Source organism: Equus caballus, chromosome 8 (assembly GCF_041296265.1).
Source record: "Equus caballus isolate H_3958 breed thoroughbred chromosome 8, TB-T2T, whole genome shotgun sequence".
Classification (NCBI taxonomy): domain Eukaryota; kingdom Metazoa; phylum Chordata; class Mammalia; order Perissodactyla; family Equidae; genus Equus; species Equus caballus.
This window is the reverse complement of record NC_091691.1, coordinates 4,831,266-4,892,213: the sequence shown is the minus strand read 5'-3', so window position 1 is coordinate 4,892,213 and position 60,948 is coordinate 4,831,266. Positions and strand designations below refer to the sequence as shown.

At 45.7% G+C, this 60,948-nt stretch overlaps 2 long non-coding RNA genes and 1 other non-coding gene across 3 annotated transcripts; 2 read left to right on the top strand and 1 right to left on the bottom strand.

Moving 5' to 3' along the window:
- The first annotated feature begins 8,676 nt into the window (after positions 1–8,676).
- LOC106783472 (uncharacterized) lies at positions 8,677–16,634 on the top strand. Its single transcript, XR_001381265.3, has 5 exons — positions 8,677–9,377; positions 10,959–11,091; positions 11,714–11,802; positions 15,453–15,574; positions 15,900–16,634. It is a non-coding gene; the product is annotated as an uncharacterized lncRNA (long non-coding RNA).
- Positions 16,635–18,725: 2,091 nt separating this feature from the next.
- On the bottom strand, positions 18,726–33,338 carry LOC102147971 (uncharacterized). Its single transcript, XR_011441295.1, has 6 exons — positions 32,969–33,338; positions 31,857–32,024; positions 25,103–25,250; positions 24,081–24,121; positions 23,360–23,444; positions 18,726–18,942 (listed from the first exon to the last, which is right to left on the bottom strand). It is a non-coding gene; the product is annotated as an uncharacterized protein (transcript).
- Positions 33,339–44,321: 10,983 nt separating this feature from the next.
- Positions 44,322–52,116, top strand: LOC138925321 (uncharacterized). Its single transcript, XR_011441294.1, has 3 exons — positions 44,322–44,446; positions 45,653–45,765; positions 47,890–52,116. It is a non-coding gene; the product is annotated as an uncharacterized lncRNA (long non-coding RNA).
- The last annotated feature ends 8,832 nt before the right edge of the window (positions 52,117–60,948 follow it).

The following is a 60,948-nucleotide window of genomic DNA, read 5'->3' as shown; positions in this document are numbered from 1 at the left end:
TAGAGTCTCTATAAAACACATCAGAGTGTGAGACTCTCTCACTCCTTGGACATTTAGGGAGCTGGGTTTGGAGGGATGACAGTGATGTCACATGGATTAACAGGAGGAAAGTGAAAATAGGACATGATGATGCTCAAACCACGAGGAGGACTGGCGATTTCACAGACTGGCAAAACCATGGAGGGGACATGGTGGACCGGGCAAGGGGAGGGGCGGAGAGAGCATGGCAGCCTTAAGAAAGTGCGTTTTGTTGAAAGAAGACTTTACAGAGAAAAACAAGACAAGAGGATGCATTAGAGCCAAATTCAAAGGTAGAATCTCCAAGACTGTCGACCAGAAGGAACTGTAGAAAAAGAAACAAGGAAGAGACAATTAAGAATTTTAAATTTTATTTGAACAAAAATCAGACAGTGTTGGTATTTAGTGCAGTAGAAAATAGGGTTATTAGATGATTTTCCGACATGTGGTAATCAGAAACACCGAATTCCAAGTTCAGAAATGTTTGACGCTGGCCTTGTGTGACAGTAAGATGTGATGTGGCATTGAGAGTGATGCCCAGGCACCATGAGCGGCCACTGATGAGGGTAGGGAAACTTAGAAGAGACACAGCTTGGAACAGAACCCTGGGCAGCATCCTCATGAACAGAATTGGAAGAAGAGTCCTAAAAACACATTGCATGAGTTAAGGCTCTCTCTCATTTGTATCCCCTTAACCACGTGTGCAGCATGTTTATTAGTGATGGCGGATCTCCTGTTCCAGGTCCCAAGTGTTGAGGAGGGTGCAGGTTAAGGACAATGTGGTGCCTCTTTGTCTTCCCAAAGCAAGAGTTACAGGGAGCACTGAAGACTATGAAGATGCCTTTGTGACATTTGCAGACCACTACACCCCTGGGGCGGCAGCTATGGGAAGGGTCAAGGAGGGTGCATCCAGCACAGTGTCCCAGGTCAGGCTGAAGTGTCACCATCAGTGGGCACCAAATATAAGTGGGGAATGAAGGAAAACCCGAGCCCCATTGTGATGTGAGATGAAATTTTCAGCCTCCCCCACTCCTCTGATGTCCTCAAGTCAATTTTCTCTCATCCTTAGAGTCGCTCTTTGAAGCTCCTCTGTGATTCTCTCTTCAGTGCCTTCACTGCTCTCATTTGGCAAAGCCCTGCTCTGTGTAAACTGAGCTCTCATCTCCTTTTTGCTGGGATCCTCTAAGCTATCGTGCCTGTAGACAATCAAACGGACTTGCTGACCCATAGGAGACTCTGGGTTCAAGAGCTCTTCTCCCACAAGCGCTCCAAAGGCAAAGCTGCGCTCAGCCCTGCCTCTGCCATCAGTGTCCACTCCATGCCCAGTGGTATCACACCCTCCCCTCCTCCTCACTCCTCTAACATCTCTTCCTCCTCAGGCCTCAGTCCACACTGAGAATCAAGATACTTAGGAGAAAATGATTACCAAGTTCATCTTTCTAATTTGACTGCTTATATTTATTTATAATCCCAAAATAGTGTTTTTCCAATTTTTAAATTATCATTCATACCACTCAGGGGGCTTTGGAATTATGTTCTTACAGCATCTTAAGACACTGAGGACACACAGAAAGGGGATCCCAGGTAAGGAGGAGGGGGTGGGCTGGATGTTCAGGTCACAGGGCATCTGGACAGCAGCTGTGACTTAGTTTCCCCCCACTGCCTGATCTGACGCTCTTAGAGAAATCAAGTGTGGGCTTGTGCAGACTTCCCACCGCACAGTCACAACAGCGTGTCAGGATGGGGGTGATAAACATGCAGGATGGGAGAGGGAGTTCACATTGTGGGTCTCGCTCAGACACACCCCCTATGAAGTCATCGATTTTATCAACTTCAAAGGACTTCTCAGAGTTAAATCCTCATCTTCACATTTTGTCTACATGGTAATTGTGTATCCACAAGGGACCTTGAGCTACAGGAGTCCATGACAAGTCTTATTCTGTCACCTCCGCACCACAAGAACTTCCAACCAGGGGCTCCAGAGCTGCCCAGGAGGCAGAGCTGCAGGCTCCCTCCCCTCCTCAGCCCCAGGGGGAGCAGGCCCACTGCACAGCACAGGGGGACTCAGGGAAGGCACAGCAGGAGACCAGGAGGGACATGATGGCCGTGGGACCCAGAATCACATCCTTGGGGGATTCCCAGGAAGAACTACATTAAGCACTCATGAAGGCAGAGTAGAGGCTGTACTGTTGAGGGGAGAGAGGGATGAGGCCCCGGGAGGCACATGGCACGCCCACAGTGTCCCTGGTGTAGATATCTCAGCACAGGGGTCTGTTGTCCACTTTGTACTTTGGTCACACCTCTGCACACAGGCAGGGTAACTGCTCATCCTCTATCATCCACAGGTGTGACCTGCTGTGATCAGGGGACCTCTTTTCTACCCACACCCACTGGGGCCTCGGATGAAACCTACCAGAGCACAAGGCCTCGGTGCTTATGTGTGAGTCTGTGAGCCTGAGGAAGCGTTCTTAAGGCTACAGTGAGTCACCCCCTGGCCCCATCACACCATCGAGAACTGCCTTGGTAACTGAGTGTGACAAGTGTGAGAAGAGCAGTTACAGGGGTCTGCATCCACCCAAAGGCAGTCACATGCTCTAGACGTAATGCAAGGCTTCTTGGCTCCCATGGGGCTGGAACCCTGGGTGCTCTGCTTGCCTCGAGTGGAAACTGTGCATTTCTACTCTGCTTGGGGGTGGGTGATGAGGCATGGGGGTTGGGTCCTGGGGAGGGGCGGAGGCCAGCAGGAGGGGCAGACATGTCACCTGGGGCAGGAGTCAGGCCACCTCAGCACAGGCCAGCGCTTGGGGAATGACCATGAGTCTGACTGAGAGCCCAGGGATGAAGCCCATCTTCAGCCACTGCACAGAGTAGTCAGGCAGCCAGGCCAGGACAGGCAGCCTCCTCTCCACAGTTGCAGGGGGCAGCAGCGGCCTATGGGGCCATGCAGGTACCTGAGGGCCTGGCCTGACCCAGCACCTTCACAGAAGGAGGCACCCTGAGGTGGGCGTGTGGGGACACAGACCAGAAGTCAAGGTCAGGACTCCAGAGACCCCAGCAATAGGACGGGGGTCCAGGGCATCAGGAGAGGCACAATCTGTCTCCCCTCCAGGGGTCTGAGCCTCCCCCACTTGCTGGTCTGAGAGGAAGCCAACAAGCTGTGCAGAGGGGCCCCAACAAAGGTGGAGCACCCCCATGCTCTGCTCACCGTGCTCCCTGAATGCCCCTGCCCAAAGGCGAGGTGCCTGCTCTCCCTCCATCAACGTCCACCAGGAAAAATATGACCAAAGTTCTCAGTGAGAAGCCTAAGCACAAATCTGACTCAAGATTTCTCCCTGGAGAATTAGTTTTTTGTTTTTTGTTTTTCTTTCCTCCCTGGGGAATTTAACCAGCAGCAGTGTAGAGAGAAGCAAGGGCAGGAGGCACCCTCTTCTGGCTGGCAGGGTGGGGATGGGGGGCTGGAGGCGCTGAGGGTGCTGAGATTTTCCAAGAGCCCACCATGGCAGCCTCCACCCACAAAAGACACTGCAGCGCTGCACGAAGGGCGGTCACTCATCCTGAAGCTGCCGACCCCCACCTGTGGCATCTGCATCTCTAGAGGGGCCCCAGGGTTCTATTTGGTTCTGGAGAACTTTAAAGGGTCCTTGATAAATTCAGGTGCACAGCATCCTCTAAGATGCCAGCTCCCAGTGTTCAGAGCTGGCCCAGGACCACCCCTCACCCCAGACCCCTGCAACACTGCTCTGGGCGGAATCCTGCTCCCAGCCCACTGAAGGCGCTTGACCTGAAGGCTGGGTCTCACCAAGGCTAAGGGCAGCGGGGACCTGCTGGAGACATGGCGGGTGGGGAATGGAGGTCCCAGCGTGAGGCGCCCGCCTCCTGGGATGCCACACCGCACCCCTTGTCCCGCGCTGTCTGCCCCCCACCCCGGGCCCCGCCCGCAGCCCGCTGGAAACTCACCTGGCGCCGTCTCAGCTAGGGGCCTCCGGACACGACCACAGCGAGTCCTCAGGCGTCTGAGAATCAGAGGAGAAATGCGTGGGGTCTAGACTGCGGCGCTCAGGGCTGGGGCCTGCGGGGCACGTGACCGCGGGGCGGGGCCGGGGCGGCCTGCCGGGCTCCGCCGCCTGTCTGGTCCTGGGCTCCGCCATCGTCCTATGCTCCGCCTGTCCTGGGCTCTCCTGCGCGCCCACAAACGTGCCGCTGAACCTCGGTGAGCGCGTCCTGCGGACCCGCTGCCGCCTTGGGCGTCGCCCTCCATGGCCAACTGCTGTCGCCCCCGGAAGCGGCCACTCGTCCCTCCCCACCAGCGGTCAGCTCAGTGCTGACCCAGGGGGCCTTCAGCCCCCACTGCCCTTCCCTCCCAGTCTCCCCTCTGCTGCCCCCAGATGCTTCCTGGTCGGCTCCTGGGAGAGGAGTGCAGGGGAAGGACCTTCTCAAACCCTTTCTCTCTGACCCGGGTTGGAAGGCTGGCCAAGGCCGCCGCAGGAGAGACATGTGATCTCTCCTGCCTCCTCAGTCAGCAGCATCTTGACTGGGTCTGGCTAGAACCTTCCACAGCACCTGCAGACTGTGATTGCTGGGTGACTATAACTCATGATTTATGAGGCCAGCCGGAAAGATTAAGTATAAGCACTCAGACAATGTAGTAAAACATTTTAAATTTTTCCTGTCACTTACATTACATTAATTTACTTTCATTTACGTTCATTTCATTGATTTACTTTCATTATGTATTTGTGAGAGGCAATTATGTTCTGGTTAAAATGGCCTTTGGCATCAACTACGGATTAATCATGACCTAGTTTTGTCATTACTGGTGGGATAACCCTGAGCACCTTGTTTTCATCTCTCTAGCCTATATTTCCAGCTAAGTAAGTTGGAGGAAAAGGTAATTATTCTGACCACAAAGCTGGTAGTGAAATTAGACAGTTAAGACAGTTAGACAGTCTGTCCGCTATTTAGTGCTGCTGTTTGCACACAACAGACCCTCAGTAAGGATTAGATGAAATTTTCACCGGAATTTATGAAAAAGCAATAAATAAATTATAGTGGAAATCTGATTCAAGCTTCTACTTCTTCCTAACCACTGAGAAACTGGGAATCCCAAATGAAACCTCATTGATGTGGTCCCAGAATTTCCAATTCCCTCAAAAGTAAAACTCATTGTCCTTATGAAGCTGCCAGCCCTTCCTGCTCTAACAACCCCTCCCCTCCTCACACAGATCAGGGCTGGGCACCCGACGCACTGAAGACAGTGTGTGGAGGAGACAGTGCCATTCCGTGTCTCACAGACAGCGGGATCTGCTGACCTCTGTCCGTTCTTGACCCTGACAGGATTCCTCTGGGAGACAGCGGGTGTGTGAGGCCCTCATCAGTATCTGCACACACGCCCAAACTCTGCTCACCTCTCCTTTCAAAGATGCTCCTTCAGTGCTGTCTCCACTGTGTCCAACGCCCTGTGTGCAGCTGACCACAGGGAGCCCCTGGTGTCTCCCTCAGCTTCCCCTCAGTCCACCCCTGACTCAGACTGATGTGAGAGCTCAGTGATGGTTCAGGGGACCTGGAGCTGGCGGCAGCACTGACCATTCTCGTTGCTGTTCTGTGTCCCGATCTGCATTCGCTGCTCTGGCTTCCTCATCCCGTGTGCTCTTCCCTCCAGGTTGGTGAGGGGGGGACATGATGGCACCTGTCCAGGCAATGACAGTGACACACAGAGCAATTCAGCAGCATCAACATGATGCATGGCCACTTTTTGAAAGAGCCAGGTTTTCAATCCAGTTTTGTTTGTTTCTATTTCTAAATCATAGACAAGACCTTTTTCAACTCCCCTCCAGTGATGGGTGAGTTGTGGGAATTGGGGTAAGATGAGTGAGAATCATAATTTGCCCCCTGGGAGGGTCTAGGGGGGAAGCAGTTGCTGGGTCCTTACTCAGCCCTGTGAGCACGAGACTCTGCCCAGCCCAGACAGGACACAGCTGCAGGGTCCCCATCAGCACAGGACGCTCCAATGCCCCAGCCCTGGGGAGTTTGGGAGACTACACAGCAGGGGGCACCCACAGTGCAGACCCTGGGGAGACCCACGGCGCCCCCTCCTGCTCCCTGGTCAAACTTCAGCTCTGGGTGGAAATAATGTCAGGGGCACTGGGCTTAGACCTGGTCCCTGTCGCCACAAACATGCACCCTACTGTGAGCCAAGATGCTGGTGTAAGTTGATTATCCAATTTCTCAGAGAGCAAATACTTCCCCAAATCAATAAAGTATTAAAAAGATAACACATTTTTAGATTAAGGTTAAGAGAAATTTTATATTAATAAAAAGGTAAAAGTCTGTCATAGTTCATTAACGATTATCCAAGTCACAGGAGCTGACAAGTGTGGGAAATGGATATCAGAACAGCATCAACCATCTCTCTGACAGCATTGAACACTGAGCTGTCCCACATGCTTTTCCTTCATGTCTTCATTGTGCAATGATGACAAGCATCTGGCACAGGGAGCAGAACAGCAATGTGCTATGGACCTGGCTTATGTATGTTTATGAAGATATATTAAGTATTAATTTGTTCTCCATCATCCAATTAATGAATAAGGACCTATCTGTTAACGCTCTTTGAATAAGAAGAGACTCACAGTCATGGTGGGGTCTCCGAGTCTCACTGTTGGTTGATGTATTTTGGAGCTGAGCCTGCCCCCCATCTTCACAGGCAGAGAGAGAAGGAAAATCTTGGAGGAGTCACGCTAGAGGGATGGAGATAGCCTGGGAGAGGCTGGAGGAGGCTCATGGCGATGAACCACTGGATAGGAGGTCGGGGCCATGGAGCTCCCCCACCTGGTGGTGGTACCATCTCCCCCCTCTCCCTTTCTCTCCTGCTTCGAAGGGCTGAGCCGTTCTGAGCATAGGAGGAGATGTTGGCTGCACTTCCCCATGGGTTTACATCACTGTGTCAGTGTAACTACCCATAACCAGAGCACAGTAATAGTCGGCCTCGTCCTCAGGCTGGGCCCCTGTGGTGGTGAGGGTGGCTTTGTTCCCAGAGATGGATCCAGGGAAGTGATTAGGGACCCCAGAGAGGCGGCTGTTTGTGCTGTAGATGAGTGTGCAGCGAACCTGGCCTGGGGTTTGCTGGTACCAGCTGGGGTCATAACCTGAAGAGACTGACCCAGAGCTAAGGCCACAGGTGAGTGTGACCATCCCTCCTGAAGACAGTGAGAGTGATGGCTCCTGGGTCACCACCATCTGAGAATCCACCCCTAAAACCAACAGGAAAAAGACAGGTGTTGTTATGGGACACAAGGGTCACTCTAAGACCATGCTTTTATGTCTCCCAAGGATGCAGAGACCCTTCATCTTACCTGAGCTGTAAGCGAGGAGCCCGAGAAGAAGCACCGTCCAGGCCATGGTGGGGACACGTACAGGACATCGCCTCCTCAGGCTCCTGGGCTGGAGAGTGACATCCTCAGGGCTTTTTCATGCCTCTCAAACCCATTAGGTGGAGAAGGTGCTTCATGCAAATCAGCTTCCTCTCTTTTCCTGTCCCTGTGTCACCCTTATGTCCCAGGGGGAGATCTTGAAAGGCACAGATGCTGGGAACTCACACAGACCAATGACTGCGCTGTGACTGAGACACTGAGTGATGGGGGCTGATGGCTTTCATCAAATCAGCTCCTCTGCATCCCTGGTGCCTTCAGGATGTAGACTCCAGAATTTCTTCTCTGGAGAGCCTGAGGGCTGAGCGAAGAGACGGGTGTGTTCTCCACCTCCCGGTCCCAGCATCTCGTTCATCTCAAATCCATTCCCATCCCTGGGAAGATTCTTCCTTCCTCAGTGAAATCCCTTCTTGCCTTCTCTGGAGGAGCCTAGGAGTCACTCCTCCCTCCAGCAGCGAGTCCACTGGGAAATCACAGAGCCCATGTCTGGGGTGTGAAGGGACAGGGGTCTCCCCCTGACTCAGTCCTGGACCCTGTCCCACTAGCCGCAGTGGAGCTGACCAGGGCTAGGGTGCTGACTCAGAGGGCTGCACTGCCAGACTTGGGATGGCTCTATGAAACAGTAAATATATGGAGTAGCTTCGATGTAACTGTAGATGTTGAGGGGGAAAGGTCACATTATCTCCATGAAATTATGGGATCCCTCCCAACATGGTATACAACCAAATAGGAATCCACGTGTTCATAATCAGAGAAAATGATAACCCTGCTCCTGAACAAGTGAGCGTGACCATCATGGAGCGTTTTAATCCCCTGCTCCCTTAGTCTCCTGTGGAGCAGAAGGAATGGGAAGGGGCAGGGGGTCTGAGAGGTAAAGGGAAGGCCCAGGAAGATAAACTTCCTCAAGCAGCTGGTAAAGAGAAGCCCCCAAATGGGTGTTGATCACAGTGTGAAATGAAAACATGGTTTGTTATCCATTTCTAAATCTCTAGACTGTTGTCTGATTAATAGAATGTGCATGGTTCTTCTTTCCTTTCTCATCACGTGGGAGGATCAATTTATATCAGACCAAATGACTCATGCTAAGTTGTTTTATGCCTAATAATCAACTAGATGTCTGAGACAGAAGAGAAATATATATATATATTATATATTTAATATGTTTCAAATTTTGATAGGAGAAAATCTTTAAGATAAAAATAAATAATTAGATAATTAAAATATCTGAAAATATAAATGACATCATTTTCCATATATAACTAAGAAATATTACTGAAAAATGAGAAAAAATAGACTAGAAAGACATATTTTCTAAAAACATGACACTTTAAGGGCTAAAGCATTTATTATCCATTTCATCATGAATAAATTGAGAGGTCATAATTGCCAGCATTGTTTCCTGAACTCTGGAGGGAGCCTGAGTGATCTTGGTAAATTGTCTCAGGTATTTGGAAGGCATCATGGTTCAAAACAATTGGGTCCTGCAGAGAAGGTCTGAGTGACAATTCAGAGCCAGCTTTGAATTGAGGATTGGTAAATTGCACGTGGCAGAGCAATCCATGGCCCAGGAGCCCCTCACAGTGCAGGAAGGAGCAGAGAGGAGCTCCCCCTGGTGGCTCTTGGGTGATGCTGCTTGACCCAGGTAAGAGCTCTCCCTTGGCTGTGCTGTCTCTGTCTGAAGGACCAGGCTGATGCTGGCTGCTCATCATGGGCTAGAGGATCAGCAAGTTCCGTGGCCGTGTCTGCAGTAATTCCATCTTTTTCTCCTTTTCTGTGTCAGGGAAGCACCACTGAGAGCTCCAAAATTCCCTCCCTGAATGGGGCAACTGACATATGGTTCAGAATCTCTTCATATCTTGATCTCCCTCCAAAATCCATATTCACCAGCTCCTGCAGACTTGAGTCTGTCTTGATATAGCATGGATTCTACTAGTATGTTGGGCAATTTTTGCATTAATGTCTATAAATGATGGTATCCTATAATTTTCAAATCTGATACTGTTTCTGTTGGGTTGGGTTTCCTATCTTTTTCGAGAATCAGTAAATTAGATTGGACTATGTGCCCTTTAAGTCTTTGGGATACTTCCTTGCATGTGTGATAGAACTCTGCCATGATGCCTTCTGGTTTGGAGTCCATATTAGAGAAGATGTTTCCTCACTCATTTTTCACACACAAACACACACACACACCCCTAGACACTGTGCATGTTGGCATGTGTAGTACAGTCACACACAGGACCCTGGAATTAGGGAGAGAAGGAGGTAGAAAGAATGGAATTACCCACTGCTTGTGCCACATGTCAGGAGAAAAAGCCCCACCCCCACCATCATCCTTCACTTTCCCCCTAATGAAACTCCTTGTTCAGTGAGTGAGGAGGGTGATGAGGGGAGAAATCTGAGTCATGGTGGTGAAGCCCCAGAGTCTTCGTTGCTCAGGTCTACTTGTTGGAACTGTGACTCTCCCGTCTCCAGGCATCTCTTGTCCTGTGCCCAGAGAGCTTCACAGGCCACGTTTCTTCATGCAAATTTGTTCCTGCTGTGTAATCGTGCATCTACACCTTCTTGAACATAAGCTCAGGACAATGTCTCCACGAGATGTAAAGAATGAAATATGAGACTTGGATGTGTGTGTCAGAAACGAGATCGAATGTGGCTCCTGGAGGCCCCAGGTGCAGGAAGTAAAACTTCAATGTGGACACTTGTTGCCCAAGTGTGAAAGACGCATTAGAGTATTTTCCTTGATGGCCTGGGCCAGAACCCTGTCCTCTCAGGAGCAGTCCAACAGCGTCCCCTGCTGGGCTCAGAGCCCATGTCCTATGACACCACCCAGCTGTCCTGGAAGGGGTTGCTGACTTTTGCAGATGGATTTTTTATGATGTCACTGCCCAGGGCAGTAGATTGAGTAAGTCTTCTCTGTGACGTTTGGGGCTGAGACATTGATTTGTTCATGTCACTAATGTCTCATTTGGTTCTCCTCAATGAGGAGGAGAACTCCTGGAAATCAGGAAATCAAAGTTCTGAAATCAGGTGACAGTGAGAAGTATAGCTTCTTTAAGGTTTCAGAGCTCAGAGAATTATCCGCCAACCCCCGGCTGGTACCAGGAGACATACACAGGACTAGGGTGAGATCACGTGGTTCTTCTGAGTCATAAACGCTGTACTTCGGCCCTTCTCATCCACAAACAGCCCCTGTGGAGGCTATTTTCTTTTTGGAAACAAAGTAATTCTGTTTGCATTGAGAGCTAAGTATCTTCCACTTCCCATGGAATGGGAGCTCTTTGTGGTATTTGGGTTGTATTTAGCTCTGTAGCAGTGATAATCAGCCTCATCCTCAGGCTGGAGCCCAGAGGTGGCCAAAGAGGTTCTAGTAATAAATGTGGATCTCAAGAATCAGTCTGGAACCCCTGGAAGGTCCCCACTGCTGTCCTAGGTCACACAAGTAGGGGCTCTGCATGAGAGTCCTTGGTACCATTGCCATGGTGACACCCAATGTCTCTGCTGCTCCCTGTGCAGGAGAAGGTGACCTTGGATCCGGGCCCATCAGGAGCTTCACAGGAGGAGTCACACATGCACACACTGGGGAGTCCCTGCGCCTGATGTTCACAGCCCCGCCCCACGCCCTGGGTTGTTGGAAAGCTCCAGTGAGGTATGAGAGGAGAGGTGGACACAAGTCATAGCTGTGGGCTCAGGGAAACCCAGTCATGGAAGGCTCCTTGGGTCCTGAGTGGTGTCAGCTGTAAGGTCTTATCCATGGACCTACTTCACCCAACTCCTCTGGAGCAGGCTCGGCATTTTCCAGCATTCTTTGAGCATCCCCCACCCTCTCATGCCCCATAAAGAGGTTCCCTGGACACAAGTCCCAAACTGCCCCTTTGACTAATGCCCCTCTCCCTGACTTTACAACTGAAGGCTCCGGTGCCCAGTGAGGGTTCCAGGCTAGCTCTGTGCCTGGAATTCCCCCCAAGCTCTTTCCTCACTCAGCACCTCACATCGCGGTGTGTCATCCCTGGGACACAGTGAGCCTCGCTGCCCCTGGGCACAGGAGCCTGGAGGATGGGAAGGCCTCTGACCCCTCACAGAGCACAGTCCATTCTGTGCTGGTCTGTCCACCTGTCTTCAGGGTCCCTGGACTCTGATGACAGTAAAAGCTAGGGAAGTCTCATTTTCCTTATTTCAAGAGAAAAAAAATCTTTGGTTCTATTCCACATGAATAACCAGGCAACATTTCAGTGTCATCATGAATTTTTTCTTTTTATTTTTGTGTTTAGTTTTCCTGAGACTTCAGAAACATGGAATGAAAAATTGGGAGTGGATGCACTATGAAACAGAAGCACTTCCGAAGGTCATTTGTATACGTGTGAGTTACTTTAAAACTTAAAACCGTCATGGAACAAGACACTGAGCAGGCCCAGGTTTTTGTCCCAAATTCCCCATCTCTGTGCGCCACTGTGAGAAACACTACTGTGCCAGATCTGATGGTAAGAGTCAGCCTCGTTCTCAGGCTGGAGCCCAGAGATAAGCAAAAAGCCTGCATTGGCCGAGGCATCTTTGGATCCAGAGAAGCAGCTGGGATCTGCTGATCCCAATCACATGCTTGACCAGCTCAGGAGGATCAACCCCCTGCCTAACACCCTTCAGTAACTCCTCACTTCTGTTTGCATAAAACTCAACTCCTCAGCTCCCCTAAGGTGACTTCATGGTCTGGTCCCTGCCCCCTCCATGGGCCACCTCCCAGCCCCTCTCCTTATTCTCAGACCTCTAGCCTCCCTCACTTGCCTGTAGTTTCAAAAGTGGGCATTCCTGTCCCTTTCATGGCTTCCAAGCCAACTCGTCTTCTGTCTATTGGGAATAGATGGGCTTAAACTTGAAATCATGGTGAAAACACACATTTTGGCAACTCTGAGTGTCTCTTAGCAGGACATACCCACAGTACCAGACAGGAGTAGAGAATTTAAAAACTATATTGTGGACAATTTTGAAGTTCCACAAACTACAGAGAATGAGTCAAAGAACAACCTGCACCCGTCACCCAACCTCAAGTGTCATCAATAGAACTCAACTTCTTTAATCTCCAACGCTTCTCTATCACTCATCCTAATACCTAAATATGAAAACAAATTCCAAACACCGTACCAAATCATCGGTCCATGCTTCAGCATGCACATGCATTTTTACTGTCCCAAAATCCTTGGACATTAAAGCAATGCGTCATGACGACTCTCACATAAATGTATTTGCATTGTCATCTCCTGAATGGTTAGCTTATTTGCTTGTTGTACTGACTGAGAAAGTGAAGGAAGAGCAAGGCATCCTATGTTCTGCAGCCGTGAGGTTCATGGATGACAAATTTGAGTAGAAGAAAGTCCAGACCAGCACGTCCATCCTCAGACAATCTACTATGGGTCTCCATTCATGCACTTCAAGAATCGTGTCTTTTTTGGACACTAAGATTTCAAACCCATCATTCTTCCTTCGTGACTTTTCCCACCTGGTTCCACTGGCGGATTTGGGACTAAGGTGTTGCATATTAAATTTCATTCAGCATATGGTGGATTTTGAACTGTTGTATTTAGTATTGTGTGACAATCAATTGTCTCACAGGCTCTTAGTTCAGTGAAATGTGAGCAGATGTTCAAACAACTAACATGCACTCGGCAGTTTATTTGCTCCTGGGGGTCATCTTCTGTCCTCAGAATCGCTCCACCATCCACTGGATGCTCCTGTCTGCTGTCTTGTACCCACAATACAATGCAACCTCCAAGGGTACGTGACTCTGTCTGTTTTCATTCATCTTTGTATCCCATGCTTGAAAAACGCTCACTAAGAGAACAGATGAAGATGGATCTGTTACATCTTCATGTGCATTGTGTAAAACTTTAAAATATTAATTGCACATCTATTCTGGCTAACTGTGTGCTCCACACTCTGGTTGAGAGGAGATTCCGTGTGATTGGGTCACAGGTTCTCTGGCCTCATTTGAGTCTGTGCACCTGTTTTGTGTAACAGATGGGAAAGCGGAAGCACAGAGAGTGACACATCCAGCCTTCTGTCCAGTTGAATGTCGGGAACAGGACTCAACGTCAAAGGCCTCCTAAGAGCTGAGAATATGTTCTTCTAACCCAGAGGGTCCAAAACTGGAGTGATTTGGACCCCATCCCCAGGGCATTCTGGGGAATGTCTGGAGGTGTTTTTGTGTGTCATGACTTGGAGAGTAGGGTGCTGTTATCTGATGTGCGGACCCCAAAGGATGTTTGTAAACATCCTACAATGTAAAGAACAGCCCCCAGCACAGGGAATGACCCAGCCACATTGTCCGGAGTGCCGCGGTTCAGAAACCCTATTTGAACCAAATCACCTCCATGAAATGATTGCAAAGGACGTTGGAAATCATCCATCAAGACATGGGGGGAAATTTTGGAAAAAAAAAATAGATTCATAAACATGCAATCTCAACATGGATATTCCAGCAGGAGACGAGAAAGAACAACTATCTCTGCTGGGGACAGCTTGAGGGCAGACCCAGCATGGGGAGGCTCTGGGGAACTTTCATCTCACTGCCCCACGGGTCTGGAGCACTGTGCGCTTATAGCTGCTGTCATCAGACTGACCGGAGTAGTCGGCCTCGTCCTCAGGCTGCAGCTCAGAGACGGTCAGGCAGGTGGCATTAGGGGAGCTGGCTATGGAGTCAGAAAACTGATCAGGAACCCTGGAGGCTCCTTTGTCACTCTTGTAGATTTCGGTGATGGGGGCACTGCTGGTAGCAGTGCACATATCTGCTCCCAATGTAGCCACTGCTGTGGGTGCAGGAGATGGTGGCCTCCTGCCCTGGAGACTCCAACACAGAGCTGATCTGAGTCAGCACAATCTCAGCCCAAGACCTTGCAAAGAGGGAGCAACACAGAGATCAGTAAGGACAGGACAGACTCTGTTGCCAGGAAAGAGAAAGAGGTCATCATGCCAGGAGACCTCCAGGTGTCCTCCCAGAATTCCCTGGAGGCAGCCACTTGTGCAGTGAGCTATATGGGTGAGGAGGAGTGGAGCCCAGGCCATGGTGGAGATGCCCCCAGACTCTGCTTCCTGAGTCCCACCACCAGGCCTGAGCCCACCAACCCTTCTTGTATGTTACCTGTATTCTCAGGGTGGGAGGTCGCCACTCGAATCTTCCCCTTTCTGGAGGCTGTGGGTGCCCCTCCTTCAACGTTAGCCTGGCCTGCATCTACTAAAAGGAGGGTGTAGGAGAGGAAAGGGCTTCTCCACAAGGATTACACAGGAACACTTCCAAGACTCAGGGGAGAGAGGAGCTCAAAGCTGAGGACCTGGGGAGCACCACGCCCTCTGGTGGATGTTCCACAACAGCATATTCTCGGAATCATTTAGCCCCTCTGCTGTATTTTTCTGTGAACTCGACTAAGTGCCCCAAAGTGCTGAACAAGGACCACAGCTGGCTGCTTGAAACGTGTACAGTTCGCAGCCTATGTGAGCTGTGGACACTGCTCATCCCACAGCTCCTGGTCACCCTGTGGACAGACCTTGCGTAGTTTCACACACTGCACATGGATCTTAGGGTTCAGCAAAGATGAGAGGAACCCCATGCTGATTTCTAGATGTTTTCTGTGAAGGGCGTTCCTCTCCAGAACTCATCCCCGCAGCTCCCAAGAGCCTCGGATCCCTGAGCTCAGGTCTCCGGCTGCTCCACTCGGTGAGAGGCTGTGCGCTGCCTCAGCTCCCCTCTCTGCTCCAGGGGCCAGGCTGTGCATCACACAAAAAGGGTGGGCTGATGATACAACTTGTACCATTTTTCTCCTCACAAAAATAATAATCTTGTTCTGCCTGCTGTCTAATGTTTGAAAGAACTTTTATACATGTATCTGTTTTTCCAGTTGTTTGCAATGGGCAGTTAAATCATTTTTCAGTTATTCGAACACGGTTGCAACTACTTGTGTTTTTAAAATTTCATAAATGCTAGTTTCCAGAGATCTTACTCTGAATCTCACTTTTTTTATTAAGACATCTGTGTTTCCTGAAGATGCGTGGATCTGTTTGAGAACTGAGCTCACGATGTGACTGCTGCGTGGCGCTTGAACAGCCCACCGTGAGCCCACTGCGCGCACAGGCCTCCTCCTGGGCAGGTAATTGAGTTCCATCGATTTCTGTGTGGTTGGTTGTTCTGTTTCATTTCTGCAACCACTGCATACTATTTAAATTATCTGTGTGTTCATATAGATCTCGATATCTAATCATTTATAGCCCACTTCCTTTTCATTTGTTCGCAAAATGCTCTAGGCCATTCTTGGACTTAACTTTTTCCACATAAATATTAGAAAAAATGTCAAGTTTCCCGAATATTCTGACTGATACTACACATAATTATTATATTTATATATTAAATAAGCATACACTTCATATTTTTGATATTAATCATTCTCAGCAACGTCTATTTTTACATTTACTCAGGTCGTGTTTGATCCCCCCGTTGGAATTTTGATCTTTTCCCAGAGCGTCCGTGTGCCTTCTGTGTCAGATGGTTGTCTGGGGTCTCTGCGGGCCTTGTGGTTAATGAAGACGTTGCTGTGTATGCAGAGAGAAGGGGCTGCACTCAAGCTCCACCGGAGCCTGGTTCCCAGCGGAGCGGCCTCTGCTGAGGCGTCAGAAGACACACGCTGGGCCTGGGGCTTTACTGAAGAGGTGACTGAGTGTGAGACACGCACAGAAATGACTCTATAGGCGGTCCTGGAAAAGAGTGTGAGCCCTGAGGCTTCAGTGCCTGTCACAGGCAGGGTCCACAGGACATCCCAATCTTATGGTCCTCACGTGGGAAGGTGGCCTCATGCTGCCAGTTGCCTCTGAGAGGAATGTTGTTCCTGAAGAAAGGTTTTCTGCTGTGTTGAGGTGAACAGGCTAAGTGTGTGATTTTAGCAACAGCTGAATCTAAAGTTTCTCAGTGTCAGCGATCTGTGGAAAGGCCTCAGAGCCTCTGCTGCTCATCACTGGTGAAAAACAACACAGCACATGAAAAGAGGCTCAACACCATGGGGCATAAGGGAAATGCCCGTCAAAATGCACTGAGGTATCACTCCCCCCAGACTAGAAGGGCTATGATAACAATGAGAGACAATAACAATTGTTGGGGAAGATGTGTGGGAATCAGAACATGCAGATGGTGTTGGTGGAAATGTAAACCAGTGCGGCCATATTGGAAAGGATCTGACGGCTCCTCAGCACTGTGATGTAAAGCCCCACACGTCGCAGCAATCCCGCTCCTGGGTGCATCCCCGGCAAATGAAGACACATATTCACCAAAACCAAAGCAAACAGGACTTGTACCTGAACGTTCCTAGCAGCATCGTGCATACTAGCGAAAGATGACAAACAACTCAAATGCCCATCAACAGGTGAATGCATAAACAAATGGTGGTTTGCTCACACAATGGAGTATTATTTGGCGATTAAAAATGGACTACTTTGTCATGCCACAGCATAGATGGACATCAAAACTCTTATGCAAAAGAAATAAGTGAAATAAGGTGGTCACAAAGGGCCACATATTTTCCTGGTTCCAGCTACATGAAATGTCCAGAATAGGGGAATGTATGAAGACAGACAGTGGATGGGCGGTTCCTTAAGGCTGAGCAGAGAGTCAGGAAGAGTGATCTCAAATGGGTGGGGACGTTCTCTGAGGGAGGATGGAGATGATCTATAAGTAGATTACAGAGACAGTTACACAGCCCTGTAAATATGCTGAGCACTACTGTAGACATTACACTGGGGAGCTTTATGACGTGCAGACTACATCTCAATAAAATTATAAACAATGTGAGACTGAGCTTCTGCCACTGACTCTTTAAAGTTGGTCTGTGTTCAGAGTCAGACCCTCAGATGTTGACACTCTAGGATGGGCCACAGTCAACCCTGTTTGTAAGAGGCAGTGTGGAGGTGATCACAGGGAATGGGGCATGTTTTGGTTTCAGTTCCCCATGGGTCCGGAGCACTGTGTTATTGCTGATGCTATCATCCCATGCTGAACAGTAATAATCAGCCTCATCCTCAGGCTGGAGCCCAGAGATGGTCAGATAGGCCGTGTTGCCAGACTTGGAGCCAGAGAACCGAGCTGGGATCCCTGAGGGGCGAGAACTTCTGAGCATCACAGTTTTGGGGGCACTGTGAGAAATTTGGTACCAGCCCACATCAAATATTCCAACGTTGTTGCTATTTCCAGCGCAGGAGAGGGTGACCTTCTGTCCCACAGACCCAGACACTGAGGCTTCCTGTGTCAGCCCAGACTGCGCCCAGGACCCTGGACAGAGGAGGTACAGACACGGAGAGTTGAGACTGGGGTTATTGCCCACAGCATGAGCACAAAATTATGGTTAAAGAGCAGCCAAATTGTCCCCCATAATCACTTCTCCTGCTTTCCAAAGCCAGTCACCTGAGCAGTGAGTGAGGAGGGCGAGGAGGAGAGGGGTCCAGGCCACGGTGGAGACACCCAGGTGCTGCTTCAGAGCCTCAGGAGTGAGGGAACTGCAGAGTCCTCTAATCTCTCCCCTCAGGAGAGCAGAGAGGGCCCCTTCATGCAAACCACCCCCCTCCCCTGGAGTGCCTGGGCCCACATTTGGTGGAAGCTGAGTATGGGTGGGGCTGGGGAGCCTCTCCTGGGGCCCTGGGAGCTCCCAGCTGCTGGGCCGCAGTAAGCACAGAGCAGAGGCACAAGGCAGGGCTCCAGGCTCTGGGTTCCCAGCTGAGATCGCCCCACAGACCCTCCGGACAGGCCCACAGCGCCCCCTGCTGTCTCAGAGCCCAGATTCACCTGTGACTGGGATGGATACCCCTGGGCTGAGCAAGGGGAGAGAGAGACTCTGGACTCTGCCCTGCCTCGCACCCCACCCATCCCCACACAGGGGCCGCCGGGGCTTCTCGTCCCCAGGGGGCTCCTTGCTGTGCTGCAGGTGTCACCGCATCTTTTCCTTACTTCAAAAATGTGGCCTCTTCAGTATAAAGTCACCCCTCTGCCCCTTCCACCGTTAGTTAATTATGTGTTGGGGCCATGGGTGACTGACCCCTCAGAGAGACCGTGTCCTGCAGCCAGTGAGCAGAGGGCAGAGGGCAGAGGGCATTAACCCTCCTCCACACCCTCTCTGTGGGGGACCTGAGGTGACCAGTTCCTCTCTCCCTCATCACAGGTCACTTCCAGCCACGGCAGGCCAGTCTCCATAACCTTCTTTACTTGTCCCCTCCTTTGCCCTCAGTGGGGCAGGGGTCCATTAATAACCACACACAAGGAACTCTTCCAGAAGAACCTTTATTATTTAGGAGAGAGACCTGCTTCTCCTGTTGCTCGTCCACCCTGGGGAAGATGATCAGGGACATCAGTCCCCCCAGGAAGCAGCCAGGAACCCACAGCCCTGAGGGTGGACAGCAGGGTGACTGGGTCTCCCACACACGATGCGGGCTGTGCATTAGGACAGGGCTGGACCTCCGGGGAAGTGCAGAGGGGCTGAACCTGCAAGCAAATGGGTGAGGAAGGTGGCACAGATGTCCCCAGATTTCTTGTCTAAATCCTCTACTCGCAGCCCATGCATCATTTATTCCTACTCTACAGATCCTTCTGTGGCACTGCCATGTGTTAGATATTATCCTGCATGCTTTATGAACATTAACAAAATTATTTCTCCCAGTGACCAGATCCACAAGTGTAGTTACAATGGCTTTAATAAACTTCAGTCGATTACATGCATATATTTCTAGCCAAGCACTTGCTTCCTGACCTCAGTCCTCTACACTCTATTCCTGTAAGTACTTACTGTGTCCGACTGACTGAGTCACAGAAAACATCTGCTCAACTTCTCTACCGCTGAGTCAGACTAAAAGCCAAAGGATGCCCGTGGCCTTAACAGTGTTGTTTCACTCTTGTGGCACTCAAACCCGGAGAGTGCTGAGACTTAGTAGTAGCCAGTCCAAAAGTAATTTTGAATGAAAACATAAATGAGTCAACAAAAAAGACAAACATGCCTCTCCCCTCCCCCACACAGGGTGAAGCATGGATAGAGACACTGTGCCGGACCTGCTCTTTTATCTGTGCTCTAATCGACTGTCCACATCCCCAACTGTGTACATGAATCATCCTAGAGACATCCACACACCTCTCTCACGCATCCCAGCAACCCCCCAGCCTGCGGATCCTTCAACACAAAGACCCCCAGGGGCAGGCCCCTAGCCGAGTGGTTAAGTTCGTGCCCTCCGCTTCAGCAGAGCAGGGTTTCGCGGGTTCAGATCCTGGGTGTGTACATGGCGCCGCTCATCAGGCAATGCTGAGGCAGCGTCCTACATAGCACAACCAGAGGCACTCACAACTAGAATGTACAACTATGGACTGGGGGCACTTTGGTGAGAAGGAGAAAAAGAAAGACAATATTGGCAACAGATGTTAGCTCAGGCGCCAATCTTTCAAAAAACAACTCTAAATTCTGATGAATCTTCTTTGCCGGTGGAGGCAGCCTCTCCAACCCCTGTGGAAACAGCCTCGTGAGGAGTTCCCTGTGATCAGCTTGGGGAGCAGGAGAAGCCTCGGGCCAGATTTCCAGAGCACTCTGTGATACGCAGCCCCCACCCACTCCATTAAAATAGGAAGACAGTTTACAGAAAAGTACCCGAAAGCTATTAATAGGATTCTGAGATATCTATCGAACTATCTGAATTCCAAAAGACATTTTCAAAGAAGACAAACGGTAACCAAGAACACTGACTGCGCACATAGTTTTGTAGTATAATCAGGCAGGAAGGCCCCTGTCCTAAATCAACGGTGCTTAAAGAAGACAGACAGCATAAGGGGACACTCAGAGGCTTGAAGATGACATTAAAAACGAAGGGAATCCTTTCGTAATTCATTCTTTGTCCTTTCATTGTATTTTTCTTCGTATGAATTCAATTGCTTGATATGACAGATGGCCCTGAAACTTGCTTATAATTGGACTTCTATCAATGAAAGCATTCATTGATTTCCAACTACTTGTAGCCCTAAGGATTATGAGAAAGTGCTTCAGAACCCAGTGGTAGAGCTCCGAGCGCCCAGATGCAGGGATGCTGGGAGCTTCCTGTGCTGACGTGTCTGGGGGCGTTCAAACATGGAGGTTCCCTCGGGACCTAACCAGAAGTAAGGGTGCTGCTGTTTTTAAGATGTCTGAAGTCCCTTCAAGACAATCAAAAACTCTCCCATGAAAGATTTTTTAAAGTAACAGAATCTCTTTTCAAATGCTAATCATCACTCCCTAATTTATCTGGTCTGTAAGATAACGGTTTTTCATGGCATAAGGAACATATTATGTTCCAAATAGTCATTCCAGGGATGTGTGCATTTCTTCCTACATGTTGTCTGTTCTCCAAAACAGATAAATTCCAGTAGACAGAGCTCTTTGCAAACAAACGCCTTAAAAAAAATAAACTATTTCATCAAATAATTTGAAAAAAATGGAAATGTGATTTTTTTCATAACAACTAAAGTGTTACTTGATATATGAAGAACCAGGAAAATGTGATCAATTCTCAAGAGTTGAGGACAACCCTGAGATGATCTAAACGTTCAAATTATTAGCCAAAGACAGCTATTACAATTATGCTCAATTATATAAATGAAAATATGGTCATAATAAACAAAAATATAGGAATCTCAGCATAGAAATTAAAAATATTGAAAAATAGAAATTTTTTTATCTGAAATCTGAAAAAAATTTGAAACTACACAGGCTAAATTGCATAATGAAGATGACAAATGGAAGAGGAAATGATTTTGAAAATAGATAACAGAAATTATCCAATGTGAAGAGGAAAGGGGAAAAAAGAAGATTGAAAAAATTAACAGAACCTGAGGGGCCTGTGGACAACATCAAAGTGTCTGATATACGTGTAACTAGAATCTCAGAAAGAAAAAAGAGAGAAAACGGGGAAGAAAAAACAATGAGGTAATAACGACCAAAATTTCCCAAACTTTAGACATAATTTACATTCATAAAGACATAAATTTAAAAACTCAAGAAGTTTAGAAAATGCCAAACGGATTTTGTTTGGCAAAAAAAACAGATTCAAGGAAAACCGTGCTCTGATACTTACCCACACTGCTAAAAACCAAAAATCAAGAAAAAATCTTGAAAGCAGCTGAAGAAAAATGACAGATCATATGCAGACGATTAATGTTTGAATGATCACAGACAACTCATCAGAAGCATAACGACCCAAAGACAGTGGAACATCTTTAAAGCGCCGAAAGAAAAAAAATTGCAGGCAAAATTCGACATCCAGCAAACACATCTTTCAAGAGTGAAGGTGAAATAAAGACATTTTCAGATAAAAGAAACTAAGAAAATCTGTTGGCACCAGATCTGCATAACAAGAAATGCTAAGGAAAGTTTCTCCAGGATGAAATGAAATAGAATTAGAGGGAAATTTGGATCTTCGGGAATGAATGAAGAACATTAGAAATGTTTGTTTTGTGGAACGTTTATGTAATTAAGTTGATTTTTAAAAATTTAAAGGTGATTTTCCGTGAAAAATTCTGACTGCAACCCCTGCCCTAAGTGAAAGGAGAGCAGGCAGTGTGCTTGGCTGGGGGACTCTCCAGTCTTGTCTCCTCAAGCAGAACATCTCTCGGATACTCAGAAACAGATCAGAATATTTGCACGGCTTTCCTACCGGCCAGGAAATAACTGTCTTAAACTGCCTCTTTTTCCACCTTCACATACTATCGTGTGTGATCGAGAGCTCCCGTAACATAGAACAGAACAAAGTGATATGAAAAACATCCAGAATATTTGCTCCTCAGGGTCAATGTCTTGGCTCCTGCACTACAGTTTCAGAGATCAAATTCTATAGAAACAACTGAGGTGAATGGTTTTTTTCCCCAGTGGCATCAACAAAATAAGGTAGAAATATACTGATCTCTTAAAAGTCTCAACCTTTTCAGTTCAATTAGTGCTGACATTCCTCAGAATGAAAGACTTTCAAAACTTCTCCGCATTTTTAATACCTGACCCTCCAGTAGATTCTCTCCTAGAAGAGGGACATTACTGAGGCCAGCCGGCAAAATGGGAACATGAATGGCAGCCTCAAGTATCACACCAATGTTCAATGTACTAAAGGCCATAACTGTATGCTGTTATAGAAGGGAATACCCCTATGCTCAGGACACACCCAAGTGTTTAAGGATAAAGGACCACGACGTATGTGTGACCCTCAAAAATAGGTATCTTCATACACAATATGGAGAAGGAGAGAGAGACAACAAAATAAATGATAAAGCAAATGGAGTAAATGTTAACTAAATAGGTGAATCTAGCTAAAGGGTATATGGGTGTTCTTTATACCTTTTGTATTTTTGCAACTTTTCTGTAACTTTACAATTAGTCCAAATAAAACATCATAGGAAGAAAAGACCTGTGGAAACAACCCAGGCCACTCTGCATGTAGCAACAATTGGAAAAAATGTTTCATTCTAATAGGAAATACCTGGTTGTGAAAATCACTTTATTACAACAAGCCACTATAATTACCATTAGCAGGATCCAGAGAAACATTAGGAACGTTTACCATGCAATATTCTTTCCATGCTTAAGCACTGAAGCCATCATAGATTCCTCTTACTTCATATCACCTGGGATTCACGTTTTATGTCACAGTATGTATACAGGAAAATACAGTTTTCCAGTTGGTACCTTCTCAATTCTCTCTTTCTCTTCCCTTCTCTTCCTTTCTCCCTCCCTCCCCCTCATCTCCCCTTCCTGTTTTTCTTTCCTTCTCTCTCCCTTTCTCTCTCTCTCTCTCTGTTTCTACCTCCATCTCTCTCTGTCTATGTCTATGCCTTTCTCTTTCATTCTGCCCAAATAAAGAACTTGGAATTTAATTTAATTTTTGCTCTTAAAAATACTCACATAGACACAGTTCTTAATGTCCTCAGTGACGATTTTGAGGGGAATGCTCTTTGGCTGGTCCTTCTCTTTGGCTAGATCGATGCACCTAATCACATTCAATAATAACCCAAAATAGAGTAGGATGGATTGGCTATTAGCTTCTTTTCAAATAATCTATACTGCTAATATTTTCAGTCTACTTGGTTATTTTTGAAAGCATATAAATAGACTCAGCAAAACCAAATTATGAGTTGGAAGAATATGCAAAAATACTTCATGAAAGTAAGACATGACCCAGAAAATAGCGGGTTGCCCCTGTTGTGTGAGATTTGGCAGTAGATCCAGTCCTCAGAGCTTTCCTGCCTGGTTGGAGGGCCCAGCACCTTCCTGGGTTCAAGGGTAGGAAGTAGTAGCTGCTTTGAGAATCACTCAGTAGAGTAACCTGAACTTAGGGAAATTGAGCATGTGTTTTGAGAGTAACATCGGATCCAATCATTAGGTTGGAGAGAAGGGGAAGATGAGAGTGACAAGCAGAACTTCCTCAAAAATAAGCAAAACATGCATGTAAGTGAGAGGACATTTTTGCAGTAGCAGCCGGGTAAATCTAAACAAGGAGTTATTTGAGGATGCTCAGACAGCTTCTACTAGAGAGAGGGAGAATAGTTCGAGGGCGCTGCTATGAAGAGATCTGCAATCTTTTATTGTGGATCAAAGATTTAGAATATGTATACTGAAAAAATACCTTTGAAGGGAAGAGTGCCATTTTCCTTTAGTTCTGAAAAACTGCAATTTAAAAAAAGGGAGAAAAAATTAAACTACATAAAATACTTATCCTAAGATATTAGAATTGCCATTGTAGATGAAAATAGCAGCAGCCATTTATCACTGACATGGATGCACGTGTCAGTTGTGCTCTCCTCATCATTGGGCATTTGATGGTCCCTGCTGTTTTCCAAGCAGTGTTACAGCGATGGGAAATAGATCGTAAAGTGGAGAGCAGTTGGTTTGGAATCTAAACACGTAATTGCAACTATGTGAGGCAATCTATGTGATCACGGGCAAGTCAATTAGCCACTCTGAGTTTCAGTTTCCAGAACAGGAAAGGGGTTAATTATACCTCAGAGCGTTCCTGCAGCTGGCAGTGCTATTCAAATATAAAAAAGAACCCCTGTGAACCCAGAAGTGTAGACTCAGGATGTCCAGGGTCGGGGGGCCACATTCCCCATCCTCGTGCCAGTCTAAGAACATGTGTCGGAACACTAACTTGTACTCTGGGACCATACCTTTGTCTTGGATTGTCACCTCTCTATAGACACCAAATAATACAATATGTACACAGCAATTCAGGCAACCCAGTATTTGATGACATGATTAATTTTATTTGTATAATTAAATACTATTTTTAAGGGAATGAATTTGGGAGTATAAAAACAACTTTTCAAACTTACTTGGACTATTTAATAGTACTTGCTCACGGAAGATATTCCAGTGATTTAAAAACAGAGCTACTCGCTGGGGATTAGGGGCAGGATGTTGAGAGGGGCCTTAAACCTTACTCCATGTACCCTGAACATCCACCTCCCCAAGTAGCTCCTAGAGCCCATTTGAAAAAGCACTCATCCAAAAAGGAAAGGAAATTACTCCAACAGTTCCCACTGTTCATGATCAATTTGCACATAAAAACCTTTTGGGGGAAAGTACATACAAGTGTCATTATGAGAGGTCAGAAAAGTAGTCATTGAATACAAAAGCTGTAGGTCTTACCTGAAGGTGGCCACAAAGGCCTGTGGGCCAGCCCAAGACAAAGGACCTCTTGGCACAGGTGTCAGCTTCTCCGAATTTGTCCAAACAGTTGGCAATCCATATGGTGTTCAGGGGTACTTTATTTTCTATTATAAAGGTTTTTTTGTAACTAGAAAGATAACCAAACAAGACCTCTGTTGGTTTGTTTCTTAAATCTTATGGGAACAGCTGTGCTCATGGTAAGATGCCAGTTCTCACTGCCCCAGGTTGCAACGTGCCTCCTTTAGCTCTGTGACCCTCTGTGCTCGGCACAGTCAGGGCTTGGATGGGTCTTTACAAAGTGTGTGCCGAGTGACGCCTGGCCCAGGAAGGCCCTGAAAACACTTCCTCAAAGGCAGCAAATAGCCATTTTTCTGCATGTTGAGTATTGAGTACAGACCATACTCGACATTTTAGAGCTTTATTAGAGAACCATGAATTCATTTATTATTCATTTATTATTGTTATATTTGTTACTATATTCACATATATCATTTTATTTACTTAATGACTTATTATTATAATTAATTTATTATTTGTTCATGTCTTGCTTACTTTAAAAAGCATTTGAGCAGCTGAACAAAGATACATGATACATGATTTATAAAAATAATTATACAATTTTTTTCTTGAGAATCAGACTAAAACAGCAATAAGCTTGGATCAGAGGGATTTAAAATACATTTTCAGCCTTAATTTTTTAAAAGATTTTCTAGCATTTAAGCATAGGTTATTTTAAATTTCCTTTATTAAGATTTCATTCATACCATTTTCTATCAGGTTCCGGATCAAACTGAAAAACTGTTAGCATGTGGACTGAACTCAAAATTCAATCAATCAATCGATTGGCCCCACATCAGTGCCCAGGAGGTCTTACATGTAAGTTATGGAGACATTTCCCATTTATCTCTGAGGAATCGGAAGGTGATCGACTTTGTCAGCAGTGAAATGGTTTTCCAACAGTTTCTTCCTAATCTCCTTTGACCTCTGACATGGAAACCACTATATCTCTCGGTGAACTCACAAATTTAACACTCAGCCGAGCCTGAGATTTAGACGGTACAAGTCCTCTGAAGGATGCCTAGGGAACACGGGCACGCCACTTCAGAATTGCCTCCTATTCAGAACCACATGTGGAAACGCTAAAGCTAAAATGAGATCCAAGACACCTCAGGTTCAAAAACCCCTAAGACTCTGCTGACTCATGGGACAGTTAAAGCAAAAAGGCTTCGATGGGATTTATGAAATGAAAATAATTCTGCAGGAAGCCTACCTGAAGGATGACCTAGATTCAAACGTTAGGGCACAGTGGATGCAAATACGCCTTGTGACACAGGTGACTTCTTATACATTTATTTCACATTTTTACCCTATGTTGATGTATTTGAAGATTTGTGTGAAACACAATCAATTCTCAGATAAAATAATTGTTCTAGATCGTAACTCTAAAAGCATTACGAAGCTAAAAATAGTCTACTGCCAATAGGAAAGAGAGACACATGTCGACTTGTTTTTACAGATTTTAAAAGTTTTGTCATGTAGATGTCCATGTGTGGAGACACCTAAGGTACTGTGTGGAAAATTCCAAATATGTGCACCTGAAAGAGTCGTTTCAATAATTCTCTCCAAAGTTCCATAAAGTGCCAAGATTATCCACTTCCTTGAAACCAAACCACGGAGTTGTCAAAAGCCCAGAGATGGTTTTCAGTCTTCTGTAACATTTATTGAGCTCCCACCACATGCCAAGCACTATTCTACATATTTTACAAACATCACTTCACTTAATCCTCAATCCACTATATCTATTAGCTCCGTTTTATTGATGAGGAAACTCACAGAGAGATTAAGAAAATTGCCAAAAGCAAGAGATGGGCTTTGAAGCCAGACAGCCTAAGTCATGAGCCTATGCTCACCACCACTCGGCCTCCATGAGTGCTGACCTGGACAGTTCCATGTAGTGCCCTCCTCATCGTTCCTACCTTCAGCCTCCTTTCTCCCCCCAGAGCCATCAGGCTTTCTGAAGGCATTGTTCTCTCGTTTGAGAGTGAGAGGATCAATCTCCTGACATTCTATCAACAAAGCTAAATGCTAGCCTGGAAATACTGAAAATGTATTACAGCAAAGGCTTGTACTACAGTGGATTCTCCTGAGATCTCACCGCGTTTCTCTGCTCTCAGTGACTGACTCTTCAGATTATGTCAGTAGAAATGAGAAGGGATGAACCTTATGTAAGCTGGCTCAAAGGGAGCAGGAGGAAAAAGGCAGTTTTTATTTCAACCGCATGGGCCCTCGCTATCGATCTGCTAAGATGATGGTATCCCTCTTGCTTTCTTCTACCTCAACGTGGACACGGGAGCATGAGCCCCAGTGAACTGTGGAAAGTCACAGATTCTAGGGAGATTCCCCTCATTCTAAGGCACACGTGTTCCCTTAGATGCTGGGAGTAGGGGTCATGGTATCTTCTGCAAGAATCTTTGTAATGCCACTGATAATAAGCTAATAGTCATCTTCATCTTTTGACCCAAACAAAATTGGATTTCATTGTTTCTATATTCTTTAATAACTAAATATGAGGACAGAGATGTCTGAGGGGGGGTGTGAGCTAAGTAAGTACAGTCTCTTCCTTTCTGTACGTTCTCCATGGGCCTCTACGAGTATTAGTATCTTATGAAGTAGCTGCTGTTTAAAAAAACAAGTCATAATTTCATTTGAAAAATAACTTCTTATTTAGCATTCTAATGAATATCAAAAATGTTAACAAAGTTCCCGTCTGACTTTAATTCTTGAGAACCAAAGTTTCTAATGTAGTATGAAAAAAATGAAAAAAATCTCAAAACATTTTCCACTGACTGTTATTAACATCCAGTACAACTGGAGAAATATAATTTCCTCATGAAGAAAGAACATATAAATCCCCTTTATTATTACACACAAACTAAAGTTCATTTAGCCTGACTAATATATACACAGCAGTCAGTCAACTATTTACTCCCTTTGTGTTGGTTTCTGTAGCATCAACCTGGAGAAGAAAGAGTTTCCAACTGAAGCCTCAAGACACACTGAGGAAAAACGGAACCTAAGTCACTCCACCCCCTTCCCTGAGTAGAAAAAGCAGGCACTAAACTCAGGTGATTAACTTGAACAGATCGATCCAGGACATAACACAATCCTCCATCTGAGAGCGAGGCATGACAGAAAGGAAATAAGTGGCTTGTTGTGGGTGGCTATTTCATTGTAGTTGTTGTTTCTTTGTGGGAAAAAAATGAATGAATTTTCTCATATGAACAGTAATCATGAATGTCCCCAAATGTTTACTATGGAAATAATCTAGTAGCCAGCTTTCTAAAACATGAGGTAAACTCTTGTACAAGATGGCAGCATTGAGTACTGCTTGCTTCCTGCTATGTACTGAATTGTGTCCCCAACTCCCACCCCACCCCCCACCCCCCAATTCATACCTTGAAGCCCTAACAGTCAATATGTCAGTTTTTGGAGATAAAGCTTATAGGAGGTAATTAAGGTTAGATGAGGTCATAAGGGTGGGGTCCTAATCCAATAGGATTGGCAGGAAGAGAGAGATCTCTTTCTCCACAGGCATGCACTGAGGAGAGGCATGCGAGCCCATGGGGAGAAGGCGGCCATCTGCAAGCCGGGAGGGGAGCTCTCATGAGGACCCGACCCTGCTGACAGCCTTATCTCAGACTTCCAGCCTCCAGAACCATGATACATTTCTGTAAATAAATAAATCTCTTTCCTTTGTGGTGAGGAAATGACTAACTCTCATCTGCTTGGTACCTGGTGAGAAATGGAACAGAATGCTCAGGGAACTGAAAAACAAATGAGAAGTCTAGCTATCAAAAAAAATCAGAGGCCAAAATAAAGATAAGAAAATATATTTAAATGAGTGAAATTGCCTCCAGGTGTAGCCTCGGAGATGGTGATGTCATAAAGAGGACAGAGAGAAAAAGACTCTGTCCAGGGCTTGGCATGAGGGCCACTTGAAGCACTAATAATAAATAAATGAATCTCTGTAAATACGTTTCCGTGGTTTAAGCCCAGCAGCCGATGGTATTTGGTTTTGGCAGCCTGACCAGATGAAGACAGTTCCCTTATCAAAAATCTCTGCTCTCTCTAGATCAAGGTCTTCTGAAGCAAATCAAATGCCTTAGATCACCTACACTTTCCAACATTCCCAATGGATGTAGAAAGCATGTAGAAGTAATCTTTCAGGAACTGAGTCTCATAAACAAGAATATTATTGAATAAATTGATAGAGATTGTGTCACATCATGAAACCCTTGAGCAGACACAGAGAGCTCTCTCAAAAGCAGTATGTGAAAGATGGTGGGCATCTTCTGTGATAATGGACCAACCAAAATAGAAATTCAGCTCTGAAATGGATGCAATTTGCCAGGAGAAAAGAACACTGTATCAATATAAAGTGTTTTGAGCAGAGTACTGTAGGTTCTATCAGACCCGTTCAGAGGTTAGCAGTGTCTGAGACAAGAGGCTTCTGGTAGGAAAACAAAGGTCTCCTACTCTCCTAAATACTGTAATAATTACAAAGGTGAAAAAAAGAGTGAAGGAGAACGGATTCCCCTTAAAAATTGAATGTGAGTGGTCTGCAAAGTCCTGACAGGCAGGAGATGAGTGTTGTAGTTGCTTGCTTTTGTGTGTCTCAGGTTGAGCATGGAGGAATACAACATGGTGTGACAGGAAGAGCATGGCCCTGGGATGAAGGCAGACCTGCGGTGCAGTCTCTCCCACCATTTTCCTGTGTACGACATCGGGCCAGTTCCTGAGCCTTCCTCAGTCTTTGTCTTCCTATCTGAAGCCTGGAGATGATAACAGTACCTGCCTTGGAGGGCTATTGGGGAAACTAAACAAGCCATCTGTGATGCTCCTCGTGTGGTCCCAAGAATGCATCCAAGAAATTTCAGTTTCCTATACTAACCTTGCTTAAATAAAGAGATTGGTAACTAGTCTACATTTTTTAAAATAATGCCTCATTCCCTCTACCAGGAGCAGAGTGCTTTGAATGGACCTCATGCCAAGCCCTGAAAGGAATCTTTTTCTCTCTGTCCTCTTTATGACATCGCCATCTCCAAGGCTACATCTGGAGGCAATTTCACTCATCTTAAATATATTTTATCATCTTTATTTTGGCCTCTGATTTTTTTTTTTTTTTTGATAGCTAGACTTCTCATTTGTTTCTCAGTTCCATTTCTCACCAGGATGAGAGTTAGCCACTTCCTCACCACAAAGTTAAGGTTGATTTGAAGCATGAGAGAGAAACTAGGTGATTGTGGCATGTTCTGTGAAATCCAGACAAAAGAGAGAATAGAGGCAGCAGCACCACAGGTTGGGTAAGAGCCTGTGTGCTGAAATTAACAGACCTAGTTTCAAATGTGGACTCCACTAATTGCTAAGGTGGTGACCTGGGGAAAGGCAGCAGACCTCCGGGCATCCAGGTCCTCCATAAGATAAGGAAAATGATCCCATCTCACTGGGTAGTTGCAAGGGTCAGACAAGATTCAGTACATAAAGTCCTCAGCATAATTCCTGACAGAAAAAACTTCTGATAAATCATGCTTCTTATTATTAACGTCGCTCAGGTTAAATATAGCATTTTGCAAGGTCAGTACTTGCGTGTCTTACCTATGACATGGCGTAACTAACTGAGAGCTAGCGGGGAGGGCAGCCAAGAAAAGAGTTTTTGTTTACTCTAGTAATGAAAAAGCTTCTTGATATTTTGTTTGTTGAAATATTCTTTGTCTTTTATGGCTCTGAAGCAAATAAACAGATGACCTTGCACCCACCTACCTTTGGACATTAATTGAGCAATTACCATGTTCTAGGCTGGATATTGGTTACATTTGTGTCCAGGGTTGGGAAGAAAGTATGCCCAACTGGTTCTGTCTCCAACATATATTCCAAATCTGTCTGCTCCTCTTCTCACTGCCACTCCCAAGATGGAGTCCTTGTCATATTTCATCAGAACCACTGCCTCCCTAACTAGTCTCCCTGCATCCACTCTTGCTTACCCACAATCTGCTATCTAGCAATAGACAGAACAATATGCTAAAAATATAAACCAGATATGGTCACTTGCTTAATTAAATACACTTCAGCATAATATTTCAACCCTTATTGTGGCCTGTAGAGACCCTGTGTGGCTGGACCCCTGCCCACAGTATCTTACCTGATATTGTGCCCCACACTGCAGGCTCCAGTCACATCAGCCTTTCCTGAACCCCTCCCTCCAGAGGGCTGAGTTGCACCCACTGAGTCCTGCTGGTCCCTCACCCTAGAAGGCTCAGCCACCTAGTCTAGGAATGTGGCTGCTTCTCACCCCATAGGTTTGGTTTAAATGCTGCCACCTCGGAGAGACCTTCATAGACAGCCCCTCTCTAGGATGTTCCCATTTTCTTCTCCACGTGGTACCCTCTTCTCTCTCTTATGAGAAGCACTAACTTCAATGTGTAATTTCCCTCCTCTTATTTTTATCGTCTGTCTGGAAGCTCCAGGCAGGAGAGACCCTGCCTGTCACATTCTCAATCGTGTTCTCTACAGGGACACGGCACAGAACAAGACCTCTGTCGATACTTGTTGACTAAAGGGAGGATCAAAACATTTGCAAAAGCAAAAGAAGAAAACCACTTAATATTTTCCTACAGTAAGGGTTGGTGAAAACGCAATCTGATGGTAATCAGGAGAGCCTGTAGTGTACACGTACTTGGTGTTAGTTATCAGCAACAGATCGCTGAGCAAGAAGAGGTGCCGCTTCTGCCTCCTCCAGCCTCTTCTGAGTTCCACGGGGCCGTGGATCAGCAGGGTGCGGCCGGCACTCTCAGATGACGTAGCATTTTCACTGTGGGTGTCCACCTCAACAGAAGAGCTTTCCCTGCAATGCAGCAAACACCACAGGACAACCAATCACCCATCAAATACCTGATAGAGTTTTGTGCCAAAGGTCAAGGTTAACACGACACTAAAAATTAGCCTCGATCCCCAAAACAGAACTCTATAGCTCAAATTCAAGTCACCAAATTACAGAAAGCTATTAAAAAAGATGAGGGCACACAGGGAGTTGAGGTAGATGGAGAACGGTTGCAAGGACATGCCCCGGGGCATGCCAACTCTTAGAGGTGGGGAGAAGGGGACAGCAGCAAAGCAAAGATGGCCACGAGCTGTTGGGAAGGGGAGAATCAAGAGGCCAAAGGTTGAGAATATTACAAGAAGGTAAAAAAAAAAAAAAAAAAAAACCCAAACCCCAGGACAATTTGTGGCCTGAGACAGATAAAATGAAGTGATCTGGAGATTTGTGAAAAAGTAATTACAATTTAGTTTCAAGTTAACATAAAAATTTGGATAACTGAAGATTCTGGAAAATTGACTCCAATCGTATCTAAATCAGTATTCAAGTTTTGGGGGGAAATTCTCAAAGATCAGCAAATAATACTGGAAACATCAAAAAGTTTCTAAACACAACAGGGTCTTAGATATTATTTTGTTGAGCTATAACTAAGCTCTAAGCTATGACTCTTTGGTCATAAAAGGTAAAACAACTAAATTTCACAGGACACAAAAACTCTTTCATAAGTAGGGAGATATTGTCATAGATCTACAGAAAATTCTCTCTCATGGAGCCAAGAAAGAGTCTCCCTTGAGTATGTAAAGCCTGCTTTCTGTGCTCAGCAGCACTGAACCTTGTGAACATGAGGAGCTTTCATGAAAGCAGTGCTGAAGGTAAGAATCAGTTCCCAAGTTTTAGGAGAAACAAAACAGAACACTTCCTGTGACTACTAGTCCCTTTGGACGACCAAGAGTAGTATATTCAAAGACTACCTGCTGAGGTGAAGCCTTGAAGGACTGCCTAAAAGCTCAAAGTGCTTTTTGATTGATGAAAACATCCCGTTTTCTTCAGTTCTTGGCACTGACTATCGAGCACGTCTACAGCACTTGGCAGAGCACTGTAAACTAGGCCCTGAAGCCTGAGGATTCTGCAGTTGTCAAGATCACCAGCCGTTATGACGTCAGGGTTCTAAGGCGCAGGCCATAACTGACAAACTGACATAACTGTTTCCCTGGTTTTGCCTCCATCTTTTGAGTTTTTAAAATTAATCTATTTACTTTGAGATAACTGTAGATTCACAGGAAGTTGTAAGAAACAAGCCAGAGAAATTACATCAACCTTTTACCTTGTTCCCCCAATGGTACTATCTCTCTAAACTATAGTACAATACCATAATTAGGATAGTAGCATTGATACAGTCAAGACACAGGACATTTCCATCACCACAGGATCCTTTCTCTTCCTCTTTGACAGCCACATAGACTTCCTTCCCGCCACTACCACCTCTTTAATTCTGGGCAACCATGCCTCTGTTCTCCACGTGTGTAATGTTGCCATTTCAAGAATGTTACATAAGTGAGATCGTACAGTATGTGTCCTTTTTGGATTTGCTCCTTTCCACTCAGCAAAACTGGAGATTCATCTGGATTGTTACAGATACTCACAGTTCATTTCTTTGTGTCTCTTAGTTGTATTCCATGATGGAGATATGTCAGTTTGGTTAACCAAATGTTGAGGGACTTCTGGGTTCTCTCCAGTTTTTGACTATTACAAATAAAGCTGCTACAAACATTTGTGTACAGGTTTTTGTGTCAAGGTAAGTCTTCATTTCTCTGGGCTAAATGCCCAGGCGTGCAATTGCCAGGTGGCGTGGTAGCTGTGTGTTTTGCTTTTTAAGAAACTGCCACACTGTTTTCCAGAGTGGCTGTGCCATTTCACAGTCTCACCAGCACTGTCCGAGTGATTCAGTTCCCCCACATTCACACCAGACCAGAGATGCTCAGGAGGCCACACTGCCTGGCCCAGAGACAGAGAATTTCTCAGAGGTTCTGGAGGCCTGATTTTTCTTCCTCCTCGTCAGCAGTTTGGGAAGAAGGCGCTGGGGTTGCTGCAGGCAAATTGCCCCCTCACTGCCACCATTGTTGCTGTTTCCAGTGGAGGTGAGTGTGGCGGTCTGTCCCGGGGACTTGGTCACTGAGGGCGGCTGAGTCAGCCCTGCCTGGGCCACAGACACTGTAGGGCACAGAGGGGAGTGTGCAGGCAGGATCCCAGCTCGCTGTGAAGGAGGGTGGGGGCGTGGGGCAGAGCTGGGGGTGGATCTCCATCCCGAGGGTAAGTCACTCTCACCTGTGTGGGGAGTGAGGCGGTGAGGAGGAGAGGAGCCCAGGGCACGGGGGAGACTCAGACTCTGAGCCTTAAAGCTCTGCTGTGGAGACGGAGCTGCCCTATGTCTCTCTGTATCTCCTGAAACTTCCGTGGGGGCGGAGCGGATACAATCTAATCAGCCCTTGCTCTCTGTCTGCCCCTGGCTTCCCTGCCCTGGTCCTCACAGGGAGAAGGAGGAAGAGGAGGAGGGATGAGCTGCCCCAGGGGGTGGAGGCCCTGGCTCTTGATGACCCTGGGTCCTGGAGGTCAGCACAGCCCAGTGAGCGCACTGACAGCTGAACCCCTGGAGCCCTGGGTGGCTTCCCAGCAGGGAGGGACCATCTCAGGATTGTCCCACACTGTCCCACACGCCCTCAGACCCCACCCCACCCAGACTCTCTGACACACCTGGGCCCTCCGGTTAGAGGAGCACTGTTGTCCCGATGCTCTTCATGAAGCTGCTCCTGGTGTCAGAGAGGGACCTGGGCAGCTGGGATTCCAGACACAGGGTGTGTGGGTTGAGGGATGTCCTTGTCACAACAAAGAGGCCACAGCAGCTTGCCTTCAGCTGCATCAGCATAGCATTCACCATCACTTAGAGTGTCTACTAAAAGTCCCAATATAGAGATTATATCCTGTTTCCCTTTTTCACGGGCCCAAGGTGCACAAAACTCAATCACATATATTTTCTTAGCACTTTCACTATTAGTCACTAAAAGGTCTTTCTTTCATATTATTTTTTCTAAACTTGGTGTACCAGTTTAAATCACATATCTCTCTTTCCATAGGCAGCTACTCGAGGGTAAATAATGTTTTTCCTTCTGGACCTACAAGTACCCTTTTATATCATCTGGAGCTAATCATTGTGTGTCTCTGTGTGTGTATTTTTATATTGAATAGACACATTTATTTCTTTACATCATATTCTGATTTATTCTGGCTTTTTAAAAACTTTTAACTCAAAATGTTACTTTTACTATTTTGCAAAGTAAAATCATTTAAGTATTTTTAACTGGTTATCACTCCATCTACTATGCTATAGTTACAAATTCCCCTTGTGTTGGGCACTTAGGTTGCTGTCAGTGCTTTGCTCCTAGCATGGAACTTCCTGTCAGACTTTCTTGTGTCCTCATGCAGGAATGGTCCAGCTGCAGGCCAGGTACATGCACACTTAATTGCTCCATGTGCTGAGAGGCTTGCCTCCAGATGGACACACTTGTTTACACACCAGCTGTACATGGGAATCTGTGATTCCTCACATCCTCACTGGCATGTTATTATTATTTTTCGTGTGCAGCATCAGATATAGTACAGTGCTTGCAGGTATAGTTTTGTTCTACGCGATCAATGACTGAATGCCTCATTCAGACATAAATTGGAAATTATCAGAGAGTGCACAAGAGCGCCCATTTTCTCCTCCTCACCGCCTGATGCCTCCCTGCCCCACCTCGGTCCCTGGAACCTCTTTTTCTCTGTTAGGGCTGGGTGAGATTCTGGCTGCCCCTTAGCCCATCTTATCCCCCCAGACCCCTCTCCCTCTGCTGTTTACTCTGTCTGGGCAGCTCCTCCTGTAGGGACATGCATGGCTCACTCCACACCTTCTCTCAGGAGTCCCTCCCCTTCTCTTCGTTTCTAGTGTCACTGAGCACATGCTCACGGGATTTTATCCACTCTGCGTCCTTGCAAATATCTTTCCACTGCCTCCACCCTTCAGTTGTCTTATCTATGGTATCCTTCTTTGAAAAACTGCTGAAGCAATTGCAGTCAAATTTTCAAATGTTCCCTTTATGATTTGTGCCTTGAATTTATTTTAAAAAATGCTTCCTACTTGAGATAGTTATTATTTTCCTGTATTTTAACTAGAGGTTGCATGCTTTCAATGTTCTCTTTTAGGTTATTAACACATTTGGTTTTCCTTTATTAATACTGTGATTTATGTACCTCACTTAATTTTTCTCAACAGAGTGAGCAAAATTTGCGAGAACGTATAATAATAAACCCATCCTACGGTAGCTATTTTTTAAAAAGTACCTGTATAACAATGCCAAGACTCGTAATACAATGATTTAATTACAATTGCTTTGTACAATACTACAGCATCTGTTCTTATTTCCTTGTTTTTGAAAATTATCTTGTCTTTTCTGTAATTTTTCCATGTAAATTTTCAAATAAGTTGGACAAATCTCTAAAATATCACTGTCATTTTAACTGCACTGTATCACGTTGGTAGAATCATACTGTGACACCGCCATCATTCAAATGGGATTCATACAACCCATTGCCGTGGCATATCTCTCCTTTTGCACTGGATTTTATGTACTTTGATATTGTTTTACATTTTTTCCTATGTAATTTGTCACACCATTTCCTAATTAATTTATAAAATTAGTTATTATAGATGATCTGTGTTTTATTTTTCAAGATAGAAAAGAAATACCAGTGATGCCCTCACCTCAGGGAGATGGTCAGAGGGAGGTGCCTCTGCAGGGGCTGCAGGACTCAGTGGTGACAGGAGAGCAGATGGTGAGGGAGAGGCCTGGGCACAAGGGCTTCACTTCTGCAGGAGCCGGGGACCCGTGTGAGACCCAAGGCTGCTGGGTCGGCTCCAGCGCAGTCTCTAGGTCCTTCTTGTTTCTGACATGACTGGAGTCAGCCTCCCTCTGTCCCCATCACTGTCTCTCTGGAGAGACCGAGTGCCCTGGACAAGGAGCTCCTGCCTGGGTGAACATCACCAGGTAGAGACTGTGCCATTAGGAATGGCTCAGTCCACAGCTGGCATGAGATCTGAGGGGATATCCTCAGACCATCACACCCGTGTGGGGGGTCTCAAGCCCTCAGGTGCTGGTGACAGAAGTGACAACAATCACAGGGGAGTGACGGTGTGGTCAGGGGCCCCAGGGGCTGGTTTGTGTCTCACTTCATCCTGGGCACACAGCACTGTGTGCATTGAGGTCTCTGTCATATGTGTGAGAGTAAGAATCACCTCATCCTCAGGCCAGAGCCCACAGGTGGTAAGAGAGGGGAAGTTACCTGACTTAGAGACAGACTCATCTGGAATCTCTGAGGGCTGAGTACTTCCAAGAGTCAGAGTTTTGGGGCAATGCCACTAAGAGCTGGAACCATAGATGTTATAGGATCCAATGTCACTGCTGCTTCCAGAGTCCCTGACTCTGAGGACGGCTGAGACAGCAAAGACTATAGCCAGGACCCTGAAATGAAGGACATAGAGTCATAGAGATGGAGAGTCAGGGCCCTGCCCAGAAGCCAAGCTGAGCATCTGCACAAAAGAAAGCTCCATATATGTTTCCAGGGTCCCTCCCCTGACCTTAGAATGCAGTCACCTGTTTGATGAGTGAGTGGGTGAGGCGAGGGGTCCAGACCATGGTGGAGATGCCCAGAGCTCTCTCTCTAGCTCCCAGCTGAGACAGAGATGCTCAATTATCCCTCATCCCTTCCTTCACTCTGTTGGAAGTAGGAGCCCTTCATTTAAATTATCCCCCATCCTCCCACTGTCCCAGCTGTCTGTGAACCAAGACTCAATCCCCTTTGCCTTGGAGTTTGTTTTGGGGGAGTGTGGGGCTGGTGAACTTCTGATGTGGGCACATCTGGGGCCTTAGGAGGATAAATCTGCTGGGCCCCAGGGAGCACTGAGCAGAGGGCACAGCTAAGCAACCAGGTCACAGCTGGGGTCACAGCTGTGGTCTCACCACATGTGATTCAGACACATGCCCACAGCACTCCCTGCTGGCCCTGGTACACTTTGCACCATGTCTGAATTCAATGTCACATCCTGCCTGAGGAGGGGCATGGCCTTCCTAGGCATTGTTTCTCCACTGCCCCCTCCTCACAAAGAGGAGGCACCCTCAGCCCAGGCCCTCACTCAGCTGCAGCCTCCTCCCCGCACAGATCCCTCAGTTCCACAGAGAGGCCTCCTCAGATGGTGGACTCACTGATGCTCCTTCAGTTGTTACACAGGAGGGCGGGGCCCTGAGAACTGGCCCCTGAGGGAGAATTTGTGCTGCTTTGCCCCAGCAGAAGGACAGAGGCCCTGAGACAACATATCACTGTTTGGGAAGCTGGCGGGGCTGTGCCTCTCTCTGACTCCGCTTTCCACTGAGGCAGGTGCAGGCCCCTGGACCCTCCTCCTTCATACCTCTCACGTCCACACCTGATGGAGATGGGGGGCCGTCAACAAGAAACAATGTAGGAAGTTACTGAGAGGAGGCCACTCTTCATCACCAAAAAGCAGAGGTCTCCTGCACTGGGACCCATCTCTCAGCACACTGTCCCATGATGATGCTGGGGCTGGAGCCGGGGATGGGGCTCCTTGAAGAGGGCAGGGTCCTCAGGATGGAGCTGAGGCCTGATGGGAGGGAGAGACTGAGGAGTGAAGGGGGCATGAGGATTGAGACCCCAGGAGACAAGAAAAGCACACTTTGAGTGACTGAGCCATGGCTGAGTGACAGGAGAAGGGAGGTTTCACACCATCCTCTGGCCCTGGATGGACTCACAACGGTGACGTGCACGAGGGAGACTGGGGCCCTTTGGGAATCGGCTACATCACCACGTCATGCTGAAGCTCTGGGGGCGCTGCACAGACTCCCCTGCTGACCCCACCAATGCACTTTCTCAAGAATAAGAAATAAAATATAAATATAACCATAAGAGGACATGTGTAGAACCTCATCTACTCATTGCTGCAATTTGATGGAGTTTCTTTAGTCAAGAAATTTTTCTACCATTTGTCCTGTTCACTTATATTAAATAGTGAGATTTCAATTGTTTTCTTAGAGATACTGCACACTTTTTGTTGGATTTTCAATTAGGGCATTTGTACGTTTCTGATATTGTGTCAACAAGGCAAACTGCTAGATTTTAAAATTATTTCTAAAAGTATATAAGAAATGAATAAGTCTTCATATGTCATTTGTGCATGTGGTAATTTTCTTATTCATTCTAAAATATAATAATAACTTGGTTGGTAACAATAGCACCTAAAGAAAAAAAGTTTTAACTTTTAAATGCTTTTATCTTTGTTGTAAGTTCTACTATTGCTAGAAAAATTGTTACGCAATATCTGTATGAACCACAATGTGTTGTTCCAAAATAAAACGAATATTTTAGTGCTTCAAACTCCAGGGTGAATTTTTTAACTAGTTAAAAATAGACATTTGTTAAGACATTAACAAAGTATCCTATATTTCTTGGTCTGTACATATTTTTTGAATTTAATAGTAGGAGTGATGAATGTTTCTGGAAGGTATTTTTGGGTTTTAATGAAATAAAGGTTTTGCTGTCATTGTTGTTGGTATATCATCTCCTAAGCGCAATGGGAGGGACTGAATCCACAGCCCTTGACAAAAACCCACACATCTCACCCTGAGCAGGACCCATTTCTCTCCCCTCCTGGATCTTTGTGACTTCCCACTGTGGATCCTCACGTCTGGATCCTGACGCCCGCTAGGGAGCCCACCCTCCATCTGCAGGACCTTTCAGGGAGCACAGAGCTCAGGCGCTGACAGTGAGTGACTGCAGGAGACCCCACGCACAGTGTCCCCTCCTCCCTGAAACTTGCATGGATTCTCCAATTGGGATAATAACCCACACATTTCCGCTCCTGCCCTAGCTGTGACATCAGGAGACACAAAGCACCGAGGATGTGAATCCACAGGCTTCAAGGTTCCAGCATTTCCCCTGCAGCTGAGTTTCTTCTGTGACCCTCGGATCAGCCTCCTTCCCTGGTTCTCCTGCTTCTCCAGGAGGAGCAGCCACAGGGAGGAGTCCGGTGGCCTGGGCAGGGGGTTGCGGGGGAGGCTTTGCCTGAGCTGAGGCAGGGAGAGGAGACCTGCACAGGGACTCAGGAGGGCAGGCAGAGGACCACCGGCCTGTGCAAAGGAGGAGTCAGCAGAGGGAGCACAGTCATCACTTGGGGTTATTGACAGATAAGGGCTCCTGCCTGGATCACATGGGCCCCAGCAGATCAAAATGGGTCACTCTGTTCTGCACGGGACAGGGCTGGGGTCAGCTTCTCTGTGACCAGCCACTGCTGACCCAGAGAGATGCTCTGCCCTCGTCATGGACTTTGTGCCTGTGTAGAGATGACCAGGCTGAGAATCCATCATCAGCAAAGATTCTGTCCTCATCGACATTATACACCCAGGAAGGTCTTCAGATGCTCAGGTTCCAGTGGCAGAAGTGTCATCACTCTGGGAGGTGGTTCTAGCTCATAATTGCTTAAGGATTTGTAGTCAAGACTTCGTCCATGGCTCCAGGCATAGGAAGCCTTGACTGGGGCTGGAGGACCTACCCCCTAGATGTGTCACTCCCAGCACTCTGCAGGAGGCCTCGTGCCTCGCCACGCGGTTCCCTCCATAGGGCTGCTTGAGTGTCCTCACACGGCAGCGGGCCAAATGTAGGAACAGCAGGGAAGAGAGCAATGTTACCGTCCGTGGAGCTCCTTCTGTGTGCTGATCACTGAGCAAAGAGCTGGTAGGGAACAGAGGGGCCTTGACCTCTCTCCTCCCAAAGGTTCAAGGCCAGCAGGGAAAGTGATCAATACACAAACTGTACACAAATCCATTAGCAGTTATGATTCTGTGCATTCGTTTGAAAGAGAAGTGCAGGAAGCTCTAACGGCGGATAAGCCCCAAACCCTGACCTGGAGCAGAGGGCCAGTATTCACCATGGGGCCATGTCTAAGGTGAACATTATGTTTTATTACAACTGTTTCATAAAGTGCCCTACATGTTTGTGTTTACTTGTCAAATAGCTCATGCTGACCTAGGCAGGTGGCAAACCAACATTGACCCTACCTTGGCCTGTGCCATAGGCAATATCTCCTGTATCATACATTTTGGATGTGGATCCATGCAACTCGGTGTTCTTCAAGCGGAATATGCACATGTTGGTTTGAAGACATGTTTGCAATTTCTCGCACTTTCCTCCTATTGAGAGATAGGGTCTAGGCCCCTCCCTGTACCCAGAGCTGACTCTAGTGCTCCTTGTCACTGACAGTCACGCCAGAAATGACGATGTGTCATGTTTAAAATGATGTTTGAAATACCATGAGCTTCTCCCTGATCACTCAGGTCACTCCTCTGTGGAGCCCTCAGCCACCAAGTAAGAGGCCTGAATGCCCTAAGACTGCCCTGCTGCGAGGAAACGCAGGTCCCTGGGTCAGGGTGGGGTGGGGGGAGGAGTCTCCTGTAGGTCCTCCAGCCAAATCCAGCATCAACTGCAGACATGGGAGAGAACTCACCTCCACAGGATTCCAAACCTTAGTCATCCAGTCAGGCCCAGCCAGGGAGCCCTGTCTGCTGAGGCCCCAACATCACAGAGCAGAAAGGAGCCTTCCCCACTGCGTCCTGTCTGAATTCCTAACCCTGTGCTCGTGAGCAAAATAAAGTGCCAGTTTTATGGCACTATTTTGAAGGGAATTTTTATTCTCTGTTTTTTTCTTATTTGTTTGTTTCTACAGTAATAGCAACAAAAATAATGCTGTCATAGAAAACTCAAAATTTACAAAAGAATGTAAATTGAAATCTGAGTTTCCTTCCTTCCTTCTTCTGCAGACTTCCAGTTTCTGCCTCTGGAAGTAACACAGTTAAATTTCCCACATCCTTGTAGATTTGCTAATTGAATAGTCATATAGCACCACGTCTATAACAGGCATTTTTCTAAGGGCTTTGCATCATTGGCTTTGAAAATGATTTCTTAGCTATAACACCAAGTGCACAGGTGACAAAATAAATTAACACACTGGATTCATGATTTTTTTAATAAAAGTGCATCAAAAGACACTATCAACAGATTAAAAGAAAACCCACAAAATGTAAGAAAACATTTGCAAATCATATACCTGATAAGGGATTATTACCCAAAAAATGTGTAAAACTTCTAAAACCTAACAACAAAAACATAAAGAACCCAAATCAAAAATGGGCAAAGGACTTCAATAGAAATTTCTCCAACGTAGATATACCACTGGCCACTCTCTTGCGCAGAGGGGCTACAGAGCCTCAGTGTCCAGAAAGGCTGCTCCAGTCATGCTGCATCCGCTGTTGGTTGGCTGGTCTGAGCACAGACAGCCCGCGACACAATGACTACCAACACACAACATAGAGAGGAAGAATATAAGGAAAATTCATGATTTGTAATCGTTATTTTGTAATGTGTGAATTTCAGTATTTTCCAGTTTTCAAAAGTTGATTCTTTTTATAACAAAGGATTAGTGAATAAATACAGTTAAATATTATGTCTGGTATTGAATCCAGAATAACCGTAACAGTCTGTGGATACCAAGGGCAAATTCCTGCGAAGCCAGTGATGAATGAACTTGCATCACATGTGGATCTTGGGAGACTGAAATAGTCTTGGAAGATGTCAAGAAAGTAGTGTTAGTTCTGATGGGCTTCAAAACAGGAGAAAGAGAGATACGACTCTGTCATGGAATCTTAGCGTGCATTTTAGTATCTGCACAGTCATAGATCAGTTACATAACATTGCTTTAGTTTCTCATCGCCTAGAGTGCCAGAGGCTCTATTTCTCATTTCTTTCCTGCTCTTCTCCTTACCGTCCTTCTTCCATCAAGAGGATGGTCCAGCAGCAGCTCAGCCCATGCTTGCTAACCAATCACATCCATACACTCCAGTTCTTTCTCCATAGCAGGAAAGTTCCCTGAGTAATTCATGAGCAGCACCGCTGTTGAACTGCAAGTTATTCTGTGTCCTTCTAGCTCCCCAAGGAGACCTAGTGGAGAATGTTCCTAAACGCAGGGGAGACGAGGAGGCCCCATCCATTACCAAGGAAAGAAAGGCTTTCTTTTCATAAGATAGAAATGTTATTTTCTTGACGGCTTTCTTTTCCAACTGATTTCTGAGGAAAAAAAAAAAAAAGACTAATCGTGCACATTATACAGCCCCTCATCATGTACACTACCTAATAATGTCTTCTTGGGGGCGGTGGGGGAGGAGAATCTAACAATTGATACCTGACTCAAGAGGGCAATCACACTTGGTGATTTCAGGTTATAAACTATATGTTTGGGGGTCTTTGCTACGCTAGGAATATTTCCTCTTTGGATTAAGAATTTTGTAATTGCCAACCAAGACGACCTCGGTACATCCTCCGAGAAGAACTCATGTCCTTTCCACAGGCGTCCTCTTCTCTAGCTTGTAGGGTCCTTGACCTGACTGCTCTTTCCCATCTGCTTTTCTAGTTACCAAGGAAACAAAAGACCCATGCGAACAGGATGTAGCATGATCTGGTGCTCAGACTGTTTTATTTTTTCAGTAACTGAAAGTGGCATCAAGAAAATGAGAAAATATGTATTGTAGAATCACTCACTTGCTGATGAAAACATGTAAGAATTGTGGGGCTTGCTTGCTGCCTTTCGCCTGGAGAACTACCCTGTCCCCAGCCACCTGTTGGGAATGACGACTGTAACTATAGTCAAGTAAATTTTCCAAGTAACGAAATTCCACAATGATTCTACAATCCGTGATACGGACATGTAGTGACAGAGAGATGGAGGGCCTGGATGAGCCTCAGTTAGAGTCCTGGGGTGAGGGCCAGAGGACGTGGCTATGGGGGAGTCCCCAAGAGGACATGGGACTTTCCTCTGCCACTGCAGGGTCCTGAGGAGGATGAGGCGTTTGTAGAGACTGAGTGCTGGTGAGGAAGGAGTGAGCAGGGAAGGTGCACCCTCAGTGCTGGGGCGGCCACAGCTGATGCTCAGCCAGGCCCTTGCACAGGCCGCACAGGAGCTGCTCAGGTCATTAGTCAGCGGGATATTGGGGTCACACACTTAGTTCATTAATCCACCAAAGCACCAGCTCAGATAACCACTTTCCTACTTAGTTGGCATTAACTGCTCATCCAGGGTTGGTCAGATGACTGACAGCTAGCTCTTGGCAGAACCGTCACATGACTGTTGGTTTGGAATATCCAGGGTTCTGAGACAGTTTGGGAACCAAACAGACACTGGTCACTCAGGGTTGTCGCCTGATCATCAGGAAGGCTCACCAGGAGGCCGGTGACTGTGAACATGCTGGGGAAGGTTGGACCTGAGTTTGAGTCCCTTGTCCTTCTGAGGGCCTTCATTTCAGGTAAATTGAATTGTATTTGTGACAGAGATTGAAACATGGAGGCAGGAGGCTGGGTCATGGATTTAGGTCCCTTATTTTGGCTTGGACTCATCATCCAGGGCATCACTTTTCCCCACAGAAACCTTCGATCAGAGAGTTTATGGACGAGAACGAAGGGAAGTCTTAGTTCAGGGCTCTGGGGTGGGATCCAAGGGCTCAGGTCTTCAGTGATTTCTGTACCGAGGGCACCAGCTACGTTCCTGCCCCAGCTCTATCCCTCATCAGTGTTGAGACCCTGGACAGGGCACTTAGCCTCTCTAAATTTCATTGTCCTCAACTATAAAATACGGGTTACATCTCCTGTCCTGCACCCCACGCAGGGCCACCACGGGGATCACAGGAGGTGATAACACACTTTCTCCGTGAGCTGTGCGCATCCTTCCCGTGTAAATGATGGAGAACAAACTGCCATCCTCCCCCGTCCTGTGGCCCTCCAAGCATGCTCTCTGTGGTCACCCGCTAGCCATGTGCAGCTTACTCCTCAGACATTTAATAACTGAAGTCTGATTGAGACTTTATGATGAATCAGTAATTTGTCTTAGAGCTTTAATCATTTTTAATAATGTTAGCCTTATAATATAATAGTGATGAATAGGCCTTTCAAGTTTTCATATGACCATGCAGAGAACTAAGACACACAGCAGTTACATAAGTGTCCCAGGGTCATGTGACGTCTAAATGGGCTTTGAACCCAGGTCCTCAGGCACCAGCACCACCCATACCCTCAGTCACTGTGCTCCGCTGCTTGTCTGTGTCGCCTCATCTGAATGAAGGTATTTTCCCACACGGTCTGGGGGTTTTAAGAGGACATTAAACTTCATGATTTTCCTGAAGCACAACTTTAATGCAGGTGGTTCTGCTAGGCAGGTTGTGAATAACGGAATCAAAAATCTGAACTGAGAATAACTTATTATGGACTTCTTTGTAGTCTTCTGCCCGCAAGATGTCAAAAGCTCTCTCTAGTGAATGTGCATCCCAGGGTCTCACCTTATGGATACAGGAGCAAAACTGCACCTTGTTTAAGGAGATATACGGCCCAAATCGAGCAGGGGGCAGAACAGTGGGCGCCATGTCACTCTCCAGGGTGCACCACACAGAGCCCATTGAAGGTGCTGTGTAAATTCATGCTTAAGTTGGTTTAAAAATAATGACTGTAATTTTTTTCAGTGTCCTGTATTTAAGACAAAACTACAGAACTTCTAAAGCACATCCTTCTTCACTTACATGTGAAAACTTTAACTTACCAAGTTGATCAGTAGTGCTCCAACTACAGAGTAAAGGTGCGTTCATAGTTCAAGATTGATTCACATTTAATAGTAGTGTGTCTCAAACTAATATTTATATATTAGCCGATTGTTGACTATTGGCCAAAGTAGATCTCTCATGGAGATACTGCTGCCAAAATATTCTTCATTTAATAGACTCTATTATTTAAAACAGTTTTCGATTAACAACAATAACAAAAATTGAGCAGATAATGGGAAAGTTTTCATGTATTTCCTCCCACCCAGCAGTCCCCCATTATTAACATCTCACATTAGTGTGGTGCACATTACAATTAATGAACCAATATTTATACCCTACCGTTTACCAAATAGTTCACATTAAGACTCATTCCTTCTGTTGTACGTTTCTACATTATACATTCAGACATATCCTGTCTTGTACCCACCCTTACAGTGTCCTCTGGAATAGTTTAATGTCCTGACTGCCCTCTGTGCTTCGCCTGTTGATCCCGCTCCCCTTTCTCTGGCACCCTTGGCCCCCCTGATCTTTTTCTTCTCTCTACAGGTGTCCTTTTTATACAATGTCATGTCCTTTGAATCATAGAGTATGTAGCTGTTTCAGACACATTTCTTTCACTTAGCAATATCCATTTAAGATTATTCCATGTTTTTCCGTGGCTTGATAGCTCAATTATTTTTATTGCTGGTTAATATTCCATTGTGTGGGTCTACCAAGTATTTGTTTAATTCTTTGCTCTTTTATATCTGTTCTCCTGATGACGGACATTTGGTTGTTTCCAGTTTTTTTGATTATGAATAAAGCTGCCATAAGCTTCCTATAAAGCTTTTTGTGTGAACATATTCTTTTCAAAGCTACCGAGTAAATACTTAGGGACAGAATTTCTGGGTGATATAGAAAGGCTATGTTTTGGTTGTAAGAATATATTGGAATTTGACAGTGAAACGATCTGGGCCTGGTGTTGTCTTTGTTGAGAGGTTACTATTCATTTATTCCATGTCTTTACTAGAATTAGGCATATTCAGATGATCTATTTCTCCTTGTGTGTTTGTAGTTTGTGTCCTTCAAAGACTTTGCCCAATTCATATAAATTGGGGACATAGAGTTTTTCTAAATAGTCCATTGTTAAACTTTTCACGTCCACAAGAGCAGTGGTGATGACTTTCTTTACTTTCTGCTCTTTGTACTTTGTGTGTCCTTTGCATCATGATGAGCCTGGCGAGAGTTTTATCAAGTTTGTTGATCTTCACAACAAACCAGCTTTGGTTTGGTTGATTTTCCCCATTGATTTTCTGTGTTCATTGTCATTGATATCTGCCATTTTTTTAGTAATTTCTTTTCTCCTGCTTGCTCTACATTTCATTAGTCTCTTTGTCTACATTCTTAATGAGGAAACTTATACTGATTTCAAGTGTTCTTTTATTTTCTAATATGTTGTATTCAACACTCTGAGTTTCCCTCTTAAGCACTGCCTTCCCAATTTTGTGAGTTGATTGTCAATTCATTTAGCTGAAAATATATTTTTAATACCTTTTGACACTCTCTTGATCTATACATTATTTGTAAGTGCATTTTTTAATCTCCCAGTAATTTTGGATTTTCCGACTACTTTTTTTGTTTTTATTGACATCTACGTTAATCCCATAATGGTCTGAGAACATATTTTGTATGGTTTCCATCGTTTTTAAATATGCTGAGGTGTGTCTGTGCACCCGACTGTGGTTGATCCTGGTGAAAGTTTCACGTGAGGAGGAGAAGATTGTGTGTTCTGCTGCCGTTGGATGGAGGACTCAATAAATGTCACTTGGATCCCTGTGATTGACGGTGCTCTTCAGTTAAACTATGTCCTTACTGAGTGTCCGTGAGCTCAGGCTTGTGGCCCCGCTGCTGATGTTGTGAACTGTTGACCTGCACTCATCTCACCGGACAGGCAGCGCTCAGCAGTGGGATCATTAGTCACCACGTAAAGCAGCTCCTACGTCTGTGCATATGTCTGGAATCCAAGAGCCCGCACAATCCCAAATACAGCACATTGTTACAAGGTGCGCTCAGTGAACACACGGCCCGGGACAGCTGTCAACGTATTTAGTCACAGACTTTGCTCCAGTCAAAAGCGTGGAAATTACATAGAAAACCCAGATGATTCTGTCATTTCACAGATTCTGAGAGTTGAGACGCACCACCTGGACATCCTGCTCAACCTCCATCAGCGCTGGGGTCGTTCCTCAGGATCTGACCCAAAAGAAATAAAAACTGAGATGATACTGGAAGCAAAAACATCACATGAGTAATAATGGTTATTTGAAATGATAGGATGGCAGTACTTTCAAAATTTCTAAAATGGATTATCTTTTTGACGAAGGCTTCGTGCACCGCTAACATAGAATGCTTTGTCTAGAATGAAGTCCAGTCCCCCAGTGAAAGGTTGCTTTTGATCAATTGGAAAATCTTGTACAACTGAGGAGCATGCCGCATACACAGATTCACGGAGGCTGAGATGGTTGGAGGAAGTCAAGAAGACAGTGGCAGCTTAGCTGGATTTAAATACAGAAAGAAGAGTGATGGGGCTCTCATTTAGCCGTGGCATGTATTTAGTTCCTTTTGTAAATGGGACACTTCATGTGGATTTAGGCTGCTTTTAACTTCAAAGCTGAGCATTCTGTGTCTCATTCCTCTCCATTTCCTCTATGTTTCTATGCTTCTTCTGCCACAGAGAATGGCTCAGCAGCAGCTCAGCCCATGCTTGTTGACCAACCACGTCCATACACCCTACTTCCAAGGCCACATCAAGCAAGGCTCCCTGAGTAATTCCTGAGCAAGGCCACCAATGACTGACAGTTACTGTGTGTCTTCCTGACTCCCCATGAGGACCTGCTGGAGGAGCTTTCTCCTGGGAGGGTCAAGGAAGAGACCGCGTCTAATGCCAACGTAAGGTTGCCCATCTTTGTCTGAAATAGATATGGTGGCTTTTGGGTTTATTTTACCTTCAGTTGAACTCTTGAACGAAGATCTGACAATGTGCACGATAGATGATACGCACAATTTCCATGGTGGGGGAGTTGTGAACTGTGAGTCTCTTATCAACTGATCCCTTATTTAAGAAGATGGTCACAAATGGCGGCCTCAGCTGATGAACTCTGTGGTAGGGACTTATCCATGGCAGAAATTTTCCTTGTTTGGAATCAGAATTTCACAATTGGAAACCAATAGAGATCTAAATGTAGATTATCCTAGAAAACTTCATACCTTTTTCACTGGTGTGTTCTATACCTCCTTTGGGGTCTTTGAATAAAATAAAATTTGCCATCTTGGGGGCCGGCCCAGTGGCGCAGCAGTTAAGTTCACATGTTCCGCTTCGGTGGCCTGGGGTTTGCTGGTTCGGATCCCCGGTGCAGACCTGGCACCACTTGGCAAGCCATGCTGTGGTAGGCGTCCCACATATAAAGTGGAGGAAGATGGGCACGGATGTTAGCTCAGGGCCAGTCTTCCTCAGCATAAAGAAGAGGAGTGGCAGCAGATGTTAGCTCAGGGTTAATCTTCCCCCCAAACAAATAATTGCCGTCTGATTTTCTAAATTCACCAAGTGAACAACTCCCAGTAACTTGAATCCTGATACTGACCAGGTCTGAGACAGGTTCTGTTGGGGTTTTTGCATAAAACAATATTTATATATTACAAGTGCTTTAAAAATATACACAAAATAAATTTGAAAATATGCACCAAAATATGTGCAGAGCTTAATAAATGGTTATAAGGCAGTCCCCCTATTGACCACCACCAAGGTCATTCCCGTCCTCTGTGACATTTGTCCAGTCTTAGTTGTACAGGAGACTGCAAATTAGTACTTCCTGTGTCCCTATGTTACTGTCTGTCTAGGCATTTCATTGTGTGGAGTTCGTCAATGTCTCTGGAATGAATCATGAGAAGAGTATTATTTATCATATTATATAAAGAATGACACTGAAATGAGTCTGACCGAGTCGGTGTGAACATTATGCAGCATTTTCAACGCCCTTTTCCCTCAGCAGTGCTATCTGGGGCAGAAGGAACGGGCAGAGCAGCTGAGGGGATTTGGAATTAGAGAGGAGCAGGAGGAAGACAAAATTTCTCCAATAATCTTTGCAATTTAACCACCACATTGGCGTTCTCACAGCGTGAAATCAAATATGATTTTATGCTCATTCCAGGATCGCTAGCACATCGTTTCATAACGTGTGCAGGGTTATTGTTTCCTTTCTCGTCATCTGTATTTGAGAGCCCCAACTCACATCAGACAAAGATCCATACTGAATTATTCTGTGTCTTCTATTAAACAAAGGATTCTTTAATACAGTGCAGAAAAATATGTACTTTTATGAGCACGAAATTTGAAGAGAAGGAGCATCTAAAACTTAAGAGGAAAAGGAAGAATTAGAAAAAATAATTGAATTATCTGAAAAACACAAATAATATCAGCTTTCCTAAGTCACTGTAAAATATAGAAATAAATGACTAATGACATACTACTTATAAATAGCCACTAAAATTCGGACATTTTTAGAGCTAACGCATTTATTATATATTCCATCATGAATAAGTTGGGAGGCCATAGTAATGAGCCAGGACCCCTGACCTCTGCAGGGAGCCCTGACCCAACCCCAGAAACTGTCTCAGACACTCTCAAGGCATCATGGGTCAGAATCATTCCTTCCCATAGGGAAGGTGTGGAGCCAGTGGTGAATGGAGGGATTGGGAAGCTGGATATGGGAGAAGAACCCGGGGCTCAGGGGCCCTTCACAGAGCAGGAAAGTGCAGGGAGGAGCTCCCCCTGGTGGCTGTTGGGTGATGCTGCTTGACCCAGGTCAGAGCTTTCCCTGGGCTGTGCTGTTTACGTCTGAAGGACCACGCTGATGCACACTGCCCACCATGGGCTAGAGGATCAATGAGTCCCGTTTCAGTGGGTCCAGTAACTTCATTTTCCTCTCCCGCAGTGTGTCAAGTCTCCACCGCTAGAAGCTCACAAGCTCTCTCTGCGCTTGGGGCGTCCGGCATGTGGCTCAGTGCGTCTTCATATCTGCTGTCCCCCAATTCTGTGTTCACCATCGCCCAGAGATTTCAGTCATCTAGTCTCAGCCCAGATGCCCCCTGGGGTCAAGGTGAATGTTTCTGCATATAACACGGATGGTACTTGCACCTATGCTCTGCTCAAGTGATACCGTTCCTGATGGTTTGGGTTTCATTATTTTCCTAGAATCGGAAAATGAAATTGCCCTACATCCTCTCTTCTTTTTCTCTCTCTATATATGTAACATATAATATACAACATATATAATATGCAACATGTAACACATAATATGCAATATATAGCATTTCATACATTATAATGCATTTTACATACAAAGTTCTCTCCATATAATACATTACATATATTTATGTTTTTATACGTAATTTTATAATACGCATATTAGTTTAAAATAAATATAAATTCCTTACTTTATATGACTGTTTGATGTAGCGAATAGATTTTTAATCAAGTTCTGTAGTGTTACTCAGTGTGAGGGCTGATAGAACAGGAGCGTTACTACAGTGGAACCTCCTCCCTATTTTAGGGCTCTTCTCCCATTGCTGTACTAAAAACTCTCACAGCCTGTGACTGTAAGTGTACTGGGCCCTAATCAAGATTTTTTTAAGAGCTCCATGGAATTATTGAGTGTTAGGTGTCTAGGATCTGAATCCAAAAGAACAGATGTTTATCCAGCACTTTCCCAACCAAGGAACCACAGGGAAGAGCAGTAGACGCTGTGGATTGACCTGAGGGAGGTGAGCACTGAATGAGATGGCATTGAATGTGGAGATCGCTGTGGGTGGTATTGATGGATACCTGCACAGTATTGTCATCCAATCCATGAACATGGCTGCCCTTTCACTTATTTAAATTAGGTTTTTTCAGTAATATTTGTATTTTTCAGTTTACAGCCTTTTCTATTTTATTATTTTTGATGCTTTTGGAAATGGAACTGCTTTCTTAATATCCTCTTAATCTTGCTCTTTGTTATTAATTAGAAAACCAACTGATTTTTGTAGAGTATTACTACCCTTAAGTCCTGTAGGAGATACTACATAGAACCCATTAGGGGTTATGATAGGAGTTGGTTTTCCTATTTTGAAACAGTAGGATAACAAGCATTGAGGCAGGTGGGAATATGAAAATGAATCACTGCCATCCGTGAGCAGTACAATGAGTAACCCTGGATCCACCTCTAAAGGCACTGAGGAAAAGTAGGGACCTTCCTGAAGGTTTAGTGGAGGCCAGAGAACAGCTATCACAAAGTCCACCCGAGAGCAAAGCTTCTTCAAAATCCCCTTCCAGTCGCTCTGTCTTCCTAGATTTCCATTCCTTTTGGCAGCTGCCCCAACTCTCTCTTCTCCCTCTCTGCTCGTTTTCCCCAGTCAAGCTCATTTCTCTCTGCATCTTTCTTCTCCAAACCCCCTCGGCTTGCATATCCACCCAGACATAAATACCAAGCCCCAGCTCGTGGTCATCCACTCCTCTGCAGCTTCTCAAGGTTGCCCCAGGACTCTGAAGCACCAGCATTCTTTCCATCAGCATCACTTTGGAACGTGGTTAGTGACGTAACTCATCGGTGAACAACATGGGCTCTAAATTCTGACTTCATCTTCGCAAACCGGGTGACCTCAAACAAACGATATCCTTCCTCTGGAGCTGTTTTCCAATCTATAAAATAAGGATAATGTAAGTACGTGGCCAGCATGATTGCTGTGAGTATTAAATGCGATGATGCCTGCAAAATACCGGTCTGTAGTGACTGTGCAGTAACTGTTAGCCATCAGTACTATTATTCATCTGCTGGAAAATTCTATGAGGTCAGTAGGGCAGTGGTTCCTGTTTTGATATGAACAAAGCAAGCACCCCAGTGGTGAATTGATTTGCTCAAGGTTGTACAAGACAGGCAGCCAAGCCAGAGGTCAAATCCCATCCCTTGAGTCGAGAGCCTTTGGATTTCTGCCCAATTTCTTGAGGTCAAGACCTGAGAAGCCAGTGCTGGTGAATGGGGTCCCCCACAGCTTGGATGCTGTTTAAGAATTCTGAGGAGAGGCGATACCCCTTCCTGGCTTCAGTTTTCAGCGTCAACATTAAATTATGATGATGTATGACATGAGATTGTGTCCCCTGCTGGCCCCTGAATGTTGCATTTCTTCTGAGGGCGACTACAGAGGATCCATTTTGCTGTTCTCAGTAGGTCTGGAGTGACCTACTCTAGTCCCTCTGCTTGGGACACAAAGCTCGTTGCCCTCATGAGCCATTTCTCACAGCAGCCACTCAGGGACTTCCTACATACTTCTAGTTTGCCTGGATGGTGCCCCCCGTTGGGGTGTCATCACTTCATTAAAATACAGAATTAAAGTTTGTCACTGGACACCCAGCCAGCTGTCAGGATCCCCTCCTCCTCCTGCCACTGTCACACACTTGGTACTTCCCAGTATAGTGTGGTGTTTAGGGAATTCTGGAGTCAGACAGATGTGAGTTCAAGGTCTAGGTGTGACACTAAATGTGGACTTGGTTAAATTTTTCAGCCTCTCTGAATCTCCATTTCTTCATCAGCAAAATGGGTATTTGGATAATGAAAAGCAGGCAGTTAATACTTCCTCGGACTCTGGTAGTTCATGAGACTGTGTCAGTGAGCTATGACTACACTAATGTCACAGAACAGATAACCATAAAGCTTAGGGGCACATGACAATCAGCAATCCACAGAAGAACAAATGTAAGTAGCCAACCCAAATGTGGACAGACTTCCCTGCATTAGTAAACAAAGCATGTCCAATTAAAGAAAACCCAAGATACCATTTTTCATCTATACTTAATTGGAACTCTTTAAAAGATAGACTTTACTTTTTAGAACAGTTTTGAGATTGATAGAAAATTTAAGAAAGACAGCACAGAGAGTTCCCATACACCTCTGTTCTGGTTTGATATTACTAGCGTCTTACCTCAATAGGGGATATTCGTTACAACAGATGAAATTATACAGGTTCATTGTTATTAACTAGATGTATGACTGTTGACGTTGACCTTGATCGCCTGGCTAAGGTAGTGCTTGTCACTTTTCTCCACTGCAAAGTTACTGCCCCCTCTTTCCATACTGTGCACTTTAGGAAGGAATTCCATGCACAGGTCACTCCCTGGTTGATGCCCCCTCAGCTCTCAGGATCAGGGCAGAAAAAGGAAGATGTGCACAGCTGACTCTCTCCCAGTTCAGGCCTCATCCTGATGCAGTACCACGTGACCTATATAGTGAGGGGTATGTCTTCAATAGCAAATATTTACTGAATACCTACCTGGTGTTGAGTCTGGTGGTTGGCAGTGGAATGCCAGGCTGTGCTAGACAGCCTCATCCCTGCTCAGGGAGCTTACCCTGAAGTAGGAACATTAGGGTGGGAGGCATACATGGGGCCATCCTTCCCCAACTTCACCACTGGAGACAGGGAGGCCAGACAGGACACTGCTGCACTCATGGGTCTGTGATGGGATGAGCGTTGGTGGGATGATAGGAGAGCAGGGAATCAGAGGCAACACGAGAGCTGAGGGCACCTGGGAATGACGTGAAGAGTCCTCGGGTTTAGGCGAAGATGTAGAAAAGTCCATGAAACAATATAAACAGAGGAAGACGGAGATAAATCACATGACCTGGGAGAAGTGAACTACCAGGGAAATGAGATTAGAATTCAGGAATTACAAGACCCTGGCAGGGCAAGTGCCTTAGGAATCCCAGAAGATGTGCTTTGGTTTGTCAGGTGAAGGGGCTTGGTCATCGGTTGAATGTGATCTACTGAGGCTGCTGGAAAGGAAGACAGGGAGAGGCCACATGTCAGCAGGGTGAGAAGTGAAGGGTGGGTGAGAGAGTTGACAGAGGGAGGACAGATTCCCCTCCAGGAAAGCTTGCACGGGAAGTGTAAGATGGAGGAGTCCAAATCTGGATGTCCTTCACTGTGTTTCATAAAAATAGAATAATGTTAATTTGTAGATTTTTGTCACAGGAGAAGATAAATTCAAAGCTTATAGATTGATTACCCTTTAAAACATTAACTGTTTATGTCCAACAAAGAAAATTTGCTTCTTTGGCCCCAGCTTGGTGCCATAAAAGTACTATACTCAAAAACATTCTTTACCACCTTACTGGTCTCCTCAGTAAGATGAGTTGAATAACATTTGGACTCAAGTTTAGACTCTAGTGTGTGAGATTCATGTGTTTAACTTTGTGAAAATTGGTCTCTGACACGTTGGGAGCTTATTTCCTGAGATGTCTGAGAGGATCCTTCCATGTAATCTACTGACCCTGTGGTGACTGAGGACTGGAAATCTTCAAGCTCAGGAATTACTGTTCTTGAGTCCTGAAGTGATTCCCAGGAGCTACGAAAACTTTCCTTTTCTGACCCTGTATTTTTCTAGAAATTCACCACCCCCACACACTTTTTTGTTACAAGGGGCTGAAAATGATTTCGGGGGCATTAGCTGACTGGTGTCTACGTGATGAGAACATAACGGAGGTAGTAGAATTTTGGAAAAAGCATTCTTGGTGGGATATTACAGGAAGGAAAGGAAAGGAAAGGGTCGAGTATGAATACGGAGACTCTAATCTTCAGTGACTGACAGCATTGCAGACAGGGAGCTGGGTGGACCCACGCCATGTGGGGCCTCGGCGTCATTCTGCAGTTGTGCCTTTTTGTAAGTCACTGTCACTCTCACTGGCTTGGATTCAAGAGGTTGGTTGTTTGAAACTCCTGAAATAAAAAACCAACGATTGTCTTAGTATAAGCATATTCTCAGATACTAGACTCATCCCATTGCGATGAAATGGATTTTCCTAAAGACTTCCTCAGAGCATTGAGGTAAATGTCTGAAACCAAGAAATGTCAAAAATAGGAAGGGGCTCATGATACAGGCCCCCAGGTTCTGAATCTAAACTCTACCTTCTAGAATGGAGTCCTGCCCGTTAGCTGTGATTAGCGAGGTGCCAATAATACCAGCTCTAGCTTCAGGGGCACTTCTACTAGCCTTATTAAATACTTTTTCACAAATTTATTTTACATCCATTATCTTATTTAATCTTTACAACAATCCTAAGATTTAAACATTATTACCCCCCACAGTTTAGAGATGAAGAAACTGAGAACGAGCTAGAATAATTGGCCAAAGATCAAACAGCCAGGAAATGGTAGCACAGGAGTTTGCAGTACTCTCACAGGTTGTCTGACATCAAGTCAGCTCCTTTTTTCTCAATGATGCTGCTCCTCTTAATCTGTTTCAAAGAGCACTGGAATTCCTCGGTGCCTCAGGGACCTCTGAGCAGCAGCGCCTCGGGGCCCTCACTCTGGTTTCAACCAGAGCACGTCTATTATACACATAATAGATTGGAAGTTTTGTTTGAAAAAACTCCCAGACACTCTATTATCCCATGATGTCTCTAAAGCTGTTACGAGCTGCACCAGCAACTTGTTGAAGTCGGAGACCTCGACTTCTTCTTTCTTTGGTCTCACAACAGTGTGCAACCCTGCCTGACCTGTGAGCCAGCCTGCGGAAGGAGGAGCAGATGGGAATCGCTGCCCTTGGGATGTGCTCTGGGATCCCCCATCTAGGTATCTCCCATGACCCCTGGCGGCCTCGCTGCCTGTTTCTCACCGAAGTTAGTCGAAGGATCTGCAGGCTTCTCGCTGCCATCACAATGCATGGAGCTCTCCCCCAGGAGGGAAGCAATGTCTTCTCCAAAGTCAGTCGAAGGATCTGCAGCCTTCTCGCTGCCATCACAACGCATGGAGCTCTCCCCCAGGAGGGAAGCAATGTCTTCTCCGAAGTCAGTCGAAGGATCTGCAGGCTTCTCGCTGCCATCACAACGCATGGAGCTCTCCCCCAGGAGGGAAGCAATGTCTTCTCCAAAGATCTGGAGGCAATTTTCAACCAAAAATTGTACAAGAGAAATCTGCAACACAAAAGGGTAAAAACGGGGTGTTCTTTTTCATATGGCATAGTTATAAATCACATTTCATACATGAATCTTGGCTCTAACAAAAATTGTGAAAGAATGCTAAGAAAAATTCAGAGAACCAGTTTTCTCTAAGAACGAACTGTGATACTTTTGTGAGTACTTTGGGCACAGGTTTTAAAATACTTTTCATCAGTGGACTAAAGGCATAATTTGTGGTCTAGTTTAAAAGCTAACATTTTTATATCAATGGTTACATCTTGAAAACAAAGGCAATTTTCAAATGTAACCCACATAGGATGTTTGGGGGAAGATGTATACTCTCTTATGAAATTTTACATATTCATTTTCATTAAAAATTTTTTTCCGGTTTTGTTGAGATATAATAGACATATCGCATCTTAGGAAATTTATAAAGCACCCAATAGACACGGATACGTGAAATACATTTGTAAGTTTAGGTGCTGCTTAAACTTGGGCAGCAGAGATTTTTGTGGGTTTTTGTGAGGGAAGAAAGCAGCTGGAGAGACACCATTCAGTTTGTCTGGCTGCAGCCCCTCCTCTTGCATTGCCTGCCCCACCCTTACTTTCTGGGAAACTCTCTTGGGAAACAGCTATGATCTTATTGGGCATGTTGTAGCTCTGATGGGATGTTCTGGAATCTTTTACTAGTTTCCTCACCCCATAGCAGAGGCAAAATAGTAGCCAAGTATTTTTCTGAATGAGCCACAGCTGGCAGAGGAAGGCCAAAGTGTGTGAAGCCATGGGTGCTCATATTGCCCAAGCTGCCTAGGATGTGCCAGTAATGACCAGAGGAGCTGGGTGTTGTCGCCATCGTGTAATGAAGAAACCATCGCTTGGAAACTTTGCCCAGGGTTACACATCCCTCGGTGATTAGGCTGAGAGTTGAACCTTGGCTTGTCACACTCCAAAGCCCAGGTTCTTTTCTGTCATATCGGGCCGCTCCTCTCTCTGCTGTTCAGTCGGTCCAGAGTTTAGTCTCATGGACAGGAAGGGAGGAGAGACTCAACTGCTCACAGTTCCCCCTTAACAACCCTCCTTCCCATCCCCACAGAGGAGGATAAATGACTCTGCCACTCAACGGATGCACTTTCAAAAATTGGTCTGTCAGAGTTAACACCGTCCATTTTGGGTTCCACGTGGGGACTCTGACCCCTAGGGCACGCAAATGAGAGCTTTCATTACCTTTCTTGTGATGTCACTTTCTAATTCTGCGCTGCAGGCATTGGGCAAACAAAGAATGCTTGGGGCTATACACGTGGCTAAGTTGTAAGCTGTCATCTGATTGACGGATGAATGCTGCTGAATGTTGTGCAGCACTCCAAAAAGATAACGCAGGAGCGCTGCATTGGCTCTGGGCAGCTCGTCCAAAAGCCTAAAGACACAAAAACGGACCTTTAAAGACAGCATGTCCTTTCGCTTAGAAAGTTGGAAATACAGAGAAAGGGAACAGAGGACTTCTTTGTAGAGCAGGCACAAAGCCCAGTGAACATGCACGAGAATGCAGAAATGGCCCTCCTAAACATGCTGCCTGAAATATTTCCCTGAAACGCCTAGAACGTGTTCTCATTTGGGCACATCTTATTAATATCGAATTTAATCTAAATATATTTTAAAACTCTGAAACATTGCAGAAACTCTTCAATTAAAGTTCACAAAAGCTCATTGATTAAATTAAACAGTGATGAAATTTAAAAGGCTCCCTTTGTTTTGAAGGTAGCAATATAGGAACACTGTCTCAGGGTAAGAGCCCAGGAAAGTTCCAGGCAAAAATGTTTCATTGAGTTCAGTTCCTGAACCAGATAAGAACTTCTCTGGGTAGTTAAGTGTTTGACAAAGGTAAGACCATATCCCTGGCAGATTGGTCCTTTAGCCTCTCTCTTGGACCAAAGGATTCCATCTGCTCTCAGTTTCATATATTCAGAAGGCATAAAATGGTCAAGGATTCCTTATTAACAAGACTAGCAGAAGAACAAGAACTCAATAAGAGCAGTAAGGCATGCCGCTATTTTTGAACTGGCCTCCGTGGGAGTGGTCAAATCAAACTCTTTGGCATTGGTCATTATTTTAGTGGACAAAGCTGTAAAGTATAAGCTAATATTTTCCTAAGAGTATGTTGATTGTACTTTTGAGGTGTGCCCCAGTAGAGTAATCATAGCATCGCTACCTCTGAGTGGCAGCGATTTTCTCCTCCTTGTTCTCTCCATCAGTTATACTGAGCCATTTAGCATAGAGATTGGATGTAAATATACTTCCTTGGATATTTCTAAGAAAATCCTTACACAGATCAAAAGAAGAGTATTCTTCTTATGGCAAATACATATTGGACAAATTACAGGGAAAACATGGAGTTGAAAAATTGAGTTTCTGTCCCCACTTCCTTCTCAGGCTCCCCACACTGTGACCCATGCAGCGCTCAGCTCCACCTCTCCACTGACTTGCACACCCTGAAGTGGGTGCTTGGACTTCTAAAACTTAGAAGCATCAAAGCAGAGTGGGCCACAGTGGGAGTGAAGAGAAAGCCCCCTTCTGTCACCTGGAACTTCCTCTTGGTGTCCATTTTAGTAAACTAGTAGAAACTGACAAGGTCCGGTGAGACGTCATCCTCAATCCTCCTAGTTTCTTGAGAAGAAATACCCATCCCCGTTTGAGACACAGTGCTTGCTCTTAACTCAAGCAAGAGAAGTTCTGAAACAAACAAACGCACACACCCTCGTGCTCTCGCACACATATTAAGAGAGAACTGAGCCTTCTGACTTGAGGTATGTGTGCTCCTTGGGAGAACACTGCGTCACAATAGCCTCGTTCTTCCTGGTTTTAACTGTATAAAAGTTCGATTCTGCAGACTGGGAAGCAGCAGGCATTGGAAATATATCAAAATCCCCAATGGGTAACAGCGTGTTACCGCTTACAGTCTGTGAGTGGGACATACAGATCCTTCCAAAAGAAGAAACTTACTAACAACTTAGATACATCGCAACTTCAGGCCTCTGAGTATCAGGGCTACAGACCCACAAATGTCAGCTTCCTAAGTGGAGGCCTGGAATATCTCTCACTTTAGAAGGCTGAGGAACAAGTTTAATATCGTAGAATTGGGCCTATTAAAATTTACGAAGCTTTAATGTTTGTGCAAGACTGAGGGGAAGTTGTCACATTTTCTTGCTAGCTTCCAAGCACACCTAGCTTCCATTGTTCTCACTCAGCAGCACACGCCTTCTCTTAGTGGTGGCTTGCTCCAGAAGTGCCTCAGGGCAACTATCCTAATTAGAATCTAATGATGGTTCACTCATGCTAATCCCTATTGAGCTGCTGTTAGTGCCAGGCACTGTTGTGAGCACTGGGGACAGAGCAGAGAAGCCAATGGACAGAGTCCCAGTCCTCTCACTTTGACTATGTTGATGGTGTGTGGTACCCAAGGTATTGTAGCTAGCCATGGTAGTTAGTGCTTTTCACCGTGTTTCCTATGGAGTGCTTCCAATATATTTGGAGGGAGGATGCAGTCCAACTCTGGCCGGCTCTTCGAGTCTGGGAGCGTGCAGAAGGGCCCTTGCCTCATGCGTACCACACTACGTGCACTCGGAGCATGTGTCTCCTCTCTGTTTCCTGAACCCTGTTCTGTGGGAGCCCATTGGTGAGGCTGAGTGTGGTGAAGCCAGAACATGACCCGAGCAGAATATGCCAAGGGTATTCACTGCTGGACCTCTGTTTTTAGACAGCTCAATGGCAAACTCAATGTGGTCCTGATGACGTACTCATTTCTGGTTTAGGTCAACACTCCAGTTCACTGGACGTGGTATTATCAAAGCCAAGTTGCAAAATCTGATTCCCCACCAAGATCAGTCAACTTTAGGAATGTCTAAGAACTATACCCACGAGTGGCCACCCCCTTGCTAGTCTGTACTTATAACAGAAAGATAGACAAGACTCTGCTGATGGGCAACTCTAACTCTTGCTGGAAAATCAGTTCCAGGTGTGCACCTCACAGAAGGCAACACTCAACTTGCTATTTGTGTGCCTAGTGTATATTTCTAATCATCCCAGTGTCACAGTGCTCGACTCTAAGCCACTTCTGAACTGTCCCTATTTATGACAGAGCTGAACAATCATGGGGAACAAGGAAAGACCAAATGGAATCTCGATTATAAGAGGATTTTAATAACCTATTGTAGTCATTTCTACTTATGACATTCCTCTTTAGAGCTGTTAACAAATACC